General features: G+C 38.9%; 4 protein-coding genes and 2 pseudogenes across 4 annotated transcripts in view; 5 read left to right on the top strand and 1 right to left on the bottom strand.

Annotated features, from left to right (window-relative positions):
* The first annotated feature begins 8,958 nt into the window (after nucleotides 1-8,958).
* Nucleotides 8,959-9,900, top strand: LOC122702356 (annotated as a pseudogene).
* A 5,171-nt stretch (nucleotides 9,901-15,071) lies between these two features.
* On the top strand, nucleotides 15,072-15,651 carry LOC122704576 (annotated as a pseudogene).
* A 14,278-nt stretch (nucleotides 15,652-29,929) lies between these two features.
* Nucleotides 29,930-30,874, top strand: LOC122704520 (olfactory receptor 52B4-like). Its single transcript, XM_043919346.1, has one exon. The coding sequence runs from the start codon at nucleotides 29,930-29,932 to the stop codon at nucleotides 30,872-30,874; it is 945 nt and encodes a 314-aa protein (XP_043775281.1).
* A 17,872-nt stretch (nucleotides 30,875-48,746) lies between these two features.
* LOC122704453 (olfactory receptor 52B4-like) lies at nucleotides 48,747-49,691 on the top strand. The gene has a single exon (XM_043919220.1). It carries the CDS (start codon nucleotides 48,747-48,749, stop codon nucleotides 49,689-49,691), a length of 945 nt encoding a protein of 314 aa, XP_043775155.1.
* Nucleotides 49,692-61,545: 11,854 nt separating this feature from the next.
* Nucleotides 61,546-62,496, top strand: LOC122704409 (olfactory receptor 52B4-like). The gene has a single exon (XM_043919089.1). The coding sequence runs from the start codon at nucleotides 61,546-61,548 to the stop codon at nucleotides 62,494-62,496; it is 951 nt and encodes a 316-aa protein (XP_043775024.1).
* A 3,491-nt stretch (nucleotides 62,497-65,987) lies between these two features.
* The window catches only part of TRIM21 (tripartite motif containing 21), a 13,271-nt gene continuing 7,169 nt past the window's right edge, over nucleotides 65,988-72,089 (bottom strand). Inside the window, exons 5-7 of the mRNA XM_043905806.1 lie at nucleotides 70,271-70,293; nucleotides 68,944-69,044; nucleotides 65,988-68,665 (exon numbers count right to left, since the gene is read on the bottom strand). Coding sequence (XP_043761741.1) covers nucleotides 68,115-68,665; nucleotides 68,944-69,044; nucleotides 70,271-70,293 — 675 coding nt within the window. The 3' untranslated portion in view covers nucleotides 65,988-68,114. The remainder of the gene's footprint in view (nucleotides 68,666-68,943; nucleotides 69,045-70,270; nucleotides 70,294-72,089) is intronic.

Raw genomic sequence — 72,089 nt, 5'->3', positions numbered from 1 at the left:
TAGCATTGTTAATCAGCTATACCTCAACACAAATTAAAAAGTTAAAACAAATATATGGCCTCTAAAGTGTTTCCTCATTAACATATGTCTCAGCCTCACACATTCTGATTAGTTTTCCCCCAATATGAATGACTGGGTGAATATAAAGGAGGCTTAGCACCAATGAACATGATCTGAACCTGGTGTAGCAGCAGTCAGCACCCCAGCATCTCTGAACTAATATTCTAATCAGAAGTGTTTTCTATTGGAAGGTTTTTAGTCAAAAAGGGAAATGGTGGAAACCTCTGCCTTACTGAGGTCTGGGAAAGTCATTCTGGCTTCTGCATAGTTTAACTTAAATTTTGCTGACCAGAGCATCCTGTTTTGTGGCCTTTCAGACATGCACTGTACAGCTGCTATGGTCATTGAGGAAGCGAACGCATTCGAATTTCAAAATGGGGTAGCTGTGGTTCAGAGGTGGCTCTTATAAACATGATTTTGCAAATGTTCCTGTTTCACTGAAAACTTGAATTTTCTGACTATTATTGCAGACCAGGACAAAAAACCATAGGTGGGTGTAGTATTATCTCAGATGTGATTACTGCTTGTATTTTGCTTGTCATGATGTCTCCTGTATCGTGACTGTTAGATGCCTTACATGTCCTCTCCAGTCCGAGTAAATGGAAATTTTTTTGAGGACTGAGCCACAACGCTGGACTCACTGGGAAATGAGTCTAATTTCTGGGTCTCCAGCAAGATGCCATGTCAGCCTCTTCTGTTCTCTGTACATCCCCTGCCTGACCAGTGCCTCTTTACCTACACCCTACTCACATAATTGACCTTCCTACGTACTTTCCTCAGGCCCCAGATAGTTGCTGTTCTTATCAAAGGGACAGTGAGGGGACATACCCCTTTACTGGTTTCCTGGTAACTAATGAGCCCACCTGATGTCAATTCCCCTCTAACTAGTAATCTCCCCTTCTCCAGGGAGCAAAGTTTGCCACCATGTTCTTCCTGCCATCCCCACTTACCGTGTGGTGTCACGCAAGGAACTTACTTCAGACATTGAAATTCCCCATCTATTATACCATTGACGCCTCTGTTGCTGACTCTTAACTCTTTCTTCCATCTTTTTTTTTTTTGTGAAAGTCACTCAGTTGTGTCCGACTCTTTGCGACCCCATGGACTATACAGTCCATGGAATTCTCCAGGCCAGAATACTGGAGTGGGTAGCCTTTCCCTTCTCCAGGGGATCTTTCCAACCCAGGGATCGAACCCAGGTCTCCCACATTGCAGGCAGATTCTTTACCAGCTGAGCCATGAGGGAAGTCCAAGAATACTGGAGTGGGTAGCCTAACCCTTCTCCAGCAGATATTCCCAATTCAGGAATCGAACTGGGTCTCCTGCATTGCAGGTGGAGTCCTTACCAGCTGAGCTATCTGGGAAGCCCTCTTTTCTTCCATCTTAAAGCTGGGCAAGCACAGGTCTCAAAAGCCTGTGGAGTACAGCCCAACAGGAACACCCTGTTGATTGTGTTGATGCTTATAAAAACCTATACATGTGATAAAATTGCCTAGAACCACTCCCTTGAAATAAGTGCATGTAAAATTTTTAACATCTAAATAAAATATGTGGATTTTATTAATGTCATTTTTTTGGTTTAGATATTCTACTATAGTTATGCAAGATGTTACCCTTGGGTAAAACTAGGTGTATTGTATGAGGGGCTACTCTTTACATTGTTTTTTACAACTACCTATAATTCTGTAGTTATTTTAAACACTATTACCAAGCTGTATTGATCAGAACAGTACGGGATTGGCATAAAAACAGACAAATCAATGGAGCAAAAGGGAGCCCCCAAATAAAGTTTTACATAGCTGGTTAACAATGGTCAAGAATGTTTAACAGAGAAAGATAGTCTCTTTAACAAATAGTATTAGGAAAACTGGGTAATCAGGAGAAAAATGAAATTGGACCCATATCATACATCACACACATACACACACACACAAGCCTCTCAAAGTGGATTAAAGACCTAAACTCAGACACCAAGCCATTAAACTCCTAAAGGAAAAAATTTCTTGAGTTTGTCTTGGCAATAATTTTTTCTGTATGACACAAAAATACAGACAACAAAAACAAAAATCAACAAGTGAGACTACATCTAACTCAAATGCTTTGTGCAGCAATGGGAACAATTTATGAAACAAATAAGCAAAGTATGGAATGAGAGAATATATTTGCAGAACATATATCTTGTAAGGATTATTATCCAAAATATATATGTAGGGAACTCATACAACTCCATAGCAAAAATATCCAAACTGCCTGATTTAAAAATGGACAGAGATATAAATCAAGCATACTCAATAAGATAAAATTTTTAAAAAGGGCAGAGAAACTGAATAGATATTTTCCAACAAGACATACAAATAATCAAAAGGAACATGAAAAATTCTCAACATCACAAATCATCAGGGAATGAAAATCAAGACCAAAATTACTAATCATTTCACACTTGTTTTTTCATTTTATAAAAAAGGAAAGAGAGAGCTATTTTATAGAAATAGGCTATTTTATAAAAAAAAGAAGAGAGAGCAAGCTTGCGGAGGATGTGGAAAAAAGGGAAACACTGTGCACTGTTTGTTGGTAGAAATGTAAATTGGTTCAGCTACTGTGAAAAGCAGTACTAAATTTTCTCAAAAAATTAAAAATAGAACCGTTACACGATCCAGCAAACCCACTTCTGGATGTCTATTAAAGATAATTAAAATCAGGATCTTAAAGAGATATCTGCACTGTCATGTTCATTGCAACATTATCTACAATATGGAAACAACATAATTATTCATGTACCAATGAATAGATAAAAAGATGTAGTATCACACACACATCTATCTAGGTGGAATATTTATCCATGAGAAAGAGTAAAATTTTACCATTTGCCGAAACATAAATAGATCTCAAAGACACCATGCCAAGTGGAATAAGCTAGTCATAGGAGGACTAATACTGCAGGATTCCACTTACATGAAGTGTCTAGTCAAACTCATAGAAGCAGAAAGTAGGATGGTGGTTGCTAGGCACTGGGGAGAGAGGGAAATAGGGAATTGCTGTTTAGTGGGCTATAGACTCAGTCATACAAGATGAAAAGGTTCTGAGAGATCTCTTGAACAGCGTTGTGCTTGGAGTTAATGATGCTGTACTGTGTATTTAAAATTCTAAGATGGTAGATTTCATGTCTCGTGTGTGTGTGTTTTGCCACAATAAAGAAAAACTTAACTCTAAGTTGTCTACAAGAAATTTATCTTAACTGTAAAGAATCAAATGGATTAAAAATAATATGATGGAGTAAGACATACCTTGCAAACTCTAAACAAAAGAAAGCTGAAGTAGCGCTATTAACTTGAGATAAAGCATATCTCAGAACAGTGAAAATTTTCAGGGGGAAAGAAATGCATTATGGATAGAATTATTGATTTTCCAAGAAGACACAACAATTGAAGTGTGTATGTGCCTGACAGTAGAGATAAAATTATGTGAGCCAAAACCAAATAAAACTGCATGGAGATAGAGACAAATCCACTATGTAGTTGGAAACTTAATCACCCTTCTTTCAGTATTGATAGATCTGGCAGGCAGAAAATCCATAAAGATATAGTTCATATAACAAAACTATGAACCAACATGTTCTAACAGACATTTTGTAGGGTACTATCTTCAATCACAGCAGAACAAAGATCATTTTCAAGTTCACTTAGAATATTCACCGGACTAGACTTCATTTTAGAAATTGGATTTAGAAGAGGTAGAGGAATCAGAGATCAAATTGCCAACATCCACTAGATCATAGAAAAAGCAAGGAAATTCCCCCCCAAAAAAAACTCTACTTCTGCTTCATTGACTATGCTAAAGCCTTTGTGTGGATCACAATAAACTGTGGAATATTCTTTTTTTGTGTGTGTGTGGAATATTCTCGAGATGAGAATACCATACCACCTTACTTGCCTCCTGAGAAACCAGCTGGACATGGAACAACAGACTGATTCAAAATTGGGAAAAGTATAAGTCAAGGCTGTATATTGTCACCCTGCTTATTTAACGTATATGCAGAGTACATCATACAGAATGCTGGGCTGGATGACTCACAAGCTGAAATCAAGATTGCTGGGAGAAATACCAACAACTTCAGATATTCAGATGATATCACTTTAATGGCAGAAAGTGAACAAGAAAGTTCACCCTCGTCAAGAGGCTTTTCTTCACTTTCTGCCATTAAATGTCAGATTTCATTTTCTTGGGCTTCAAAATCACTGCAGACAGTGACTGCAGCCATGAAATTAAAAGATGCTTGCTCCTTGGAAGAAAAGCTATGGCAACCTAGACAGTGTTTTAAAAAGCAGAGATATCACTTTGCCAATAAAGGTCTGTATAATCAAAGCTATGGCTTTTCCAGTAGTCATGTATGGATGTGAAAGTTGGACTATAAAGAAAGCTGAGCACCGAAGAATTGATGCTTTTGAACTGTGGTGTTGGAGAAGACTCTTGAGAGCCCCTTGGACAGCAAGGAGATCAAACCAGTCTATCCTAAAGGAAATCAACCCTGAATATTCATTGGAAGGACTAATGCTGAAGCTGAAGCTCCAGTACTTTGGCCACCTGATGTGAAGAACTGACTCATTTGGAAAAGACCCTGATGCTGGGAAGGACTAAGGGCAAGAGGAGAAGGGGGTGACAGAGGAGGAGATGGTTGAATGGTATCACTGACTCAATGGACATGAGTTTGAGCAAGCTGAGGGAGATAGAATAGGACAGGGAAGCCTGATATGCTGCAGTTCATGGGGTCACAAAGAGTTGGATGTGACATAGCGACTGAACAACAAACAAGACCTCATTCTGGGTCTTAAAGCACACCTTAACATATTTTAAAAATATCAGTCTTATAAAGTATATTTTCAGACCAGAAATCAATGACAGAAAGCTTGAAAATATTCAAATATTTACAGGTTAAACAACATACTTCTAAAAAACACATGCATTAAAAAAATTTCAAGAGAATATTTTTCATATAGGAGAGATTCTTGAGAATGAAAAGAATTTATACTTAACTTGTTTCTGACCAGGTTGAATAGCTATGAAGTAATAAGAAAATATAACTTATTATTACTAGGATCATTTATGTGTTTTATTACACTGGAAACAATTAAATGAAAATTTGTTAAATCAAGATACCAGTATGATTCAAATTTAACAGAAATGTTTATCTAGCAGAGCTTGCTTTATAAAGTCTATTTCATCAAAAATAATGATTTTTCCCCCCTCCTATGGCTCAAAGTATTGTACAAGACCACAGTGCCCATGGTAATGCTTAGCCATTAAAAACGACTAAACAAGGGTGGAATTCTGACTGGTCTGGGAGTTTGGAGTTTAGTGACTCTGTGCTTGCCTATCAGTGTAAGAGCCTCAGAAATAAATCTGCAGTTCAACAAAGTCAGGTTTCCTTTTTTTACCCATCTCAGTGAGGGACACAGCACACTAGAGGAACAGAGAGAGTGTCTGACCAAACAAATAAAAGTAAAAGGTAGAGTTATAGGACTTAGAAGTGGTTTATGAAAAATTGTGTGTATTTATATCAAAACAAACAGTTTTTTTAAAAAAAGGTGAGATTACTGTCTTTCTATGTCTTGGAAAAAGTAATGTAGGAAAGTGGGGGTGGTGGTTTAGTGGCTAAACTGAGTCTGACTCTTGTGGCCCCATGGACTGTAGCCTGTCAGTCTCTGTCCATGGAATTTCCCAGGCAAAAATACTGGAGTGGGTTGCCATTTCCTCCTTCAGGGGATCTTTCTGACCCAGGATCAAACCCTTGTCTCCTGTTTTGCAGGTGGATTCTTTACTGCTAAGCCACCAGGGAAGCCCATTCACAATAGTACTTACATAATTTGTGGAATATAAAGTTATTTCTAAGTTTAAAAATTTCATGTGTGCATTCAGGATGTGTAAGTTGCTCAGTCGTGTCCAACTCTGTGTGACCCCATGGACAGTAGCCCAACAGGCTCCTCTGTGCTTGGAATTCTCCAGTTTTTAAGACTACTGGAGTGGGTTGCCATTCCCTTCTCCGGGAAATCTTCCTGACCCAGGGATCAAATCTGGATCTCCCGCATTGCAGGCAGATTTTTTTTTACCATTTGAGTCACTGGGAAGCCCACAAGAATTCAGGATGAGTAAATAAAATTACTTTAAAAGAATATACAAAAACATTAGCACCTTTTCTCTGACAACAATAAATGTGTATTTTTGGTGACTAAGCAGTAAATGGAATGATACTCTAGGTCGGTGAATGAAACAAAGTGTGACACAAATATCAAGAATCATAGGTGATCTACCAACTGTACATGGATATTTTTGTACCCTTAGGAAAGAGTGGAAACATTATTGATGACCTGAAAATATGAATGGTACAACTAGTCTAGAGATAAATATAAATCAGCTCATCCTCACAAGAAAAACAAAAATGTATAAATCATGTTTATACATAAATTGTATCCATTGATACAGAAGATTGAACATCACATTAATATTCATTAATTTAACTCAATATTTAATGGCAGTGTAGATATTAAAATAGGACTGTGGAAAAGCTGGTTTTACTGGGAGAGACTTTTGTTGTAAAACATTCTAAAAATGAACACTCAGTGTGAAGTGGAGATTTGAGGACATGGGGAGAGCAGGAGAGGAAACAGAAGGGAAAGGCTGAGGGGAGGCATGGTGCATGGATGAACTTGAGGACTGGGTCTAGGCCATTTGGGAGGAGGCAAGGCTGGTGAAGACAGCTGTCCCTGGGGCTCTGATGTAAGTGCTTCCCTCAAGGGCTCTCCTGTCAGCGAATAAACAGCCAAGTGTCCAGACCCCAACAAACTGACTTTCATCACCAATCATATGTCTGTTCCTGAAGACTCAGGAAAGGCTGATGAGTGAATTAGATGCCCGAGGGTGGGGTGGTTCCAGGACCAAGATAAAGACTGGGCTTGTCTTGTGTCCTAGACAGGCCAGAGGGGACAAGCCTCTTGGAGGCTATTGACATATGTGCAGAATGCCTGGCAAAAATCAGAGACATCACACTAGTTGATTACAGCCATGTGGAGGGTGAGGTTTGGGAAGGGAAGTGGAGAGTCTATAGGCAGCTGAGGTTAATGAAGGTTTATAAAGAATGTAAAGTGATCCAATATATGACAAGGGTCCTAATAATTTGACCAGACATCAGAAAACAGAAGAGATATTGACTTAAGACTAAAGACCTTTCTTCAAATATGTGAAAAGCCCTGACAATGACAGAGGTCTGTCCTAGACTCCTAAAACAGGACACAGGAAGTGGACCAGGAACCTCTCAGGCAGGTGTGACAAGAGAACTACGGGGCAGAAGCCTGCTGGACCTGTGTCAGACCAAGATACTCTAACTTGGTCGGAGGACCAACGTTACAGGGAAATTCACCACTGAGCTTCTTGACATTGCTGTTTGGCCCCAGTTTATAAAATTTTCTTTGCTCCTCGCTTTCCCCAATTACTTGGAGCTTTCATAATCTGCCCTCCAGACCAGTCCTGCCTTCGTTGATCTGTGTCATCCTCGTCCTCTTCCTTTCTGCTATTTTTCTGGTTTCCTTTCCTAATCACCTCTGACTCACACACTTTCCCTCACGTCCCTCTGCTGTCATCCCACCTGTTTTCCTGTGGGAGCTCTGCAGCTCTGGCTGCAGAGAATCTTCTCCAGAGCAGCTGTGTGCCCTTGAGAAGAGAGTGCCCTGACTCAGACAGCTGACTGGATTCCTAGGATTGCTGAATCTGGTGGCAGAACACTGTCTCCCAGCACTTGGAGGATGCAAATCAGAGCAGACTTTCCTCCTCAGGAAGAAACATCAGGAGTAAAGACTTATTTTTGATAAGCATAAGATACAACTTAGCTACGGAGCTAGAAAGTTTAAAATACCCCTTTGTTAGGGGGAATTAATGTTTGTCTCCAATTCTTCAAATGACCTGCTTGTAGATTGGTTTTCTCTCAAACAAAAAGCAAATTTTCTCTCAAACAAAAGGACTCAGGCAAATTACTATTTTTCTATATCTCCGGTTTGTAGTGTGGTACCTGAAAATTTGTTTCTGCTTCCTGACTGACCAGATTAATGAATGAATGAATGAACACTAAGAACAAAATGACAATATTTCCACCTGCTGAAAAAAATCTTCCAGATGTCATGTCCAGCCCCTCCTTACTGCAAATAGTAATAATACCCTATTTTCCAATTTCAGTCACTTCTTAACTTAGTTCCCTAAAGTATGAGCCAGAGGAGTGCCTCACCTCAGACAGACAGGCCCTGTCATGTTACCCCTTAAAATGTCTCTTGAATACACTCACAAGTGTGTATGAGAGATTTCAAATCTCACATTCATCAGTTAGGCCAAATCTCCTTTACTTCCACCTATCCTGCTCTCTTCAGTATCCTCTATGCACAGTTGCCTGGATCTGAACAAGCTGTGTTCATTAATACGCTATACTTCTATCTGAATACCCACTTTTCCTCTATTGATTCCTCTTTTTTTCATTCTTCTCCTTATGATAAACTAACCACCAAGGTGAAGTTCAAGTTCAAATTCAAGAAACCTCTTCTTACAACATTTCCAGATACATATAATGATTTCCACTTATGTTCATAATTCTCTGTTTGTAGGAGAAATATATATAGCAGTATGTTTTATTTGATTATCTGGAAATATGCATATCTTCTAATGAGACTATCATTCATTGAAACAGAGAACATATGTTGTTGACTTTTCATGTTTCTTATTTGCATGTTTACAGAAGATGGAGTGTGTGAGATATGCCAAAGTCTGTGACTTCACAAAGAATATTCCAGGAAAATCTGGATTTTCATCTCTGTCTGCTCTGTCTGTGAGTAGGAGGTGATGTCTCTAAAAGTGGCCCCAGATATGCTTGCCTTAAACCACACTGGTGCCAGTCACACAGTCTTCCGCTTGCTGGGCATCCCTGGCCTTGATGTCCAACACATGTGGATTTCCATCCCCTTCTTCATTTCCTATGTCCTCACTTTGTTGGGGAACAGCCTCTTCATCTTCATCATTGTTACAAAGTGCAGCCTCCATGAACCCATGTACCTTTTCCTCTGCATGCTGGAACAGACCTTGTCCTCTCCATGTGCACTGTCCCTCAGGCCTTGGCCAGCTTCTGGTTCCATGTTGGGGAGATCTCCCTGGATCACTGCATCACTCAGTTCTTCATCGATCCATCACACTTTCATGTTTGAGTCAGGGATTTTGTTGGTGATGGCATTTGGCATACATTGCCATATGCTACCCACTGAGATATACCACTATTCTTACACATACACTGATTGGGAAAATTGGTGTTATCATCTTTCTGAGAAGTTATTGTATGATTTTCCCTATAGTATTTCTTTGGAAAAGATTGACTTTCTGCCAAAATAATGTCATTCCACACACCTATTGTGAACCCATTGGTTTGGCCAAACATGCTTGTAATGACATTCGAGTGAACATCTGGTATGGACTCTCTGTCCTAATGTCAACAGTGGTTTTAGACACCCTGCTAATTTTTGTTTCCTAAATGCTGATTCTCTATGCTGTCTTCCACATGTCCTCCCAGGATGCTTGTCACAAAGCTCTCAACACGTGTGACTCCCATGTCTGCATCATCATTCTCTTTTATGGACCTGCCATCTTCACAACCCTGACTCAGAGGTTTGGTCGTCACATTCCACCTCATTCCACCACATCTTGTTGGCTAATGTCTGCGTTCTGGCTCCACCTATGCTGAATCCCATCATTTATGGGATCAAGACCAAGCAAATCCAACAGCAAGTGGCCCACATATTTTTCCCAAAGCAGAAATAGCTTTGGAGGACAAACAGTTTTCAGTTTTTGTAGTGATCGATGATGTGAGCTATAGAATTGGTGGGTGGAAAACCTATGGTAAACTGGATACTAGAAAATAGCTTAGGGAATTCTATTTCCAGTGGAAGTTCACCAGGAAGTTTTCAGAATTTATATTTTCTGCTGTCAAAGCAACAGAGAATGTGTGTCATGTTTGACTGAGCAAACTTCATCCTATCCAGAACTTGTGAGTTTCCAATCTCATGTATACTTCACATCACTAGATTGATTAGATGATGGATGAGTACTGTGTTCTGGCTTTTAATTTCTTCAACTATTTTTCTTGAGGTTCTCATCCTTTGAGATATCTTGTGTCATCCCTGAACATTCACATACAAGGGGTACAATTTTCCAGTTATGTAGGATGAATAACTTCTAGAGATCTAATAGACATCATTTTAACTATAGTTATTAATATTCTTGGGTTGGACAAGAAGTTCATTTGGAGGTTCCTATATGATACTGGGCTTCCCAGGTGGTACTAATGGTAAAGAACCTTCCTAACAGTGCAGGAGACATAAGAGATGTGGGTTTGATACCTGGGTTGGGAAGATTCCCTCCCTGGAGGAAGATATGGCAACCCACTCCAGCATTCTTGCCTGGAGTATCCCATAGAAAGAGGAGATGGAAGGCTACAGTTCATAGGGTAGCAAACAGTCAGACATCACTAAAGTAACTTAGCATGATCACCCACCTAGAGCCAGATATATTGGGATGCGAAGTCATGTGGGCCTTAGGAAGCATCACTATGAACAAAGCTAGTGGAGGTGATGGAATTCCCGTTGAGCTATTTCAAATCCTAAAAGATGATGCTGTGAAAGTGCTGCACTCAGTTCAGTTCAGTCACTCAGTCATGTCTGACTCTTTGCAATCCCATGAATCGCAGCACTCCAGGCCTCCCTGTTCATCACCAACTCCCGGTGTTTACTCAAACTCATGTCCACCAAATCGGTGATGACATCCAGCCATCTCATCCTCTGTCGTTCCCTTCTCCTCCTGCCCCCAGTCCCTCCCATCATCAGGGTCTTTTCTAATGAGTCAACTTCTCGCATGAGGTGGCCAAAGTACTGGAGTTTCAGCTTCAGCATCCAGTGAACACCCAGGACTGATCTTCTTTAGAATGGATTGGTTGGATCTCCTTGCAGTCCAAGGGACTCTCAAGAGTCTTCTCCAACACCACAGTTCAAAAGCATCAATTCTTCGGCACTCAGCTTTCTTCACAGTCCAACTCTCACATCTATACATGACCACTGGAGAAACCATAGCCTTGACTAGACGGACCTTTGTTGGCAAAGTAATGTCTCTGCTTTTTAATATGCTATCTAGGTTGGTCATCACTTTCCTTCCAAGGAGTAAGCGTCTTTTAATTTCATGGCTGCAATCACCATCTGCAGTGATTTGGAGCCCCCCCAAATAAAGTCTGACACTGTTTCCACTGTTTCCCCATCTATTTCCGGTGAAGTGATGGGATGCTGTGAAAGTGCTGCACTCAATATGCCAGCAAATCTGGAAAACTCAGCAGTGACCACAGGACTGGAAAAGGTCAGTTTTCATTCCAATCCCAAAGAAAGTCAATGCCAAAGAATGTTCAAACTACCTCACAGTTGCACTCATCTCACATGCTAGCAAAGTAATGCTCAAAATTCTCCAAGTCAGGCTTCAACAGTATGTGAACCATGAACTTCCAGATGTTCAAGCTGTATTTAGAAAAGGCAGAGGAGACAGAGATCAAATTGCTGATATTTGTTGGATCATCGATAAAGCAAGAGAGTTCCAGAAAAATATCTATTTCTGCTTTATTGACTATGCCAAAGCCTTTGACTGTGTGGATCACAATAAACTGTGGAAAATTCTTCAAGAGATGGGAATACCAGACCACCTGACCTGTCTCTTGAGAAATCTGTATGCAGGTCAGGAAGCAACAGTTAGTACTGGACATGGAACAACAGACTGGTTCCAAATCCGGAAAGGAGTACGTCAAGGCTGTATATTGTCACCCTGCTTATTTAACTTATATGCAGAGTACATCATGAGAAATGCTGGGCTGGATGAAGCACAAGCTGGAATCAAGATTGCCGGGAGAAATATCAATAACCTCAGATATGCAGATGACATCACCCTTATGGCAGAAAGCAAAGAAGAACTAAAGAGCCTCTTGATGAAAGTGAAAGAGAAGAGTGAAAGAGTTGGCTTAAAGCTCAACATTCAGAAAACCAAGATCATGGCATCCAGTCCCATCACTTCATGGGAAATAGATGGGGAAACAATGGAAACAGTGAGAGACTGTTTTTTTTTGGGCTCCAAACTCACTGCAGATGGTGACTGCAGCCATGAAATTAAAAGACCCTTGCTCCTTGGAAGAAAAGCTATGACCAACCTAGACATCATATTAAAAAGCAGAGACATTACTTTGCTGACAAAAGTCCATCTAGTCAAAGCTATGGTTTTAAGTCAGGAGGAGAAGGGGACGACAGAGGATGAGATGGTTGGATGGCATTGCTGACTCGATGGACAGGAGTTTGAGCAAGGTCCAGGAGTTGGTGATGGACAAGGAAGCCTGGCATGCTGCAATCCATGGGGTTGCAGAAGAGTTGGACACGACTGAGCCTCTGAGCTGAACTGAACTGATACTTCAATAATAAAATGTAAAAGAGAAATTATCAACATTTGTCCCTATCTCCTCAGGAGATATTTTATGGTCTGTACCAATACTTTGGCCACCTCATGCAAAGAGTTGACTCATTGGAAAAGACCCTGATGCTGGGAGGGATTGGGGCAGGAGGAGAAGGGGATGACAGAGGATGAGATGGCTGGATGGCATCACCGACTCGATGGACATGAGTTTGAGTAAACTCCGGGAGTTGGTGATGGACAGGGAGGCCTGGTGTGCTATGATTCATGGGGTCGCAAAGAGTCAGACATGACTGAGCAACTGAACTGACTGACTGACCAACATGTAGATTTGTTGTCACAAGTTCTTTTCAGGGCAAGGGTTCAATGAGTATCTTGAGTATCTGGCAGATGTTCTGCACGAGTCCATCAGATTTAGTCCAGACTGAGACATGGATAAGTCACACTTCCTTAATGATTTCTTGGTTCCATTTGAAGTACTCTTTTACCAATACCAAGAAGATTTTGGTTCTTCTTCCAAATATTAAATGCAGAAAATGCTGTGTTGTTGAAATGCTAGTAAGTGATCAGAAGGGATATAGTCCAGAATGAGATTTTTGATTTGGTGAACAATTTTATGAATTATGGGGCCAAATTTACACAATATTCTTATGATTTACAGTTACATATCTAGACTTCATGACTTTATATTATGTGCAATAATATTGCAATTATAGGTAAAATTGAATTGAATGAAAGTTAAAAATTTTAAAACAGCCTTTTGGGCAAATTATGAACAGTTCACTGTAGGGCTGTTAACATTTTATAGTCGGCCCAGTAAAGCTCATCAGTGAGCTAAGCATAAAATGTTGGCAGTCTCATCCCTCACTGAATGAAATACTGGGCCAAATCTAAGTAAAAACCCCCCTCATTGGGTGGCCACATTGTTGCTGAGGTTTAGTGGTTTAGTTGATCTAATTACATCCACTGTTCTCATGATGAGATACATTCTCAACTACCTTTTGAAGTGCAAGAATTATCTTTCCTTCCTGGTTGGTATCTTTTTCACAATTTTTAAGTCTGAATTATTGGGAACTAAAGAGCCTCTTGATGAGGATGAAAGAGGAGAGTGAAAAAGCTGGCTGAAAACTCAACATTCAAAAAATTAAGATCACAGTATCTGGCCCCATCACTTCATGGCAAATAGAAAGTAAAAAAGTGGAAGCTGGGACAGATGTTATTTTTTGGGCTCCAAAATCACTGCAGATGGTGATCTCAGCCATGAAATTAGAAGACGCTTGTTCCTTGGAAGGAAAGCTATGACAAACCTAGACAGCATATTAAAAAGCAGAGACATTGCTTTGCCAACAAACGTCTGTACAGTCAAAGCTATGGTTTTTCCAGTAGTCATGTGAGGATGCGAGAGTTGGACTATAAAGAAGGCTGAGTGCTGAAGAATTGATGTTTTCAAATTGTGGTGTTGGAGAAGACTCTTGAGAGTCCCTTGGACAGCCAGCAGATCAAACCAGTCAATCCTGAAAGAAATCAGTCTTGAATATTCATTGGAAGGACTGATGCTGAAGCTGAAGTTCCAATACTCTGGCTACCTGATATGAACAGCTGACTCATTGGAAAAGACCCTGATGTTGGGAAAGATTAAGGGCAAGAGGAGAAGGGGGCGACAGAGGATGAAATGTTAGGTAGCATCACAGACTCAATGGACATGAATCTGAGGAGACTCCAGGAGATAGTGAATGACAGGGGAGCCTAGGGTGCTGCAGTCGATGAGGTCCCAAAGAGTTGGACACGACTTTGAGACTGAACAACAGCAAACATTATTTGATTAATCAATTATGCAAATAGATATAAGAAAAGTAATTAAAAGTTTTATATTCTTAGTATGGAGTGCTCAGAGTAGTGCATGAAAGTGGTAAAGGGCACTGAGTCTGACCTACTCTCTCTAGAATCATTATGAATTGAAAAAAAGTCAATGGACAAAATGCAGTGATCTTGTAACTTGTGAAAAATTACAAGACAACTACAGAAGTCTATTTGAGATTACAAAATGCCCTGTGATGGGTGTGGGGATAGGCACACCTTGAGGTAGATGCTGGGTGATTTAATCACTGTTTGTTTTGGTTCTCTCTTCAGCACCCAATATCCAAACCCAATCACTCAAGACTAAAAGGTGGCCTGAGGGGGCCCCTGAGTTTCTGTGGATATGTTCCCTTTGTGAATAGTATTGAGCTTTACACTTAGGATATGTGCACACACATATGCACAATTCAATAAAGTTTATGCTGAGAAAACAAAACAAAAACCCAATCACTCAAGATTTAACCCAATCACCAGTCAAAAATTCTCCACCCAACCTGGGAAGGTGACTCTATATAAGCAAGGTTTGTTCTTTGACACTAACTCTTGTTGGAAAAGCTGGACCCACACCCTCATCTCCCAGGCTTCAGAGTCCCCTCAGACCCTCAAGTCCATCTGTCTGACTGGAGTCCCAAGTGGCCACCATCATGCCCTCCTTCCCACTTAGCATGGCTGTGGTCTGTATGAGCAACATGAACAGGAGCATGGAAGCCCACAACATCCTCAAAAAGAAGGGATTCAATGTCAGGTCTTTTGGAGTGGGATCCTGTGTGACACTTCCAGGACTGGCACCCAGCCTCCCCGTGGTCTATGATTTCTCTGTCACATGTGAGCAGATGTGCAAGGACCTTCTCCTCAAAGACCAGGTACACTATAATAGCAATGGGGTGTTATGGATGTTGGGAAGAAATGAGAGAATCAAACCTCGTCCAGAACGATTTCAAGACTGCAGAGATCCCTTCAATGTCATCTTCACCTCTGCTGAGAGAGTGTATAAAATGGTGGTGAAAGATCTGTGTGACAGAGAACAGAAGACCTGGCAGCCTGTGCATGTGATCAACATGGAAATAGAGGACAGGGGCAGCCAGCCTTGGTGCTTCGATCATCTGTGAGCTCTGCCAGGGTCTCCAGCAGGCTGATGACATGCAAAGCAGTCTGGCCGAGCTGCTCCAGGCAGCAAAGCAGAAAACAGGAAGGAGCTTTCTGCACACAGTCTGCTTCTACTGAAGATCTTGGCTGGTTTCAGCTTCTTTGTTGGTAAGAATTTGTGCCTAGACTTTTGGACTAGTGGGTATTTTCTTTGAGAAGAGCCTTCAAAGTCCTTTTTGCTAAAAACCATCTGTATGATATTTTTCAGGTACACCCCTCCCAGGGAAGGAATTGGAGAAAAAAATCTTTGCATGTAAATGGAACATGGACTACCACTAGACACCAAAACCCTTTCAATTTGAGGGACAATGGTGTGGGTACTTGACTTGGAAGGAAAAATTCAGTGACACACAATTCTTCAAGGAAATTAACTACAAGGACTCCATTTTCCCTATGAACAAACCAAGGGTAATTACGGAGTTCTGGAGGAATAAAGTGTTGGATTTTCCAGTCAGAAAAACAAACAAAAATTATCAAGTCCATCTAGTTTTCTTGAAAACAATTTCCTTTTGCCTTTTTAATGTGCTATATAAGTATGAATTTTTTTTTTAGTGAGCTATATGGGTTTATATTGAATGTTTGAACTTAGAAATATTGTTATTTATAGATTGTATGTTTTTTACTAATGCTAACTCTCATAGAAACTCAGGCTAGATGATGGGCAGCATTTATTACTAAAATCCTGACTTGATCTGTTCAATGAAATAGCTCATTAAATTAAATAAAATGAAATTAAAATCTCTGATTAAAAAAAGTGTCTTATCATTTGTGATAGAAAATGGATCTTACAAAGTGAGCCCTTCAATTTCTTATTGTTCAAGTCACATGAGTTCCATGGAGAAAAGCATTCTTTCCTGAAGAAAATTTTCTTCAAGCTTGAAACACTCATTGCTTTGAGTATTGCTCTTCTTGGAAAAGGGACCCTCACTCTTGGGAAGTAAAACATTTTTGATTCTGATCAGTGACACCAATACCTGTTTGACTTATGGAAGAAAATAAAGGAGAGGTAAGGGCTTCCCTTGTGGCTCAGTTGGTAAAGAAACTGCCTGTGATGCAGGACACCTGGGTTCAATCCCTGGATCGGGAAGATCCCCTGGAGGAGGAATGGAAACCCATTCTGGTATTCTTGCCTGGAAAATCCCATGGACAGAGGAATCTCTTGAGATACAGTCCATGGGTCACAAGAGTTGGACACAACTTAGCAACTAAACCACCACCATGTGGTGGTATGAATGATTTAGATAATTTGATATGTCAGTGTGTAGATGCCAACTTTGTTTACAAACTGGAAGCAGGATGGAGCTAGGGTGGACCTGGAGGGACCAGGTAGTACAGTAATTCCCAAGGAGGAGACTGCACTGGGGAGTAAGGTGGTGGCTCTGAACAGGTGGAGCAGATGTAGGGTCAGAGACAGGTTTGGAGATAAAATATATAACTGCTGAAGAGGAGAGAGGAATTTAGTAGCACTCTGTTTTCTGTCTTTCACCACAGGTGATCATGTGTACATATCTGCACATGGCAGTACTGGTGGTAGGCACATGAGGGTTTCTTTCCTGGTGAATTCATTGGGCTTAATGATTAGTTTTTCTGCTGCTTCTGGGTACTCAGGGTCAGGATTGGTGACTGGATGGGATAATCTGTTGAGGCTATCATTTCATGCGATGGAAACACCAAATTGAAGTAGGTTTTTGGGTAGTGTTAGAAGTTCTTCTGAAGATAGAGATTTTTTTCCAGTCAGTTATTTTTGCCAGAAAATCTCCTTTGAGGAAAAGTTGATGTCTTTCTAATTAAGTTCCTGTCCACTGGGGCAAACCAAGGCAAATATGACAGAGGATTAAAATGTTGCAGGTGCTGAAATGGAGTAATTATAGTGATGAATTACAAAATATAAAGTGTATATAAAATAGATAATGAATAAGGACCCACTCTAGCATTCTATTCAATTCTGTAATGAACTATATGGGAAAAAAATCTAGAAAATACTGAATGCTCCAGTGGCTCAGTGGTAGAGAATCTGCCTGCAACACAAGAGCCCCAGGAGACATGGATTCAATCCCTGAGTTGGGAAAATCCCCTGGAGGAGGGTATGGCAACCCACTCCATTATTCTTGCCTGGAGAATCCCATGGAAAGAGGATTCTGGTGGGCTACAGTCCATAGGGTCACAAAGAGTTGGACAGGACTAAGCATGAGCATGAGCATAAGTGATTTAGTTTGTTTTACAGTAGAATCTAACACAACATTGTAAATCAGCTCTATATAGTCCTATAGAAATTAAAAATATAATACATTTCCTGAAAAAACAAAATATAAGGTGTACGTGAATAAATTATAAGGAATGGGACTAGATTAAATAGATTGTGGAACATTGTTTTTCTAAGGGTCTTTATAGGTCAGAAAAATATAAAAAAGATTGGAAAGTTAGAACTTTAATTCTGGCAGAATTCAGCAGTGAAACCATCTGGCCCTGATCTTTTGTTTGCTGGAAGATTTCTGATTACAGTTTCGATTTCCATTTCTTCCAAGTTGTCCATTTTATTGGCATAGAGCTGCTGGTAGTAGTCTCTTATGATCCTTTGTATTTCAGTGTTGTCTGTTGTGATCTCTCCATTTTCATTTCTAATTTTGTTGTGACATCCCTGGACAGTAACCCTTTGTTTCTTGATGAGTCTGGCTAATGGTTTGTCAATTTTGTTTATTTTTTCAAAAAACCAGCTTTTAGCTTTGTTGATTTTTGCTATGGTTTCTTTTGTTTCTTTTGCATTTATTTCTGCCCTAAGTTTTAAGATTTCTTTCCTTCTACTAACCCTGGGGTTTTTCATTTCTTCCTTCTCTAGTTGCTTTAGGTGTAGAGTTAGGTTATTTATTTGAATTTTTTTCTTGTTTCTTGAGGTAAGCCTGTAATGCTATGAGCCTTCCCCTTAGCACTGCTTTTACAGTGTACCATAGGTTTTGGGTTGTTTTGTTTTCATTTTCATTCACTTCTATGCATATTTTGATTTCTCCTATGATTTGTTGGTTATTCATAAGCATGTTATTTAGCCTCCATATGTTTGAATTTTTAGGCTGAATTCTACCAAAAATTTAGAGAAGAGCTAACACCTATCTTACTCAAACTCTTCCAGAAAATTGCAGAAGAAGATAAACTTCCAAACTCATTTTATGAGGCCACCATCACCCTAATACCAAAACCAGACAAAGATGCCACAAAAAAAGAAAACTACAGACCAATATCATTGATGAACATAGATGCAAAAATCCTTAACAAAATTCTAGCAAACAGAATCCAGCAACATATTAAAAAGATCATACATCAAGACCAAGTGGGCTTTATCCCAGGAATGCAAGGATTCTTTAATATCCGCAAATCAATCAATGTAATACACCACATTAACAAATTGAAAGATAAAAACCATATGATTATCTCAATAGATGCAAAAAAAGCCTTTGACAAGACTCAATATCCATTTATGATAAAAACTCTCCAGAAAGCAGGAATAGAAGGGCCATACCTCAACATAATAAAAGCTATATATGACAAACCCACAGCAAACATTATCCTCAATGGTGAAAAATTGAAAGCATTTCCCCTAAAGTCAGGAACAAGACAAGGGTGCCCACTCTCACCACTACTATTCAACATAGTTTTGAAAGTGTTGGCTACAGCAATCGGAGCAGAAAAAGAAATAAAAGGAATCCAGATAGGAAAAGAAGAAGTGAAACTCTCACTGTTTGCAGATGACATGATCCTCTACATAGAAAACCCTAAAGACTCCACCAGAAAAATACTAGAGCTAATCAATGAACATAGTAAAGTTGCAGGATATAAAATCAACACACAGAAATCCCTTGCATTCCTATACACTAACAATGAGAAAACAGAAAGAGAAATTAAGGAAACAATTCTATTCACCATTGTAACGAAAAGAATAAAATACTTAGGAATATATCTACCTAAGGAAACAAAAGACCTATATATAGAAAACTATAAAACACTGGTGAAAGAGATAAAGAGGACACAAATAGATGGAGAAATATACCGTGTTCATGGATCAGAAGAATCAATACAGTGAAAATGAGTATAATAATCAAAGCAATCTATAGATTCAATGCAATCCCTATGAACCTACCAACGGTATTTTTCACAGAACTAGAACAAATAGTTACACAGTTTTTATGGAAATAAAAAAAACCTCAAATAGCCAAAGCAATCTTGAGAAAGAAGAATGGAACTGGAGGAATCAACCTGCCTGACTTCAGTCTCTACTACAAAGCCACAGTCATTAAGACAGTATGCTACTAGCACAAAGACAGAAATGTAGATCAATGGAACAAAATAGAAAGCCCAGAGATAAACCTATGCACCTATGGACACCTTATCTTCGACAAAGGAGGCAAAAATATACAATGAAGAAAAGACAATCTCTTTAACAAGTGGTGCTGGGAAAACTGGTCAACCACTTGTGAAAAAATGAAACTAGAACACTTTCTAAAACCATACACAAAAATAAACTCAAAATGGATTAAAGATCTAAATGTAAGACCAGAAACTATAAAACTCCTAGAGGAAAACATAGGCAAAACACTCTCTGCCATAAACCACAGCAGAATCCTCTATGACCCACCTCCCAGAATATTGGAAATAAAAGCAAAAATAAACAAATGGGACCTAATTAAAATTAAAAGCTTCTGCACAACAAAGGAAACTATAAGCATGGTGAAAAGACAGCCTTCAGAATGGGAGAAAATAATAGCAAATGAAGAAACAGGCAAAGGATTAATCTAAAAAATATACAAGCAACTCCTGCAGCTCAATTCCAGAAAAATAAATGACCCAATCAAAAAATGGACCAAAGAAATAAACAGACATTTCTCCAAAGAAGACATACAGATGGCTAACAAACACATGAAGAGATGCTCAACATCACTCATTATCAGAGAAATGCAAATCAAAGCCATAGTGAGGTACCATTAAGCGCCAGTCAGAATGGCTGCTATCCAAAAGTCTATAAGCAATAAATGCTGGAAAGGGTGTGGAGAAAAGGGAACCCTCTTACACTGTTGGTGGGAATGCAAACTAGTACAGCCGCTATGGAGAACAGTGTGGAGATTCCTTAAAAAACTGGAAATAGAACTGCCATATGACCCAGCAATCCCACTTCTGGGCATACACATCGAGGAAACCAGATCTGAAAGAGACACATGCACCCCAATGTTCATCGCAGCACTGTTTATAATAACCAGGACATGGAAGCAACCTAAATGTCCATCAGCAGACGAATGGATAAGAAAGCTGTGTACATATACACCATGGAATATTACTCAGCCATTAAAAAGAATACATTTGAATCAGTTCTAATGAGGTGGATGAAACTGGAGCCTATTATACACAGTGAAGTAAGCCAGAAAGAAAAACACCAATACAGTATACTAACGCATATATATGGAATTTAGAAAGATGGTAACAATAACCCTGTATGTGAGACAGCAAAAGAGACACAGATGCATAGAACAGTCTTTTGGACTCTGCAGAAGAGGGCGAGGGTGGGATGATTTGGGAGAATGGCATTGAAACATGTATATTATCATATGTGAAACGAATCACCAGTCCAGGTTTGATGCATGATACAGGGTGCTCTGGGCTGGTGTACTGGGATGACCCAAAGGGATGGGATGGGGAGGTAGGTGGGAGGGGGGTTCAGGATGGGGAACACATGTACACCTGTGGTAGAGTCATGTCAATGTATGGTAAAACCAATACAATATTGTAAAGTAATTAGTCTCCAATTAAAATAAATAAATTTATTAAAAAATAAAGTATCTGGTCTTACATTTAGGTTTTTAATCCATTTTGAGTTCATTTTTATGTGTGGCATTAGAGAATATTCTACTTTTATCCTTTTCCATGTAGCTGTCCAGTTTTCCCAGCAGCACTTACTGAAGAGATGGTCTCTTCTCTATTGTATATTCTTGCCTCCTTTGTCACAGATTAATTGACCAAGGTGCATGGGTTAATTTCTGGGCCTTCTATTCTATTCCATTGATCTACATTTCTGTTTTTGTGCCAGTACCATACTGCTTTGATTAACATAGGTTTGTAGTATAGTCTGAAGTCAGGGGGCCTGATTCCTTTAGCTCTTTTTTCTTTTTCACAATTGCTTTGGCTATTTTGGAATCTTTTGTGCTTCCAAACAAATTTTAATTTTCTTTTGTTCTAGCTCTGTGAAAAAATATCATTGGTAATCTGATAGAAATTGCATTAATCTGTAGACTGCCTTGGGTAATATCATCATTTTGACAATATTGACTCTTCCAAGCCAAGAACACATTATTCTTCTGTTTCCATCTGTTTTATCATGCTTGATTTCTTTCATGAATGCTTTATAGTTTTTGGAATATAGATCTTTTGCCTCCTTAGGTAGATTTATTTCCAGGTATTTTATTCTTGTTTGACACAACAGTAAACGGGATTGTTTCAAGCTAACATATGATCCTGCAATCCCACTCCTGGGCATATATCCAGAGAAAATCATAATTCAAATAGATACATGCAGACCAGTGTTCCTTGCAGCACTATTTATGATAGCCAAGACATGGAAGCAACCTAATGTCCACCAAAAGATGAATGCATAAAGAAGATGTGGTATACTTATACAATAGACCATTACTTGGTCATAAAAAATAATGAAATAATGCCATTAGTAGCAACACGGGTGTACCTACAGATTATCATACTAAGTGAAGTAAGTCATTTGAAAAGACCCTGATGTTGGAAAAAATTGAAGGCAGGAGGAGAAGGGGATGACAGAGGATGAGATGGTTAGATGGCATCACCAACTCAATGGACATGAGTTTGGGTAAACTCCATGAGTTGGTGATGGACAGGGAGGCCTGACGTGCTGTGGTTCATGGGGTCACAAAGAGTCAGGCACGACTGAATGACTGACCTGAACTGAACTGAAGTAAGTCATACAGAAAAAGACAAATATATGATATCACTTTATGTGGAATCTTAAAAACAGATACAAATGAACTTATATACAAAACAGAAATAGATTCATAGACATATAAAACAAGCTTATTGTTAACAAAGGAGAAAGGGTGGCTGCTGCTGCTGCTGCTGCTCCTAAGTTGCTTCAGTCGTGTCCGGCTCTGTGGGACCCCATCACCCATCCCTGGGATTCTCAAGGCAAGAACATTGGAGTGGGTTGCCATTTCATTCTCTAATGCATGAAAGTGAAAAGTGAAAGTGAAGTAGCTCAGTCATATCTGACTCTTAGCAACCCCAAGGACTGCAGCCCACCAGGCTCCTCTGTCCATGGGATTTTCCAGGCAAGAGTACTGGAGTGGGTTGCCATTTCCTTCTCTAAGAAAGGGTGGGGGGAGGCATAAATTAGGAGTTTGGGATTAACATATACACAGTGGTAGATACAAAAAAGATAACCAGCAGGAACCTATTATACAGCACAGGAAACTATACTCAATAGTTTGTAATAACCTATAAGGGAAAAGAATCTGAAAAAAATATATGTGTAACTGAATCACTTTGCTGTACATCTGAAACTAAACACTGTAAATCAACTACACTTCAATTAAAAAAAGGAATGACCATAGGTCTAAACATGAAGTTTAAACTATAAAACTTTTAGAAGGAAATAAGTAGAATGTTTATGTGACATGAGTGTAGAGAAAGGTTTCTTACCAGGTCACAAAAGGAATAAACAAAACACATTTGTAAGTTATATTTCATTAAAATGAAAGCTTCTATCATCAAAACACATACCAAAAATAGTTTTTCAGCTCAGTTCAGTTCAATTCAGTCACTCAGTCATATCTGACTCTTTGCAACCCCATGGACCACAGCACACCAGGCCTCCCTGTCCTTCACCAACTCCCAGAGTTTACTCAAACTCATCTTCATTGAGTCGGTGGTGCCATCCAATCGTCTCATCCTCTGTCATCCCCTTCTCTTCCTGCCTTCAATCTTTCCCTGCATCAGGGTCTTTAAAAAAATAAGTTTTTAAAAATTAAAAAAAAGTTAAAGTGAAAAAGGCAAGTTATAGGTCAAGAGAATGTATTCATGGAACATGTATTTGACAAAAGACTGGTATCCAGGATACATGAAACCTCCAACAATGAATTATAAAAAGAAAAAATGTGTTGAAAATGAGCAAATCATTAGAAAAAGCATATCACTAAAAAAGACCCTGATCCTGGGAAAGATTGAAGGCAGGAGGAGAAGGGGATGACAGAAGATGAGATGGTTGGATAGCATCACCAACTCAATGGATATGAGTTTGAGCAAATTCTGGGAGATGGTGAATGACAGGGAAGCCTGTCATGCTGCAGTCCAGGTGGTCACAAAGAGTTGGACATGATTTAGTGACTGAACAACAACAAACAAGACTGGCAAATGGGCAATAAATACATTAAAATGTATTCAATATTTATTGGCTATTAAAAATTAAAATTAAAGCATCAGTGAGATACCATTAGCCTTCTAACACAATTGCTAAAACTATAAACACAAATAACAGATATTGGTAGGATGTGGAGCAAATAGAATTTTCATAGCAGGTTGGTGAGAGCATATTGGTTTGAAAGAAGTTTTGGCATTTTTTTATGAAGTTAGATATATACTTTCTATATGACCACACAATTCCAATCCCAGGTATTTGCCTAAAAGAAATGAAATCATATGTCCACCAAAAGTACTCTTAGCCTCTGTATTAGGGTTCTCCAGGGAATGCAAAACCAATAAGGGGTGTGTGTGTGTGTGTGTGTGTGTGTGTGTGTGTGTGTATTTATTAGCTTAAAGAACTGGCTCACACATTTGGGGAGATTGGCAAGTCCAAAATCTGCAGGGTAGACTGCAGGCTGGCAACCAGGGAGAGCTGATATTGCAACTCCAGTCCAAAGACAGCCTGGAAGAAAACATTCCTTTTCTTTGGGGGACCTCAGTTTGCTTTCTCCTAAGGTCTTCAACTGACTGGATGAGGCACACCCATATTATGGAGAGTAATTTGCTTTGCTCAAAAGTCTGATTTAAAGGTTAATCTCATCTAAAAAAATAACATCATGGCAAAACACAGAACACTGATTGACCAAATATCTAGAACCTGGGGCCTAGGCAAGTTGACCTGTAGCTAGAACTGTCACAGTTTCCATCAATGAGAATGGATATTTTTGCACAATGAAAGTACAACTCATCAGAACAACAACAAAGAACCACAAAGTAAGAACTTCTGCTGAGCTCCTCTCTAAGTGGGAAAAGAGTTCTTCTGAATCACTTCTTACATCATTTTGACTAGAATTCTGTGGTTTTATTATCATACACACAGACACATAAGTGATTCTAAGGCATAAAGCTGTTTCTCCTTTGCCAATATGTATATACTATTTACTTAGATTAAATAAAAACACAAATATATGAACACAATATAAAAAGGAGACAATTTTATCAAGAGGAGCTTTGCTGCATAAAATAACTGAAAATTAAATGCATTATTTGGTAGCCAAAGGAGAAAAGGGTAGAGAATATTTTTTATAGTTCACCTTGATTCACATAGGTAGTGTAAATAAACTTAAAAAATACACTAAAGTATTCCTATGTATTTTTAGGAATACATAGAATTTAGAATATTTAGAATATTATTTAATTATTTATTTAGAATATTATTTAGAATACTTAAAACATTATTATTTCTAGTTGGAATTTTGGAATATTATTTATTCTATTTAGAATAATATTTTTATTTAGAACAATTAAAATTTAGACTATTATTTGCAATATTATTATTTAGAATATTTAGAATATTATTTATTTTTATTTTTATTTTTTTTCCATTTATTTTTATTAGTTGGAGGCTAATTACTTTACAATATTGTAGTGGTTTTTGCCATACACTGACATGAATCAGCCATGGAGTTACATGTATTCCCCATCCTGATCCCCCCTCCCACCTCCCTCTCCACCCGATTCCTCTGGGTCTTCCCAGTGCACCAGGCCTGAGCACTTGTCTCATGCATCCAGCCTGGGCTGGTGATCTGTTTCACCCTAGATAATATACACGGTTCGATGCTGTTCTCTCGAAACATCCCACCCTTGCCTTCTCCCATAGAGTCCCAAAGTCTGCTCTGTACACCTGTGTCTCTTCTTCTGTTTTGCATATAGGGTTATCACTACCATCTTTTTAAATTCCATATATATGCATTCGTATACTGTATTGGTCTTTATCTTTCTGGCTTACTTCACTCTGTATAATGGGCTCCAGTTTCATCCATCTCATTAGAACTGATTCAAATGAATTCTTTTTAATGGCTGAGTAATATTCCATGGTGTATATGTACCACAGCTTCCTTATCCATTCATCTGCTGATGGGCATCTAGGTTACTTCCATGTCCTGGCTATTATAAACAGTGCTGCGATGAACATTGGGGTGCACGTGTCTCTTTCAGATCTGGTTTCCTTGGTGTGTATGCCCAGGAGTGGGATTGCTGGGTCATATGGCAGTTCTATTTCCAGTTTTTTAAGGAATCTCCACACTGTTCTCCATAGCGGCTGTACTAGTTTGCATTCCCACCAACAGTGTAAGAGGGTTCCCTTTTCTCCACACCCTTTCCAGCATTTATTGCTTGTAGACTTTTGGATAACAGCCATCCTGACTGGCGTGTAATGGTACCTCATTGTGGTTTTGATTTGCATTTCTCTGATAATGAGTGATATTGAGCATCTTTTCATGTGTTTGTTAGCCATCTGTATGTCTTCTTTGGAGAAATGTCTGTTTATTTCTTTGGTCCATTTTTTGATTGGGTCATTTATTTTTCTGGAATTGAGCTGCAGGAGTTGCTTGTATATTTTTGAGATTAATCCTTTGTCTGTTGCTTCATTTGCTATTATTTTCTCCCAATCTGAGGGCTGTCTTTTCACCTTGCTTATAGTTTCCTTTGTTGTGCAAAAGCTTTTAAGTTTAATTAGGTCCCATTTGTTTATTTTTACTTTTATTTCCAATAATAGAATATTATTTGTTTTTAGAATTTAGAGTATTATTTTAGAATAGTATTTAGAACAGTATTTAGAATATTTAGAAAATTTTATTCTAGATTATTTTATTATTATTTTTTTTTTATTTTTTTTTCCAGTGGGTTTTGTCATACATTGATATGAATCAGCCATGGATTTACATGTATTCCCAATCCCGATCCCCCCTCCCACCTCCCTCTCCACCTGATTCCTCTGGGTCTTCCCAGTGCACCAGGCCGGAGCACTTGTCTCATGCATCCCACCTGGGCTGGTGATCTGTTTCACCATAGATAGTATACATGCTGTTCTTTTGAAATATCCCACCCTCACATTCTCCCACAAAGTTCAAAAGTCTGTTCTGTATTTCTGTGTCTCTTTTTCTGTTTTGCATATAGGGTTATCGTTATCACCTTTCTAAATTCCATATATATGTGTTAGTATGCTGTAATGTTCTTTATCTTTCTGGCTTACTTCACTCTGTATAATGGGCTCCAGCTTCATCCATCTCATTAGGACTGGTTCAAATGAATTCTTTTTAATGGCTGAGTAATATTCCATGGTGTATATGTACCACAGCTTCCTTATCCATTCATCTGCTGATGGGCATCTAGGTTGCTTCCATGTCCTGGCTATTATAAACAGTGCTGCGATGAACATTGGGGTGCACGTGTCTCTTTCAGATCTGGTTTCCTCAGTGTGTATGCCCAGAAGTGGGATTGCTGGGTCATATGGCAGTTCTATTTCCAGTTTTTTAAGAAATCTCCACACTGTTTTCCATAGCGGCTGTACTAGTTTGCATTCCCACCAACAGTGTAAGAGGGTTCCCTTTTCTCCACACCCTTTCCAGCATTTATTGCTTATAGACTTTTGGATAGCAGCCATCCTGACTGGCGTGTAATGGTACCTCATTGTGGTTTTGATTTGCATTTCTCTAATAATGAGTGATGTTGAGCATCTTTTCATGTGTTTGTTAGCCATCTGTATGTCTTCTTTGGAGAAATGTCTGTTTATTTCTTTGGCCCATTTTTTGATTGGGTCATTTATTTTTCTGGAATTGAGCTGCAGGAGTTGCTTGTATATTTTTGAGATTAATCCTTTGTCTGTTGCTTCATTTGCTATTATTTTCTCCCAATCTGAGGGCTGTCTTTTCACCTTGCTTATAGTTTCCTTTGTTGTGCAAAAGCTTTTAAGTTTAATTAGGTCCCATTTGTTTATTTTTACTTTTATTTCCAATAATAGAATATTATTTGTTTTTAGAATTTAGAGTATTATTATTTTAGAATAGTATTTAGAACAGTATTTAGAATATTTAGAAATTTTTATTCTAGATTATTATTTAGAATATTATTATTATAATTTTCAAAGTTTAAATGACTTTAAAAATATAGCATATTTTGAATTTCAAGTATGTCTCAACTTTGAAGAAATATTTTATTCAGCTTAAAAATAATTTATATGTTAATTTTAAATTCTTGTGCTGATTAAAAATAGAATTTATGTTTTCTAATTCCCATTAAAATGGAAACAGGAAGACTTGTGAAGTAATACTAACAGTTTATTAATGGAAAAAAGCACATGGGCCCACCTATGCAGGAAGGATATTGTGGAGAACAGGGTGGTGTGGACAGGGTTGGACAGCTGTCATGAAGTGACCCAACTCTATAGGTCAGAGCGGGTATTGCTAGAAGGGCAGCTCTATGTCTACATTCCCTGGGGTAATAGTTGTCCCTGAGGGCTTCAGGCAAATGATAAAACCTCAGATCACTGTTCTCCATCACTCTGAAAGTCCTATTGTGATGGATTCATTTTAGCTCATGAGAACTCCACTTGAAGCAAGTGAGTGAAATTGTATTGCTGTGGGGTGAAATTGCAGGGGGTGGGAAGACTTGCTAGGTTTTATATCATAATTAGCTGTTATGAGGCCTATCAGAGGTTGAAAATATTGAGACCTTTGTTTAGTATGAAATAGACACAGCGGGAGAGAATAGAGCAGCTGTGTGCCTAAAGCACTGATACAGATTCATGAAAAATGAAATTGTGCAATTGTACATATTTCATTCAGACAGCATATCAGTGACATCATATTAGTAGTTTGCAACAAACTGTGGTGGGAATACTACAAAACAGCTTTATTTTATTTATATGTATATATGTAATATGTATGCATATATATTTATTTATTTTGATAAGCCATTTACCAGTACACTACTGGATCAGTGTTACATTCATGGAATGTTCTAGTAGAATGGAAAGTTCTGTAAAGGAGGGGGGAGTGAGGCAACACCGAACTTGAGGGAATCTTTAGCTCTTATTGTTCCAAAGAACCCTGAGTAACTAACAGAAAAAGTTCTACATTGGCCCACAGATCCTGACCACTGTAAACATCCAAAGTATTCAATTAATGGCTTATTCATGATTTTATTGCCATGATCTACCATTTCACCCATGCAATATCTGTTATGGGATATTTTGTTAGGCATTTTGAGGACTATGCTGTGTTTCAGAGTGCTAGGTTTTGGAAATGAGCAATGGAAGTCACGCAAGCCTCAGTAAGTTCACAATCAATTGGGGAGATCATCAAGAGCTAATCAGATGTACTCCTCTCCATGAGATAGACACTCTAATATAAGGCTCCCTGTGAAATCAGGGAAAAGAGTAAATGAAGGAGAGATGTATTACACACATGGTGAGAAGTCCCCTGAATTGAGATGACCTCTCAGGATGCTGAAGACATTTAGATCACAACCATGAAAACCTTCATGAAGCCTCTGAGAAGGCTTTTAGAATGATGTTGGATTAGACAACCAATCACTCTAGTACATGCAAGTTTATGTACGAACTAGACCTTATTTCAAGTTCCTTAGTTCTATTCTGTGCCTCTCATAAGAAAAACCTTTTGCCACTCCTTCCCCTATTGGTATATTACATTCTCTTCAGGAGCTATTTCAGATATATACTTATTCTTTCAGACTGGTTGGATAGAACTTCACAAATACAGAAAGCATTACTTCTCTTGTGTCACTGTATTAATTTTTTGTACAGCTAACATATTAACTTCATAATTGCATTTTCTTTAGTTATAAAAGTGTCTATATTGTTTTTGTGAATAAGATCTCATTTAGAGAACAAGCATCTTCATCTCTCTATATAACATCCATATAGCATACCTTCTTCATCTTTATATATAACATAGCTCATGGCATCTTCTGAACAGAATGGGATCAGGAAGGTGCCAAGGTGCTGGTGATATTAAAGAAATCTTTAATTATAATCTTCATTTTTTTTTTTCTGTCTCTGCACATAGATGGTGGAGTCCTAGTGGTCTCATCAAATATGGCTGCCTTAAACTACACTGGTGTCAGTCACACAGTCTTCCACTTGCTGGGCATCCCTGGCCTAGAGGACCAGCACGTGTGGATCTCCATCCCCTTCTTTGTTTCCTATGTCACTGCCCTGCTTGGGAACAGCCTGCTCATCTTCATTATTGTCACAAAGCGCAGCCTTCATGAACCCATGTACCTCTTCCTCTGCATTCTGGCTGGAGCAGACATTGTCCTCTCCACGTGCATAGTCCCTCAGGCCTTGGCTATCGTCTGGTTCCATGCTGGGGAAATCTCTCTTGATCGTTGCATTACTCAGGTATTCTTCCTCTCTTCCACTTTCATCTATGAGTCAGGGATCTTGTTGGTGATGGCATTTGACCGCTATATTGCCATTTGCTGTCCCCTGAGGTACACCACTGTTCTTACACGTACACTGATTGGGAAAATTGGTGTCACCTTAATTCTCAGAAGCTGTTGTACAATTTTCCCCGTGATATTTCTCCTGAAAAGACTGACTTTCTGCAAAAGTAACATCCTCCCAAACACTGCTTGTAAGCACATTGTCTTGGCCCGTCTTTCCTGTGATGACATACGAGTAAACATCTGGTATGGGTTTTTGGTGTTGATGTCAACTTTGGTCATAGATGTTGTGTTAGTTTTTATTTCTTATGTGCTGATTCTCCATGCTATCTTCTACATCCCTTCCCAAGATGCTCATCACAAAGCTCTCAACACATGTGGCTCCCATGTCTGTGTCATCATCCTCTTCTATGTACCTGGCATCTTCTCAGTCCTTGCTCAGCGATTTGGACATCACATCTCACCCCATATCCATGTCCTGCTGGCGAATGTCTATATTCTGGCTCCACCTATGCTGAACCCCATCGTTTATGGGATCAAGACCAAACAAATCAGGGACCAGGTGATTCATGTGTTCTTTACAAAGCAGAAATGAACATGTTGATGGAAACTAACCTTGTGCTGTTCTTAACAATTCTCTCTGTGCATGAGGTGAGTTTTAGTATCAACCTGCTTTTCTTTTCAGTTTTTTTCATGATTGACATTCACAAAGATTTTCTTGTTTTTTTGCCTAGTTCTTTAAAACTTTATACTTATTACGCTCATAAAGGAGATGGTTGGATAGCATCATCAACTCAATCGACATGGACTTGTGCCAACTCCAGGAGATAGTGAGGGACAGGGAGGCCTGGTGTGCTGCAGTCCCTGGGGTCACAAAGAGTTGGACATGACTTAGTGACTGAAAAACAGTTGCTCATAAAAATCTATAAAGGCTACAGATAGTGTTATCTTTTAACAGAAGTCTTTTTTCTATCTTCTTTTATAGATATAAGGTAAAAGCTGATCACTTCACTCCCATGTTAGGGTTGGTTTTCAGTTTTAATCACACTTAGCTTGTCTTCTATGCTCTCATTTCTAGGACAGAACTATTCAGAAATTTAAACTAAGAAACTGGAGGACACTTTCTCCTCATCTTAAAAGTGGAAGATTCAGTTCTTCCTTTCAGAGATCTTTTAACTTAGCTTTCTAGACTCCAGTCTTTGCAGCTTCAAATCTTGGAAAATGACAGAATTGAGAGGTCAGAATACGGAAACCCCTCATACTGGCAAGTTTTTCTATCTTAAGAATCACAAGAATGCAAGAGATTTCATACTGCCTTTTATATATTGTCTGGGTTTAGATCCCCAGCACCTAGTGCAGCCATAGTACTCAGCAAGTGTCTCATAGGAAAACCTAGGTATGCATTTGAGGCCTTGGAGGTTTGAAATTTTTACTGCAATTTTGTATGGATGCTGAAACTCTGCTGGCTTCCCTGTCCCCCAGGCGAAGCCCTTCTCCTGGGTCAGGATTGATCCTCAGCCCATGTCCAGACAGCAAATAGTTCGCTGGAGGGAAAAGTGGTTAGCAACTGTCAACTTGCTTTTGAATGGTTATCCTGTCTCTTAAAGTTTTGTTCATTTGGTCTGTGTTACTTTCTTAGCTATCTGATGGTTTAATATATCATTCTTGAAATTTGTCTTTTTCTTGTTGCCACAATGGAAACATTATCATGACATGTCCTACTGTGTCATATCCAAAACAAAGATTTCAGACTGATTGATGTTTACCCTGACAACACAAAAATAACAAACCAATAACATTTAGACTGAAGAGAATAAATATATATGCTTTTGCATGACTAAGATGTATTACTTCTACCATTTTCATCTGAATGCAAAAAAGGTCATAGTTCTTTTAATCATAATTTGAGATTCATTTAATTTTGGATTTTAAGTATTCCTCAACTTGTAGTAGAATATATGTATATACATAAAATGCAAAACGAAGTAATTTTTGAGTCTTAACCTGCATCAAGAATATACACAAAATAAAGGGACCAACTTACCTTAGTATTTTTAAAGATTACAATCATGAACCTAATAAAATTTGACTCAGCATTCTATTTTACTCTCGTGGTACATTATTTCCATCATACCAAGAAGACAGAAGTATTACTTATTGTCTTAATTATCTTACATAGTGTACTTCTCATAGCCACACATTTTCCCCCCAAAATGAGCATTTTTAAGAATATCATGAATTTCTAGACTTTTTTTCATCCACCAATCCTGTCAGGCGAATCCAGTAATTTCTGAGAAATTTGTTCAGTTCAGTTCAGTTCAGTCACTCAGTCATGTCCAACTCTTTGCAACTCCATGACCTGAGGCATGCCAGGCCTCCCTGTCCATCACCAACTCCCAGAGTTTACTCAAACTCCTGTCCATTGAGTCAGTGATGCCATCCAACCATCTCATCCTCTGTCATCCCCTTCTCCTCCTGCCTTCAATCTTTCCCAATGTCAGAGTCTTTTCAAATGAGTCAGTTCTTCGCATCAGGTGGCCAAAGTATTGGAGTTTCAGCTTCAACATCAGTCCTTCCAGTGAACACTCAGGGCTGATCTCCTTTAGGATGGACTGGTTGGATCTCCTTGAAGTCCAAGGGACTCTCAAGAGTCTTCTCCAACACCACAAAAGTTTCAGTGCTTCAGTGCTCAGCTTTCTTTATGGTCCAACTCTCACATTCATACATGACTATTGGAAAAACCATAGCCTTGTTTAGACAGAACTTTGTTGTCAACGTAATGTCTCTGCTTTTAAATACATTGTCTAGGTTGGTCATAACTTTTCTTCCAAGGAATAAGCAACCTTTAATTTCATGGCTGCAGTCACCATCTGCAGTGATTTTGGAGCCCGCCAAAAATAAAGTCTGCCACTGTTTCCACTGTTTCCCCATCTATCTGCCATGAAGTATGGTATCAGATGCCATGATCTTAGTTTTCTGAATGTTGAGCTTTAAGTCAAATTTTTCACTCTCCTGTTTCAGTTTCATCAAAGGCTCTTTAGCTCTTCACTTCTACCATAAGGTGGTGTCATCTGCATATCTGAGGTTATTGATATTTCTCCCAGCATCTTGATTCCAGCTTGTGCTTCATCCTGCCCACATTTCTGATGATGTACTCTGCATATAAGTTAAACAAGCAGGGTGACCATATACAGCCTTGAATTACTCCTTTTCCTTTTTGGAACCAATCTGTTGTTCCATGTCCAGTTCTAAGTGTTGCTTCTTGACCTGTGTACAGATTTCTCAAGAGGCAGGTCAGGTAGTCTGGTATTCCCATTTCTTTCAGAATTTTCCACAGGTTATTGTGATCCACACTTTCAAAGTCTTTGACATAGTCAATAAAGCAGAAATAGATGTTTTTCTGGAACTCTCTTGGTTTTTTGATGATCCAAAGGATGTTGGCAATTTGATCTCTGGTTCCTCTGACTTTTGTAAATCCAGCTTCAGCATCTGGAACTTCACAGTTCACTTATTGATGAAGCCTGGCTTGCAGAATTTTGAGCATTACTTTACTAGCATGTGAGATGAGTGCAATTGTGTGGTAGTTTGAGCATTCTTTGTCATTGTCTTTCTTTGGGATTGGAGTGAAAACGGACCTTTTCCAGTCCTGTGGCCACTGCTGAGTTTTCCAAATTTGCTGACATATTGAGTGCAGCACTTTCACAGCATCACCGTATGACACGTGAAATAGCTCACCTGAAATTCCATCACTTCCACTAGCTTTGTTAGTAGTGAAGCTTCCTAAGCCCCACTTGACTTCATATTCCAGGATGTTTGGCTCTAGGTGAGTGATCACACCATCGTGATTATCTGCGCCGTGAACATCTTTTTTGTACAGTTCTTTCGTGTATTCTTTCCCCCTCTTCTTAACTACCTACAATCTCAATCAACAATTTTATTCTTCTTCTGAAGAGAATGTAGTGGCAAATCACCCTATAGTTTTGTAGTACCTTTATTACATGGGCCACAATGGTGCAATTTGTGTTTAAATCAAGGTAATTTTTATACTTTAAATAGCTTTTGAAAATGGTTCACTGTTCTGTCTTCTCTCTATTTTGCTTCCATGACATCAATTTCCTCCTATAACTTCCCAGTGATTTTCCAGGAATCAACCAGGAAAAAGAAATCTACAAATCACATCTTCATTTTAAACTTCTTTTCCCATATAGACCTTTGCAGAGTATTGTGTAGCGTTCCCTGTGCTATACAGTAGGTCCTTATTAGCTATGTACTTCTTATATGTGTGCATATGTATGACTTTCTTTTCTTTTAACTCTTCAATGTCATTTTAGGTTCCAGTTCAGTTCAGTCACTCAGTCGTGTCCGACTCTTTGGGACACCATGATTCACAGCACGCTAGGCCTCCCTGTCCATCACCAACTACCGGAGTCTACACAAACCCATGCCCATCGAGTTGGTGATGCCATCCAGCCATCTCATCTTCCGTCGTCCCCTTCTCCTCCTGCCCCCAATCCCTCCCAGCATCACGGTCTTTTGCAATGAGTCAACTTCTCACATGAGGTGGCCAAAGTACTGGAGTTTCAGCTTCAGCATCAGTCCTTCCAATGCACACCCAGGATTGAATTCCTTTAGGATGAACTGGTTGGATCTCCTTGCAGTCCCAGGGACTCTCAAGGGTCTTCTCCAACACCATAGCTCAAAAGCATCAATTTTTTGACACTCAGCTTTCTTCACAGTCCAAATCTCACATCCATACATGACCACTGGAAAAACCATAGCCTTGACCAGATGGACCTTTGTTGGCAAAGTAATGTTCTGCTTTTTAATATGCTATCTAGGTTGGTCATCACTTTCCTTCCAAGGAGTAAGCGTCTTTTAATTTCATGGCTGCAGTCACCATCTGCAGTGATTTTGGAGCTCCAAAAAATCAAGTCTGACACTGTTTCCACTGTCTCCCCATCTATTTCCCATGAAGTGATGGGACCAGATGCCATGATCTTAGTTTTCTGAATGTTAAGCTTTAAGCCAACTTTTTCACTCTCAATTTTCACTTTCATCAAGAGGCTTTTTAGTTCCTCTTCACTTTCTGCCATAAGGGTGGTGTCATCAGCATATCTGAGGTTATTGATATTTCTCCCGGTAATCTTGATTCCAGCTTGTATTTCATCCAGCTCAGCGTTTCTCATGATGTACTCTGCATATAAGTTAAATAAGCAGGGTGATAACATACAGCCTTGATATTCTCCTTTTCCTGTTTGGAACCATTCTGTTGTTCCATGTCCAGTTCTAACTGTTGCTTCCTGACCTGCATACAGGTTTCTCAAGAGGCAGGTCAGGTGGTCTGGTATTCCCATCTCTTTCAGGATTTTCCACAGTTTGTTGTGATCCACACAGTCGAAGGCTTTGGCATAGTCAATAAAGCAGAAATAGATGTTTTTCTGGAACTCTCTTGCTTTTTCGATGATCCAGTGGATATTGGCAATGATCCCTGGTTCCTCTGCCTTTTCTAAAACCAGCTTGAACACCTGGAAGTTCACAGTTCATGTATTGCTGAAGCCTGGCTTGGAGAATTTTGAGCATTACCTTACTAGAGTTTGAAATGAGTGCAATTGTGCAGTAGTTTGAGCATTTTTTGGCTTTGCCTTTCTTAGGGATTGGAATGAAAACTGACCTTTTCCAGTCCTGTGGCCACTGCTGAGTTTTCCAAATTTGCTGGCATATTGAATGCAGCACTTTCATAGCATCATCTTTTAGGATTTGAAATAGCTCAACTGGAATTCCATCCCCTCCACTAGCTTTGTTCATAGTGATGCTTTCTAAGGCCCACTTGACTTCACATTCCAGGATGTCTGTCTCTAGGTGAGTGAGCACACCATTGTGATTATCTGGGTCATGAAGACCTTTTTTGTACAGTTCTTCTGTGTATTCTTGTCACCTTTTCATCTTCCACTTCTGTTAGGTCCATACCATTTCTGTCCTTTATCGAACCCATCTTTGTGTTTAATGTTCCCTTGGTATCTCTAATTTTCTTGAAGAGATCTCTAGTATTTCCCATTCTGTTGCTTTCCTCTATTTCTTTGAATTGATCACTGAGGAAGGCTTTCTTATCTCTCCTGGCTATTCTTTGGAACTCTGCATTCAAATGGGAATATCTTTCCTTTTCTCCTTTGCTTTTTGCTTCTCTTCTTTTCACAGCTATTTTTTAGGCCTCCTCAGACTTCCATTTTGCCTTTTTGCTTTTCTTTTCCATAGGGATGGTCTTGATCCCTGTCTTGATCCTTGTACAGGTCCTTGATCCTGTACAATGTCACGAACCTCCGTCCATAGTTCATCAGACTCTCTGTCTATGAGATCTAGTCCCTTAAATCTACTTCTCACTTCCACTGTATAGTCATAAGGGATTTGATTTTGGTCATATCTGAATTGTCTAGTGGTCTTCCCTACTTTCTTCAATTGAAGTCTGAATTTGGCAATAAGGTGTTCATGATCTGAGCCACAGTCAGATCCCGGTCTTGTTTTTGCTGACTGTATAGAGCTTCTCCATCTTTGGCTGCAAAGAATATAATTAATCTGATTTTGGTGTTGACCATCTGGTGATGTCCATGTGTAGAGTTTTCTCTTGTTTTTAGGTTTAGACCCTTTGAAATTTTTTTCCCCTCAGAGTGCCAAAATGCTCTATTTTTCTATGACTTGCTACTTATCAGATAAGCCTCAGCCAGTTAATCTCTTCCCAGTGAACACTTCCTCTGGCCATATATTTTAATTACATATGCCTAAAGTAGGGAATTACATGGTTTCAAGTCAGAATTCATAAAGTAAAGTCATCAGATGCCAACCAGAACAGCTTAGCTACCCGTTCTCAGTTCAGGCAGTAGGGTCCTAACAAGACTCAATAACTTACGTTAATCCCTATATAGATCCTTTGCTTTACCTGAAGCTCACCAAAGCACTGATATATTTATAAATTGCATAAAATCAATCTGTACTCTAAATCTTGTAATGACTATATTTTCATTTGTTTGTTGTGATATAGTACTGCTCTACTGTTTTCCCTCCTTGCAATGGGTTTTAAAAAATCTCTGAATTTATTCTACCACAAGCTTGTTCTTGAGGGCCATAGACTGACTGTGCTAAGATGGTGTCACTAACCTCACTGAGAAGTCTACTCTTGTTGAATTTTTTTGACATTGCTAAGTGCACTTTGTGTATTCTCAGCTATTGGTAGAAGGTCATTATTTTTGCAGAAACAAAAACTTGTATAGAAATATCTGCTAGCTAAAAATCTGTTAAACTATAATTTATACTGATGTCTTAATTTAAAAAAATACTTTATTTAATTATTTTCAGTATACTTGAAAAACATAGATGACCTGATTATTTGTAACATGTATTTTCTTAGCACTTTGTACATATTCAAACTGACCTTAGGCATATCAAATGTAAACAAAAATTTTCAAGAATCTATTCCATGTTAAAATCCATGGAGCATAGACAAAAGCTTATGCATAATAACATTTACAACAACTTTATTGATACTGGCAATCATTTGAAAATAAATGTTCAACAAGAATCTACAGGTTAACTAAAATATAGGTTTCATATATTGTTTATATGAAAATATTAGGCAGTAATAAATAAGTTTAATATACATATTAAGTATATTTGTATGAAAGAAAATGCTTGTTTTGTAACATTAAATAAAAATATGACATACAAATCACTATACAATATACTAATATATAAAATATGATTAAATGAAAGAATATTTTCTAAGAGTTAGCAATTATGTTTTGTGAATATAATTATATATATTGTGTCTCATTTTCTAAAACAGATATTATTAAAATAGTAAATGTAAAAAATTAAAATCTAAAATATATTGAATAAAAAAAGTAACAGAATTATCTTAGAACAACTTCTTGAAGTTAAAAACAAAGAGGAAATATCTGAAGGAAAAGCCTGGGGACTTTACTACATAACATTTAGGTCCTCCAGTGTTATTAAGGGCTTCCCAGGTGGTGCTATGGTAAAGAATCTGCCTGCTAATGCAGGAGACATAAGAGATGTGGGTTCAATCCCTGGGTCAGGAAGATCCCCTGGGGGAGGGCATGGCAACCCACTCCGGTATTCTTGCCTGGAGACTCCCAAGGACAGAGGAGTCCTTAGGTTTGCAAAGAGTCAGACATGACTGAAGTGACTTAGCACCCAAGCACGCATGTAATTAAAATTGAAGACAGATAAAATGAGGAAATATTTGCAAAGAATGTTACTTTGAAATACTGCATATATGTTAGATACGAATGATTAGTCACTTTATGATAATTCTTAAGTTGTTACAATTTGTAGTTAGTACAAATTAATTAAAATATGTTTCAAACATAAAACGCTTTTAAAAAATCTCTGTGAAAACAATAGGATGTAAGATTTTACACAAGATTAGGTCACAAAGCTTTAAAACTTTGAAATGATAAGATGGAATTATATCATAAATATAAGTCATACAAAATTTTGTTTATGCATTTAAATAATTTCCAAATAGTTTACAATGAGAATTTCATACACCTGCTCTTTAAAATAAACAATTATTTTCCTAATTTAGTATTTGCTATGTTAGTAATGTTAGTAGATCTAATACGTACTAGGGAAACAACACACACACACAGATACACATAGAATGTTGATCTTTGTTCACACACATACACACAAACACACAAATGCTCATACATGAAAAATATGTGACAATGTACATTAAGAAGTTTTGACAATGATTATCTCAGAACACCGAAAGATTGGTGACTTTTGGAATCATTTTATTTCCATTAGTCTGTATTGACTGTTTCTTAAAAGAGTGGCCATGATTTAGTCAAACGATAAATGCACTTTTTATAGCATTTTATTACAAATATTTTCAAGCATAGAGAATATCTGAAAGACTTTTACAATTGTCAACTATATGTCAACCATCTAGTTTCTTCTGTTAAATTTTGCTTCTGTCTGCTTTATCATATTCCTATCAATCCCTATATTCATATATCAATCCATGCTGCACATGGGAAGAGCACATGCTGCACATGACCAAAGAGGGGTGAAAAATGAATAAATAATGTGCTGTTTTTGAGGAACAGGTTTTATGAATGGTGAAAAAGAATATGTTGCTGAAATGTAGCTTCTCGCTAGATGCCTAGTAGTCTTATTTGCCCTGTGAAAATGGGAATCCTTGAGAGTATCAGCAAATAGTACGGACAGCAAGTAGTATGAGACTCTCAGTTCCCTTCCCGCAGCACTATTCCCAACACCTGTACTCTATCCTCTGAGACATGTCTCTATCAAGAGGATGAAAAGGCAAGCCAAAGCCTGGGCAAGTCTGCACACCACACATATGACAAAGCACTTGTGCTTAGAGTTATAAAGAATAGGCAAAATATTTGAACTGACACTTCACTGAAGAGGAATATTCAGATGCCAAACAAGTACATGAAAAATGTATAACATCATTAGCATCCAGAGATAATGTAAATTAAGACCAGAATCAGACTAGCTGCAATAAATAGTGATGATGCCAAATGTTGGTGAGGATTCAGAGAAACTGGATCACTTTGGCACTGCTAGTGGGAATGTAAAGTGGTCAAGCTACTCAGGAAAACATTTTGGTGGTTTCTTACAAAGTTAAATATCAGCTCATGTTTATAAACTTATAATCTATGGGCTTCCCTGGTAAAGAATGGTAAACCAGGCTCAGACAGTAAAGAATCTGCCTGCAATTCAGGAGACCTGGGTTTGATCCCTGGGTCAGGAAGATCCCCGGGAGAAGGAAATGGCAACCCACTTTAGTATTCTCACTCCAAGAAGTCTATGGACAGAGGAACCTGGTGGGCTACAGTCCATGGGGTTGTAAAGGTCAGACATGACTGAGCAGCTAACACTTTCACTATGATATAACCCAGAATTGCATGTTTGAGCATTATCCCAGAGAAATGAAAATTTATATTTACATGAGAACCTTTGCGTGAATGTTCATAGCAGCTTTCTTTATCCGTAATAGCTAAAGCTGGAAACAACCCAAGTGTTATTTACTGTGAATGTTTAAAAACACAACGTACATTCTCACCATGACATTTGACACAACAATAAAAAGAAATACACTACTAATATATGTAACATTTTGAATGAATCCTAAGGGAATTATACTGAGTGAAATAAACCTAGTCTCTAGAGGTTATATATATCACAAAATAACAAAATTTTAGAGAAGAAGGTTGTCAAGGACCAGCCATGGAAACAGGGATGTGGGTGAGGCTCCAAAGGATATCATAAATGGTGACAGAACAAGTTTGTATTTTAATTGTGGTGATGGTTTCGTCAGTCTTTAATGTTATATAATTATAAAATGACACACACAGACAGAAGCATACATACAAGTAGAGAATATAAAACTAGTGAAATCTAGTGAGCTCTGCGGTTTGTACCCATGTCAACTTTATGTTTTGCTTTTATGTACTTTTATGTAACTTTTATGTACTTAGTCATGCAAGATGCCACTGCTGGGGAAATCTGGATGAAGGATAAATAGTATCTTCGATCTATAGTTTGTTTTGCAACTTTCTGTGAATCTATAATTATTTAAATATAAAACTCAAAAAAACTGTTGAGTGTGAAATAAAGATATCTCAAGACAAATGAAGATCATCTTTAATAATAATAATAATAGCAAACATACATAACACTATGTTTTAATAGTGTTAAACGCATAATAGCAAACGCATATATGCCTAATGCCATTCTAAGCACTTTACATATATTAAGCCATTTAATCCCCATAAGAACTCTGTAATGTTAATGAAATAATCCTAATTTAGAGATCAGAAAATGAAAATAGAGAAATGGATGTTAATAATATTCAAATCCTGGCTTAAGGAGAATTTCCTATGATTAACCAATGAAAGAAACATTAAAGAAAAGACACAAATATAGCTATTAATATTTAAATCAGTTTATAAAAATATTAAGAAGGGCAGACATACTAGATAAATACTTAAATATGGGAATGTTAACACATTATTATCAATAAATTAAAAAATAATGATAAAAGATAAGGATAACATTAGAGTTTTCAAGAGTTAAATAACCTGAAAAAAAAAAGGTAATTAGGCATAAGTGGGAGCAGCCAGAATCATCTAGGAGATAAACAGCACAAACTTAAATAGAAAAAATGAATTAGCGCCTGTCTCTGCCATTTCCCTGGTAGATTTCCATATCCTCATCTTTAGCATTTATTATGGAGCCAAAGTGAAGATTATGTGAGGTAGTGTACATAAAAAGCTTAGTGTGGGAGCTGTAACATAAGTACTCAACAAATGGTAGTTATCATTATGTCATAGGATAAAATATGAGTATCTGATAAATGTTTAGTCTCAGTAGCAATACAAATGCAATTAAAATTGAAATACAATATCATTTTGTCCTTTAGAATGAAAGAAGTTTTTAAAAATGAAAATACTCAACCGTATTGTTAGTGCAAAGAGATATATATACTATGCAGCCTTTCTAAGTGCAATTTCATAGGACTCATTAAAAATATCTATAATGTGTGAAACATAGGATTGATTCTAGGACTATTCTTAAAATAAAAATTGAACAATTAGAATAAGGTTTATATACAAGATATTCAGAGGAACATTGTTTATATAGCTAAAAATAGAAAGCTCTAAATGCCCATTATTGAAAATATATAAAGATATATATGGAGCGAGAAAGGAATGTAAAGCAGTAAACCAAAATGCTAACAGTGGTTTTCTTCTGACTAGTGATTTTCTTCATATTTTTATTGTTTCCCAACTATTATGTTGAGCTTTTGCATCTTATATTTAAAGATAATACTTAAAAATAAATTTACTTAGAGCATATCTATGCTGGTACTTAAACAACAAGTAAAACTGAGTATTAAATTTGCAAATATATAATCATAATACCATGCAGAAAGGAATTAAAAGAAAAATGCTTGGTTAAATAAATTATAGTAAACTCTGTAGTGAAATACGATATAGACACAGTAATTTTATTACTTATAATAATTTTATATTGTTTATGTGTACTCATATATATTAGAAATGATCAATGTCAACATTGTACTGATAGAAAAGTAGCTTACAGGTCATATATATAATATGGTATGTACTATGATCAAAACTATATATATGTATCATATTATGTTTTCCAGATAGATATAGGAATAGATAAATCTTTAGGTACAGATGGAGATAAAATACAGACACAGATTCAGATACAGATTCAGGTTAGTTGTAGACATAACATATAAATATATATGCATATGTACAACCATAGAAAACAACATTTTACAATAAAGTTGCTTGAGGGCTATAAATTTATGGGTTTATGAGTTCCATTTCACATTTATCCTTATTCATAATTTCTAATGCTATCTACAAGGAACATAGATTTTTAGTCAAAAGTTATTAAATAATTACCGACAACATGCTATTTTTATCAGAGAGGAATTACCATCTAAACAACACATTGAGAGGGAGCTGTGGTTAGAGAAAGTGTCACAGGGGAGACAAGATGAGAACTGGGTATGAAAAGGGGAATAAGTATTTTCAATAAATCAGTGGAGATTATCCCAAGACAGAGCAGAAATACCTGGAGGATATGACATGACCTGGGAAAGTTGAGGAGTTAATGACCTGGAGGATATGACATGACCTGGGAAAGTTGAGGAGTTAATGACCTGGTGTGTCTGAACCTCAGTTTCCTTTGAAGGTGATGTGGGAAGTCTTGCTATAAAGCAGGTCACGAATCAGATCATTAAAGGTTTCGAATGCACCCTTGAGAGATTACCGAAGAACATGGCCTGACAGTGAGATTGGAGGTTTCTCCCAGCAATCATCACTCCCTCAGAAGCCACATTAATGTTCCCATGACAGGAGTTATTAGTCTCAGTCTCCTCAGTCTCCTCAAGGGTTGTTCTGTAAAACATGAAACACACAATTCATTTACATTCTCTTATTACAGACATGCATGTTGATAGGATGTAAATTATGATATAATAGGAATACTAAAATCCAGGAATTACAGATTCTAAGAATGTCACATAGCTAGAATAAGAGACATTAAAGAATAGAGGTTTGTATGTAATTGTCTAAGGACATCACTAGCTGTCTCAGAGCTTGAGAAACTCAGTGAGGCATAGCTGAGCAAATCCTAGGCCAGAGCACCATTCTCACTTTGTCTATTCCTGAAGATCATGCTACGGTGCCATTAAGGATAGATGACTTCTGAAAATCATTCCATCCTGTTTCAAGGTCTTTGCAGGAGGTGGCTGTTTGCTCAGTCAAACAAGCTACTTCTTTCTCAGGCTGTTTTGATGATGGAAGACTAAAGCCCTATACCCTCTCTGATGAACTTGGAAACAAGATTATTTGGTGCAGTAATGCTAACAATCCATTCATTAAAAATAACACATGCACACATGTGTTGTGGAGGAGGGGATGCACAGGCTTCAGTTCAGTTCAGTTTAGTTGCTCAGTCGTGTCTGACTCTTTGAAACCCCATGGACTGCAGCTCGCCAGGCCCCCCTGTCCATCACCAACTCCCGGAGTTTACTCAAACTCATGTCCATTGAGTCAGTGATGCCATCCAACCATCTCATCCTCTGTCATCCCCTTCTCCTCCTGCCTTCAATCTTTCCCAGCATCAGGGTCCTTTCCAATGAGTCAGTTCTTTGCATCAGGTGGTGAAAGCATTGGAGTTTCAGCTTCAGCATCAGTCCTTCCAATGAAAATTTAGGACTTATTTCCTTTAGGAAATCCAGGGCTCCTTTAGGATGGTTTGATCTCCCTGCAGTCCAAGGGACTCTCAAGAGTCTTATCCAAGACTTCAGTTCAAAAGAATCAATTCTTCAGTGCTCAGCTTTCTTTATAGTCCAATTCTCACATCCATACATGACTACTGGAAAAACCATAGCCTTGACTGGATGGACCTTTATTGGCAAAGTAATGTCTCTGCTTTTTAATACACTCTCTCGGTTGGTCACAACTTTTCTTCCAAGGAGTAAGCATTTTTTAATTTCATGGCTGCAGTCACCATCTGCAGTGACTTTGGAGCCCCCCAAAATATAGTCTGCCACTGTTTCCCCATCTATTTGCCATCATGGGATCAGATGCCATGATCTTAGTTTCCTGAATGTTGAGCTTTAAGCCAACATTTTCACTCTCCTCTTTCACTTTTATCAAGAGGCTCTTTAGTTCTTTGCTTTGTGTCATAAAGGTACTGTCATCTGCATATCTGAAGTTATTAATATTTCTCCCAGCACTCTTGATTCCAATTTGTGCTTCACCCGGCCCAGCGTTTCTCATGATGTACTCTGCATATAAGTGAAATAAGCAGGGTGAGAATATACAGCCTTGACGTACTCCTTTCCCGATTTGGAACCAGTCTTCTGTTCTATGTCCACTTCTAACTGCTGCTTCCTGACCTGCATACAGATTTCTCAAGAGGCATGTCAGGTGATCTGGTATTCCCATCACTTTCAGAAATTTCCAATATTTGTTGTGATCCACACAGTCAAAGGCTTTGACATAGTCGTCAAAGCAGAAATAGATATTTTTCTGGAACTGTTGCTTTTTCGATAATCCAGCTGATGCTGGCAATTTGATCTCTGGTTCCTCTGCCTTTTCTAAAACCAGCTTGAACATCTGGAAGTTCATGGTTCACGTATTGTTGAAGCCGGACTTGGAGAATTTTGAGCATTACTTTACTAGCATATGAGATGAGTGCAGTTGTGCAGTGTTTGAGCATTCTTTGGCATTGCCTTCCTTTGGGATTGAAATGAAAACTGACCTTTTCCAGTCCTGTGGCAACTGCTGAGTTTTCCAAATTTGCTGGTATACTGAGTGCAGCACTTTCACAGCATGATCTTTTAGGATTTGAAATAGCTTAACTGGAATTCCATCACCTCCACTATCTTTGTTTGTAGCGATGCTTCCTAAGGCACACTTGACTTCATATTCCAGGATGTCTGGCTCTAGGTGAGTGATCACACCATCATGATTATCTTGGTCATGAAGATCTTTTTTGTATAGTTCTGTGTATTCTTCCCACCTCTTCTTAATATCTTCTGCTTCTGTTAGGTCCATACCATTTCTTCCCTTTTTTGAGCTCATCTTTGCATGTAATGTTCCTTTGGTATCTCTAATTTTCTTGAAGAGATCTCTAGTCTTTCCCATTCTATTGTTTTCCTCTATTTCTTTGCACTGATCACTGAGGAAGGCTTTCTTATCTCTCCTTGCTATTCTTTGGAACTATGCATTCAAATGAATATATCTTTTTTTTTTTCTCCTTTGCTTTTAGGTTCTCTTCTTTTCACAGCTATTTGGTTTTTTTTTTTCCATTTATTTTTATTAGTTGGAGGCTAATTACTTCACAACATTGCAGTGGCTTTTGTCATACATTGACATGAATCAGCCATGGAGTTACATGTATTCCCCATCCCCATCCCCCTCCCACCTCCCTCTCCACCCGATTCCTCTGGGTCTTCCCAGTGCACCAGGCCCGAGCACTTGTCTCATGCATCCCACCTGGGCTGGTGATCTGTTTCACTATAGATAATATACATGCTGTTCTCTCGAAACATCCCACCCTCGCCTTCTCCCACAGAGTCCAAAAGTCTGTTATGTACATCTGTGTCTCTTTTTCTGTTTTGCATATAGGGTTATCATTACCATCTTTCTAAATTCCATATATATGTGTTAGTATGCTTCACAGCTATTTGTAATGCCTCCTCAGACAGCCATTTTGCTATTTTGCATTTCTTTTCCATGGGTATGGTCTTAATCCCTGTCTTCTGTACAATGTCACGAACCTCTGCCCATAGTTCATCAGGCACTCTGGCTATCATATCTAGTCCCTTAAAACTATTTCTCACTTTCACTGTATAATTATAAGGGATTTGATTTAGGTCATACCTGAATGGTCTAGTAGTTTTCCCTACTTTCTTCAGTTTAAGTCTGAATTTGGCAATGAGTTCATGATCTGAGCCACAGTTAGCTCCCGGTCTTGTTTTTGCTGACTGTATAGAGCTTCTCCACCTTTGGCTGCTTGGAGAGCCATAAATATGTTACCTGTGTGTATGGATCAGAGGAGCAGATGTTAAAAAGACAATTCTAATTATGGACTCCCTGGGGGTAATAGGTACCCCTGAGATCTTCTAGCAAATATATAAAATCTCAGCTTTTGGTCTCATCACTCTGAGATTCCTATTGTGACTAATTCTCTTCTAGCCCATAAACACTTCGTTTGAAGCAGGTGAGTCATATTTTATTGCTGTGGGGTATAATTTCAGCTAGGTGTACTGAATCTTAGGTGGTTAAAAATATTAGGACCATTGTCTAGAGTGAAGCAGAGAGACAAGAGCAGTTGTCTGTTGGAGCCACATTCACTGGCTAGCAAAATCAATTGTGTGCATTTCTTTCAAAGTCAAACTCGAGTGACTTTTTATTGGTAAATGAAATTGACCATGGTAGATGAATATACACCATGGAAATTGGCAAATACATTAAATCAGGGTTTAATTTTACTATATATATATATAGATACTTTTATATACATGCTATACATATATGCATATTTCATATATGCATACTATATATGTACTATTTATACATAGTATATATGTATATACTTATATATACATTTTATATATATGTAAGTGTGTATATATATATATACACACACACACATGTAGTGAGCTGGTTTACCAGCACACCACTGTTCCAGACTCAGAAATAAGGGCTGTCCAAGTAGAGTGGGAAGTGTTGCCTGTAGTGAAGATGTGCTGGGCACTGGGACTCTGTTTAGCTCTCAGGGTGCCAAAAATCCTTGAGTCCCTCCAGATAAGGCTCTGTATTTGCACTGGTCTGTACTGCTGTAAATATCTAAAGCATTTAAAGGATCTTATTCACAATTTCCTTGCCCTAATCCTCATTGCACCTATCCAATGTTTGCATTTTGTTGCTTCATGAAACATTTTGAGAATTTATATTGTACCTCAGTATGCTTGTTTCTGGAGATGCACAAAGAAAAGAAGTAATACTCAGGTCTCAGAAAGCTCCCAATTAATTGGTGGTACATTGACAGGTAATCAGATATGCTTCTATCTGAGAGAGGTCTTCTGATGATTAGACTCCTGGTGAAAATGTAGTGAAAGGAGTGGTTTATAGAGAGATGTATCAATAAGCATATTCCAATATATTAGGCAGATGATAAGTAATCTGAATAAAGTTAGTTCTCTCTGCAGCATGAGACAGGGAGGTGGAGGTGAATTGTCCAGAGAGAGGAAGGCAACTGAAGTCTTCATGAGGCATTTGAGAGATAATCATCGAATGATCCCAGCTAGACAATCAACAACTCTATCATACAACTTCACTTATAGACTCAATTCTTGTGCCCCTTAGCCTCTATTTTATGCTTCCCAGTAAAGAAAGCCTCTTTGCCCCTCTGAAAGTACCCAATGAGCATAACCATCTAAAATCTGGTCCTCTTCTGGCTCTTATTTTGCTTCATCTCTTTTTCCCGCTAGGTTTTCATCAGCATTGTATGAACAGCTGGCCACCAAACCTCAGTGCACCATCATATCTATTTTTACTTCTTCCATCTCCTTCAGGAGGATGGATGCCTTTCCTCAGGAGAGAATGGGTACTCAAAGTGCTTGTGTGGCCACAGACTGACCTGCTGGCAGTCACTGTCAGCAGGCACAACCTCACGAGCCTCTCCCGGCAATTTTTTCTCATGATTTATTTTCTATACAGTGCTTTACTTTTTTTAGTGCCTCATTCTTAAATTCAAGTGGGATTGTAAGATCTGTAATATAGGGTTATGGAATCCCTGCTTTTTAGCATAGCATTCTTGCGCAAGTTATGCCTATCATCTCCAGGCTTAACTTCACATGGGAAAAAACTTCCAGTATTCTGCTGGATAAGGAAAGTGGGACCTGGGTGAACAGGTTGAGAAAGAGGATCTAGGACTCTAACTGCTCTTAAAACAGATTTTCAACCAATAATGTTTTAAAACCTATTTTTATCCTTATTTAGAGAAGTATCTGATATCTCTAATTCTGGAAACTATCTGCATTCTTCAGTGAAAATTGCCTAGATTCTTGTTTTCATCCAGAAGTTATTCGTTTTTTCCCATTTGTTTGGTCAATAGTTGTCCACCTGCTTTCAAAACATTACCACTCCTTCTCTGCTATTGTGTTCTCTTCTGCTTTTTTGGTTTATGATATTTTTGTTATTTTACTGATATTTTGGCAGGATATTAGGAGGAAATAGAGGTAAATGCAGACATTTAATTTGATACAGTTAAGCAGAAAACCTAGGAAAACATATATAACTTGTATTTCTCTTTGTCTCTATTAGGAGAAATTCAGGATAAGTCCACATTAGCCTGTCTTAGGAATGGATGGCTTCAACGACAGTGGTGTTAACCATATAGTCTTCTATCTGCTGGGCATTCCAGGCCAAGAAGACCTACACCTGTGGATTTCCATCCCCTTCTTCATCTCCTATGTCGTTGCCCTCTTTGGAAATGGTCTGCTCATCTTCATCATCCTCATCAAGAGCAGCCTTCATGAACCTATGTATCTTTTCCTCTGTATGCTGGCTGCAGTTGACATTGTTTTTGCCTCAACCACAGAACCCAAGACATTGGCCATTTTCTGGTGTAACAGGAGGGAAATATCTCTTAATGGCTGCATTGCCCAACTCTACTTCCAGCATTCCTCCTTCATTTCTGAGTCAGGCATCTTGCTAATTATGGCATTTGACCGCTACATTGCAGTATGTTACCCACTGAGATACACCACAATACTCACCCACTCTCTGATAGGGAAAATTGGTGTGGCTGTTTTCTTGAGAGCACATTGTACCATTTTCCCCATAGTATTTCTTCTGAAGAGGCTGCACTTTTGCAGAAATAACATCCTCCCACATACATTCTGTGAACACATTGGCTTGGCCAAGTATGCCTGTGATGACATCCAAGTAAACATCTGGTATGGATTTTTTGTCTTGATGTCAACAGTGATCCTAGATATTGCCCTCATTTTTGTTTCCTATGTTCTGATTCTCCATGCTGTCTTCCACATTCCTTCCCAAGAGGCTCGTCACAAAGCTCTCAACACATGTGGCTCCCACGTCTGTGTCATCATCCTTTTTTATGGGCCTGGGATCTTCTCAGTCCTCACTCAGTGCTTTGGACGTGACATCCCACTACACATCCACATCCTACTGGCCAATGTCAGCATGCTTGCTCCACCTATGCTTAATCCCATCATTTATGGAGTCAAGACGAAACAGATACGACACCAAGTCGTTTACGTGTTGTTTAATAAGCAGAAATGACTTTGGGGATGACAGAGACTGGTTTCTCAGAAATTGTGGTCCTCCATGAAATGTACTTTGGCAGCAGTGAACAAGAGAACTAGTACTAAGTCAGCAGGAAAAATGACTCATGGAGTTACAGGCTCTGGAGTAACTTACTTGAGCCTGTGAGCCTTGCCTCTCAAATCAGTCTGAAAGCCGTGCCTGTGGGTTGACTGAGATACTTACAACTTATTATTTGGGAGTGGACAGGTTGTTCTCTGGCAGTCATGTCTAACTCAGTAATATTCAGTTCAACTTTGGGAATAGTCAAATGTAATATTAAGTCCCAATTAGATTAAAAAAAAAAGTAGGCTTTCTGTCTTGAGCTATGTTAAGTCCCAAGACATCTCACACATCTCTGGACACTCATGTAAAACCTTCATTGCTTCATATCCCTACTCAAAGTGTGATGGTAGTGAAGAGGTGCTATACTTCTAACTTTTGACTTTTGGGGATTGTTTCTCAAAGATCATTCCCTTCAAAATGGTACAGATAAATGCAGGCTTCCTTATCAGCAACCATTTCCACATCACTTTCATACAGCCTATTATTCAGTCTTAAGGAACTGCATATTTTTAACGTCTCCATGTTCAGTCATGTTTTCAGGTGTCTTGGTACATTTTCCCTAAATAATCCATTTGACTGGAATGTCCTCTACTTTTCACATTTTAATGAATTCTCACCATTTATCTTTCAAGGCTCAGCTTGGTGTCACCTATCCAATGAGGTAATTACAACCACTTCATCTCAAGGTGAAGTACTACTTTCTCTACAACATGAGATCATATTGTTTATACTTCTTTTGAAAACATTTTCATTTTATGTAAATATTCTATAGAAAATTAGTAAGATGAAGATTAAACTTGTACATGATTTTACTACCCAGAGAAATTTGCTGTTCATTTTGGTGTATAATCATCCAGGTTTTATGTATATACATATATATATATATATATACACATACTTGTAACAAATATAACTACATACATATTCATATCTTAGTTGTGACATGTGGCATCTAGTTCCCTGACCAGAGAGCGAACTCAGGCCCCCTGCATTAGGGGTGTGGAGTCTTAGCCACAGGACCACCAGGGAAGTTCCAAGCTTTACAATGATTTTAGCCTTAAGGAGGGATATCAAGATTTTAGACTCACCTGGAACATTGGAAAATTGCTTCAGAGAAGTTACTATTGATTTTCATTCTTGTGAAATACATGCCAAAATTTATTGCACCCTTCACTGCAGATGGTGATTGCAGCCATGAAATTAAAAGACACTTACTCCTTGGAAGGAAAGTTATGACCAACCTAGACAGCATATTAAAAAGCAGAGACATTACTTTGTCAAGAAAGGCCTGTCTAGTCAAGGCTATGGTTTTTCCAGTAGTCATGTATGAATGTGAGAGTTGGACTATAAAGAAAGCTGAGCGCCGAAGAATTGATGTTTTTGAACTGTGGTGTTGGAGAAGACTCTTCAGACTCCCTTGGACTGCAAGGAGATCCAGCCAGTCCATCCTAAAGGAAATCAGTCCTGGGTGTTCACTGGAAGGACTGATGTCAAAGCTGAAACTCCAATATTTTGGCCACCTGATACGAAGAGCTGACTCATTTGAAAAGACCCTGATACTGGAAAAGATTGAAGGCAGGAGGAGAAGGGGATGGCAGAGGATGAGATGGTTGGATGGCATCACTGACTCAATGGACACGAGTTTGGGTAAACTCCAGGAGTTGGTGATGGACAGGGAGGCCTGGTGTGCTGCAGTTCATGGGGTGGCAAAGAGTCCGACACGACTGAGCAACTGAACTGAATTGAGCTACTAGCTTCCCTAGTTGCTCAGATGTTAAAGAATCTGCTTGCAATGCAGGAGACCTGGGTATGATTCCTGGGTTGGGAAGATCTGCTGGAGAAGGGAATGGAAACTCACTCCAGTATTCTAGTCTGAAAAACTCCATGGACAGAGGAACCTGGTGGGCTACAGTCCACAGGCCTGCAGAGTCGGTCATGGCTGAGCAACAAACACAATACTAGCATTTAGTAAATAGTTCTATTTCTAGAAATTTGCTGCGTGATATGGTAAAATCATTTTTTCATTTTCTTTTACTCTGAATTTATTAATAGACACATTGAAGAATTTATATTGTGATTATTGCATATTGTATTTCTTTGTGGATTAATAGTAACAACTATTTATTGAATTTGCGCAAAACTTATTTTACACCTTATTTAATCGTCACGTCAGTTCAGAGTTGTTATTGTTTCTAGTCTTTCCATTTTACAGACTTGTAGTTTGAAGCTCAGAGAGGATATATAACTTCCCCAGGGTATTAATATTTATTGAAAGTATTTTCTCAGGTCGTTTAAATTTTAATTTCTTTAATTTTCGTTCTTTGGTTATTTTTGTTTTACTTAAAGAAATAAAATATTTTCAAATCCATCATTTTCTTTTATGGGTTTCATTGTTTTAATCTTGGACTATTTTCTTCAATCTAAGATTTGACTATTATTCTTAGATTTGTCTTCTATTTTTTATGGTATACACTTTTATATTTAATTTACAAGAATCTATGTAAATAAACAAAACTAAACAAAATAAAGAAAACAAAATTCAATGACCAATAAACAGAAAACTGAGGCATAATTACTAAATTTTAGTATGTTTTTCAGTTTTTATATGATTATATCTTTCTGTACAGGTATAGCTAAATTTTTTTCTGTAACATTATATGTTTGTTATGCAATAAAACTGTTGGAAACTTTCTAACATGTCATATGAGTTAAGGAATGAACAATATGGTTGACAAGTATTGTTCAAACCTTCTATATATATACCAATTTAAAATATTCAACAATTATTGGGAAAAGTTATTTTTCTCATAGTAATTATTACTTGCCAGTTTCTTGTAATTCTTGTAAGTTTTGCTCTGGAACAACTGGTCTTCTAAGCAGTTTTGAAATTGTAAGTATACTATTTAGTTGAATATGAATATAACTGAGTAAGTTCTCTATTGGTTTTCTTAGTAAACAATTTTATATCCTTTCTCCCAAGCATTGTGTTCCTATAAGGTTTTAAAGCTGATGACTTTTAAACCACATAAAATTTTATTTTTTCCATTATATCTGATAAGTTTTGAATTTTAATAGATGACTGTAGTCCAGTTACATTTCTTATGAAATAAGATATTTTAAAAAAAGCTCCATATCCTATTTCTTTTCTACAAGAAATTTAACCCTTCATTATTATTTTGTAACTCTGTTTCTTTGTGTCACATTTATCCTTTTTTTTTTTCTTTATTTTATTTTTTGGAAGATAATTGTTTTACAGAGTTGTGGTGGTCTCTGCCATACATAACATACAGTCTTATTTATATATATATTCCCCCTCCCTCTTGGGCCTCTCCTCCCCCTCATTTAACCCCTCTAGATCGTTACAGAGCACCAAGCTAAACTTCATGTGTTATGTAGCAGCTTCCTGCTGGTTATCTATTTTACACATGATAGTGTTTTTCTGTTAATGCTACTTGCACAATTTCTCCTAGCCTTTCCTTCCCCACTGTGCAGGACGCCTTTTTCTAATCTATCTTTAAATTTCTGATAATCCCTTCATTGTTGTTCTGTTGTTGTTCAGTCACTAAGTCATGTCCTACTTTTTGTGACCCCATGGACTGCAGCACACCAGGCTTCCCTGTCCTACACTGTCTCCCAGCGTTTGCTCAGATTCATATCCATTGAGCCAGCGATGCTATCTAACCATCTCACCCTCTGCTGTCTTCTTCTTTTCCTGCCTTCAATCTTTCCCAGCATCAGGGTCTTTTCCAATGAGTCGGCTCTTTGCATCAGGTGGTCAAAGTATTGGAGCTTCAGCTTCAGCATCAGTCCTTCCAATGAATATTCAGGATTGATTTCCTTTAGGATTGACTGGCTTGATTTCCTTGCAGTCCAAGGGACTCTCAAGAGTTTTCTCCAACACCACAGTTCAAAAGCATCAATTCTTGGCACTCAGCCTTCTTCCCAGTCCCACTCTCACATCCATACATAACTACTGGGAAAACTATTGCTTTGACTGTGTGGACCTTGGTCATCAAAGTAATGTCTCTGCTCTTCAATACACTGTCTAGCTTTGTCAGATCTCTTTAGATCTATCTAATAAATTGTTTAAACAATACACTATTTCAATTTCAAAGATTACTAAAAATTAATAGATTTTTTAACAGTAAGTTTAGGTTTACAGAAAAATTGAGTGGCAAGAACTGTGAGTTCCTATATACCTCCTACCCCTTTCCTCCTCCCTTGATAAGAGAGTTTTCCTGGTACATTTGTTACACTTAATGAACCAATGTGTTTTAGTCAGACATAAGTCATGTCTGACTCATGACCCTTTGGGCTGTAGCTTGCCAGGCTCCTCTGTTCATGGGATTTCCCAGGCAAGAATACTGCAGTGGGTTGCCATTCTCTTCTCCAGGGGATCTTCCTGACCCAGGGATTGAGTCCAGGTCGCATACATTGAAGGCAGATTCTTTACTATCTGAGCCAGCAGTGAAGACCCAATGATATTCAGCATCTTGTAATAACTTATAATGGAAAATAATCTGAAAATCCTAATGAAGTGTAAATCACTTTGATGTACACCTGGAACTAACACAATGTACTTCAATAAGAAAATATTCTTTGATGAGTATAGTTATATATAAACTTCTATATGTGTTCTGGATTATTTTATTTAAATATACAATGTTCAAAAGAAAGAAGTTGTTATAGCTATGTTTCTATTTCCATGTAGTTTTTGTTGATGCAAAACTTCCATACTTTAATAATTATTTGCTGTTCTATTTTTTTTACGAAGTTAAATTTTTTCATTGGTAACATGCTCTGTGCCAGGCAGTATGCAATACAAGAGTGAACAAGACACTGCCTTTGTAGAATTTATTATACAGAGACCAAAAACAAAATCCTCCAGTTAAGTGCTTTTTTTCATTAATACTTTGGTGCCATATATTTGGAACTTGTAGAAGTTCTTCATATTTTAAAGTTATAAGCCCATTTGGGGGCCATTTTTATTTCCAAATATTTCCCAGGTTTTTTTTTTTTCAAAATAATGCTCATTCATGTTCTTAAAGACTAGTGCTGCTTTGAGACTCATGCTATCTCCATTCTACTCTTCAGTGCTGTCTTAAGTTCCTCTCAATTCTCCCCAGAATGCATGCAAGTCATTATACTAGTACCATAGGGACTTTGGTGTCCACGTGGAAAACTTAATTCTTCATCCTGTGCTCTTGATTCTATTTCCTCCTAAACTCAGTTGCCTTTCCCTTAACTCCACTGTAGTTATGCACTCATAACCATTTCCTTGATACAAGAACCTACGTATTTACCTTTGACAGAAAATCTTGCCTGCTAAATCAGAACTAATCAGTAAGAAACTCACAGAAATTCAAGATACTAAAATTTAAAACACATCTATATCCAGCACATACATGCACATATCTGTTCCCACCATCCTTTTCTTCCATCTTGCTGGAGGAACTGTCTCTCCTACCAAGAAATAATTCCTCTGTTTATTTTCTGGACACCAATAAGAAATGTTAGGTTGAGCATTCAGAGCCATGAACATGCAAAGCATTATTTGTGCAAAAAATTGCAGTAATTGTATTGTCTGGGGGGAAAAAAAAACACTGAGAAATTAACCAGTAGCTGTCCTGGTGAGGAGAATCCATTGAGATGTCACATGAATATATGAAAAACACCCAATATCAGCATATTTCATTAAGGAAATGCAAATTAAAACAACAATGAAATACCACTACATACCTACTAGAATGGTTAAAACCTAATACACTGACAATAGTAAATGCTGTTTAGAGTATGGATCAATAGGACTTTTACTCATTGCTGGCAGAAATGAAAATGGTAAAGCCACTTTGGAAATGGCTTCTACAGTTCTTCAATTTCTTATAAAGCTAAACATACTCTTACCACATGATCCAGCAAGCACACTTCTTAGTATTTAACCAACGAGTTGACAACTTATGTATACAGAAAAGCCTACACACAGATATTTACAGAAACTTTATGCATAATTGCCAAATTTTGGAAGCAACCAAAATATCTTTGAACAGGTGAATAGATAAACAAACTCTGGTACATCCAAACAATGGAATATTATTCAACAATAGAAAGAAGTGAGATATGAAGCCACAGAAAGATGTGGGGGAAATTTAAAAGCACTATGCTAAGCAAAATAAGGTGATCTGTAAAGGTACCTACTGTATGATATAAATCTTATGAAATTCTGGAAAAAGGGAAAACTACAGAGACAGTAAAAAAAAAAATCTGTGGGTTTCAGGGATTCTGAGGGAACAGAAGAGGGATAAATAGGAGGCTTGCAAGTATTTTTAAGTTTTTGAAAATATTCTGAAAGGCACTATAATGGTGTACACATGTCACTATACATTTTTTTAAAACCCCTAAATTATACAACACAAAGAGTGTACCCTGATATAAGCTACAGACTTTCATCAATAATAATGTATCAGTATTGGTTCATTAGGGCTTCCCAGGTGACTCAGTGGTAAAGAATCCGCCTGCCAAGCAGGAGACACAGAAGACTCAATCCCTGGGTCGGGATTGGAGAAGGAAATGGCAACCCACTCCAGTATTCTTGCTTGGGAAATCTCATGGAAAGAGGAGCCTGGCGGGCTGCAGTCTATGAGGTTGCAAAGAGTCAGACTCCAAATCTTCTCTCGCAACTCCTTTCTCTCCTAAGTTCATATAACCTATCAGGCACACTTTCCACAGGAGGCTTCCAGCACTCAGACAAGAAGGGTTAAGGACTTTCTGGTTATGTCACTGAGGAGACCAGCAATAGAGGAGATCCTGGGGGAAAGAAAGACAACATGAGTAAGACCATGGTCCCCAAAGATGCTCAGAGAACAAATAACTTGCCCTGCAGTTTCTCCTCCACCTTGATCTCCTGGCCACTGAACAGTCTGCTGGCCATGGGAACACCAATCTAGGCAGGGGCATGACTCCAGTCTGTGGTTCCAAATGGCTATGATGACAGTTTGGGGTGAGGAGAGATGTAGGTTGGTACTGACCAGGGTAGCCTGGTGCCTCTTTGGGTCCTTCTGCCTATGGGCAGGAATGGTGGGGATAAAGGAGGTGGGAAATGCTGAGTTTATTAATGAGAGACATGGGAAACAATAATGGATTGCCTTCACCATTTGGTCACCCAGTAGAGGCTCTGTTTGGAATTCTCCGTCCCTTGAGAGCAGAGTCAGAGGGCAGACCAAAATGTGTCTGCAGAAGCTTTGTGGTATGGTGGAAATAGTGGAATGAGAAGCAAGAAATCTTAGCTCAGTTCCTCTGTGACCTTGGGAAAATTGCCTTTCCTTCATAAATAATAAATCATACAAGATTATTTTAAAACAGGGATCACCAAAAAGTTTTTATAGAGTAACAGCAAATATTTTAAGTTTTGAACATGGTCTCTGTTGCAACTACTCAATCTGTCCCATGAAAGCTGTCATAGACAATATGTAAATAACTGGGCATGGCTGTGTTTCAATAACATTTTATTTATAAAAGAAGGTGGTGGGCAGGATTTGGCCCACCGGCTGCAGTTTAATGATTGCTGATATAAATTGCCAACCAGTGTTGATATTTTACATCTCTGATTCATGTTTGGGCAATTCCAGAGGGAACTGGTGAAGCAGGAGGTTATCTTGTGAATCGCATTCCCAGAGACAATTCTTCCTTCTAGCATAGATTAGAGAACTGTCAGGCTGGAAGCAGGGGCAAGAGCTGAATAAACTTTGGAATATCCACCTCCTTGAGGAAACTGATTTAATGAGAGGAGAGCCAGTATACTGAATGGAGATTGGCAAAGTTATGACTTAGATAAGTGAGAGTGAGTTTGAAGGGGTAATGACTATGAGTTTGGGTGGGTATATATACGAAGGAAAATTTAAAACTCTGTGTGTGTGTGTGTGTGTGTGTGTGTGTACTTATGGTGAAGGGGTGTTTTGTGTGAACAGGGAAAATGTGTGTTAGTATGTAAATCATCAAAATTTGTATGAGTAAATAGTGTGTGTTGTGACTGTATAAATGAATGTGTCTGATGATACGGTAATACGAATGGAAGATTGTGTGTAAGTGGATCTGTAGCAAGCAGAGCTGGAATTGAACTCAGGTAGGTCTAAAGTCCATATAATTTTTCCTATATTATATTGTTTATATGTCTTAGACATTCTGGTGAAATAAGAGAATGAGAAGGGAGTGGAGAGGACACCAAAGAAAAGTGGTTAGGTAATCAACAAAAAAAATGTCTGTTTCTAAAACTAATGGAAGGTTTGACTCAATAATCTGGGACTCAAATATCAGCTTAGCCTCTAACAGGTTGTTTGACTTTGGGCTGTTGCTTATCTGAGATTAGCTTCTTCTTGCATGAACTAGTGATACTTTCAATTCCATAGGTTTTGTACAATAATTAGAAATAATAAATACATCTAACAGTAGTAATGGTTGCTATCATCAAAGAAGTATTAATGACAGAAATTGGATATTACTAGCAATAAGAAATGAAAAGTAATATTAGATTTGGCAACCATGATATGACAGATTATTTTAGAAAAGGAAGATTTATACATAGTAGTGTATATATGTCAATCCCAATCTCCCAATTTATCCCACCCATCTTTTCCTCATATGTTTGTTCTCTACATCTGTGTCTCTATTTCTGATTTGCAGATAGGTTAATCTGTACCATTTTTCTAGATTCCACATATATGCATTAACATACAATATTGTTTTTCTCTTTCTGACTTACTTCATTCTGTACTAGATTGGAATTAACATATACACACCACTATGCACAAAACAGACAATTAATGAGACCCTATTGTATAGCAGAGGGGGGGAAAAAAGAAGATGCAATCTGTTTTTAGGACATATATTAAAGTGCAAATTGCTCGGTCGTGTTTGACTCTTTGCAACCCCATGGACTATATAGTCCATGGAATTCTCCAGGACAGAATACTGGAGTGGGTAGCCTTTCCCTTCTCCAGGGGATCTTCCCAACCCAGGGATTGAACCCAGGTCTCCTGCATTGCAGGCGGATTCTTTGCCAGCTGAGTCACAAAGGAAGCCTAAGAATACTGGAGTGGGTAGACTATCACTTCTCCAGGGGATCTTTCTGACCCAGGAATTGAACTGGGGTCTCCTGTATTGCAGGTGGATTCTTTACCAACTGAGCTAACAGGGAATATTAAGTTAACCTTAAAAATGCATTCCAATATACATTCAGTTCAGTTCAGTCACTCAGTCGTGTCCGACTCTCTGCGACCCCACGAATCGCAGCACGCCAGGCCTCTCTGTCCATCACTAACTCCCGGAGTTTACTCAAACTCATGTCCTTCGAGTAGGTGATGCCATCCAGCCATCTCATCCTCTGTCGTCTCCTTCTCCTCCTGACCCAAATCCTTCCAAGAATCAGGGTCTTTTCCAGTGAGTCAACTCTTCGCATGAGGTGGCCAAAGTGTTGGAGTTTCAGCTTCAGCATCAGTCCTTCCAATGAACACCCAGGACTGATCTCCTTTAGGATGGACTAGCTGGATCTCCTTGCAGTCCAAGGGACTCTCAAGAGTCTTCTCCAACACCACAGTTCAAAAGCATCAATTCTTTGGTGCTCAGCTTTCTTCACAGTCCAACTCTCACATTCATACATGACTACTGGAAAAACCATAGCCTTGACTAGATGGACCTTTGTTGGCAAAGTAATGTCTCTGCTTTTTAATACGTTGTCTAGGTTGGTCATAACTTTCCTTCCAAGGAGTAAGCGTCTTCTAATTTCATGGCTGCAATCACCATCTGCAGTGATTTTGGAGCCCCCAAAAATAAAGTCAGCCACTGTTTCTACTGTTTCCCCATCTATTTCGCATGAAGTGATAGGTGCAGACAAATACTGTTTGATTCTACTTATACAAGGTACCTACATAATCAAATTCTTAGAGTCAGAAAGTACATTGGCAGATGCCAGGGGCTGGGGGTAAGAGTGGTGGGGGAGGAAATGGGGAGTTAGCGTTTAATAGGGACAGAGTTTCAGTTTAGAAAGATAAAATATTTGGAGGATGGATTATGATGAGAGTCGAACAACAATGTGAATGCACTTAGTCCCACTGAAACGTGCAGCCAGATATGGCTAAAGTAGTATGCTTTATAATATGTGACCTACCACAATGAGAAGCACTGAAAAAGGAAAAGGAAGTTTTAGGTGTTGTAAGTAAAATGGCATGGGGTAAAGATTGGGAGGGTGGTAAGGGGATAAATGAAGAGAGAGTGCAGCCAGCCCTGCTTTTCTGAAACCGAGGTGAATGGGGGAAGAGACACAGTAAGGAGAAGGAGTCAGCAGAGAGGGAGAGTTTGAAATGACCAGAGTGACAGATTAATGGAGAGACGCTTCGGGTCCAGTGCACAGATGGAGAGCTGAGCCTTGAGTGGGAGAAATAGGAAGACAATTCAAATATAAATTTGTAGCTGGCAGAGTGAGGGCGGTTAAGGGAATTAACAGATATTTTTTTCCTTGAACCAGGAACCAGGAAATCGCAATCACCTGATGAAGGGGACCCAGGTGGAGTGAGGTGGACATGGTGTGATTTTCAAAGCATCTCGTGGGTAGCCAAATCCTAGCTTCACCTTTACTAGCCAGGTGACCTTGCGTACGGGGGATGAAAAACTCTAAGCTCTGTTTGCTCTCCATCAGTAAAATGGGAAAATGACTATAGTCATTTCCTGCTATGTTGATTGAGAAAATGCACGTGTAGCCCTTAGAATAGAGATACTCTCAATTGATCTCGTCCCTGGTCCCTGTTCTCCAACCTGCCTCCTCCCTTCTACATCCTTCCTACACAGCAGGGCCAGAGAGAGAGTGACCTCAAATACAAACTTCACCATGCCCCCCTCTCACGGCAAACCCTTCAGTGGCTCTTCCTGCTTCAACATAAACCCCAAACTCCTTACATCAGTACCCAGAACCCTCAGTGAGTTGACCCCTACTTCACTGCCTCACATTATTTCCTATCATTTCGTGCCATGTCCTCCAGGCTATAGTAACCCTGAATCATTATAATTTCCCTACAAACTCCTTGTCCTTTCAGATCTTTGTGACTTTGTTCATGTTCTTCTTCCTCACATGACTTTACCTGGCAAACTCTTTATTTAATTTTTTAAGGTTCAACTCAGAGTGGCAACTTTAGAAATCCTTTTCTGAACTTCTAGGAAGCTTTCCATGTTTCCACAGCTCCTCCTTTTCCTCTAACCTATCTGTATTGTATAGATATTTTGTTTAATTGTCTGACTCTTCTCAGGGAGGTCCTCCAGGAGCCATGGTATGTGTTCAGTAAGGTTTGTTAAATTGATAATGAACTCAGTTACCATTTTCCTTTTGAGATGTAGATCACATTCTGATAAGGTGGAAAATGCAGGGTTATTCACAGCTCTCAACTGTTTATAAATGCTAAGGTCTATGGCATTCTAGAGCTGGGAGAACTCACTTAGAAATATCTAATCCAGAGTCTCCCTGACTTTAGTTTTAAAGTGACAAATAAAAGAGAGACCCAGAGCAGGGAACTAATGTTACCAAGATAACATAGCTGTTGAATAGAATGGCAAGGACTTTTAACCCATGTTTCCTTGTTTCTAATCAGGACCATTTCCACTTCTTATCCAGAGAAAAGTGATCTGTTTCCATTGCCCCCACTCCAGCTCCAGTCACCTGTTTGGAAAGAGAAAAGAGATGACTGCCAAATCCCATACACCAACATCCAGATGACTCATCCTGGCCATGGCAACCCCCAACCACACTAGTCCCAGCCATTCACTCTTCATTCTGCTGGGGATCCCTGGCCTGGAAGACCAGCACACATGGATCTCCCTCCCATTTTTTCTTTCCTACCTTGTTGCTGTCCTAGGGAATAGCCTCCTTGTCTTCATCATCATGACTGAACGCAGCCTCCATGAGCCCATGTACTTCTTCCTCTGCATGCTGGGTGTGGCGGACCTCATCCTGTCCAATACCACCGTGCCCAAAGCCCTGGCTATATTCTGGTTCCATGCTGGAGAGATTTCCCTTGATGGTTGTGTCACCCAAATCTTCTTCATCCATGCCACCTTCATTGCTGAATCAGGAATTCTGTTGGCCATGGCATTTGACCGCTATGTAGCCATCTGTGACCCATTGCGCTATACCACAGTGCTCAGTCAGGCAGTAATCATAAGGGTTGGTCTGGCTGTGGTCCTGAGGAGTTTCTCTGTGATCCTTCCAGATGTGTTCCTGGTGAAAAGACTGCCTTTCTGCCATAGCAACATGCTACCACATACCTACTGTGAGCACATGGCTGTTGCCAAATTTGCTTGTGCTGATATTCGTGTCAATGTCTGGTATGGCTTGTCTGTCCTTCTCTCTACTGTAGTGGTAGATGCCTTGCTCATCTTAGTTTCCTACATCTTCATCCTCAATGCAGTCTTCCGCCTTCCCTCCCAAGGAGCTCGGCAAAAGGCCCTAGGCACATGTGGCTCCCACCTTGGTGTCATTTCCATGTTCTACTTGCCTGGTATTTTTACCATAATCGCCCAGCGATTTGGGCATCAGGTTCCTCCTTATATCCACATTCTGCTGGCAAATGTCTGCATGTTAGCTCCTCCTATGCTAAACCCCATCATTTATGGTGTTAAGACCAGGCAGATTCGAGAATGTGTGGTTAGTACTTTGTCTTCACCGTGGAAACTCTACTGAGTTTGTATGACAGGTGATATGATTACCAACATAGGATCTTGCAATTCCTTTGCTTACTTTGTAGAGATTTATCAAGTTATGGTTGTGTTGACTGTGAACAAAACGATTTGTTGTGATTTTGAAAGACTGAATGCAATGTTATCTTGAGAAGGGTAGTATTTAGGAAAGAGCATGAACCGTTGGATCAAAATTACATTTGAGTACTGGATTTTCCAAAAGTGATGCATTTGACCTTGGGGAAGTCAGCTTATTTTCTTAAAGACTTCTCAGTGTATGCATAGGGCCCCAGAAAAACAGAAATATCAAAACCAAACTAAGTCATATTAAACAATGAGAATTATTTCCTATAATAAACTTATCTACTAAAACATCTAGACAGAATACATATTCATTTAATAATATATACATTTGAGGTATAACAAACTTTTATTCTGAATTAGAAATGGGACCAGTGGAACAGAAAAAAGAGCTCAGAAATAAACCCTTGCATATTGGTCAGTGAAACTTTAACAAGGATGTCAAGAATTCTCAAAAAGGACAACCTTTTAATAAATGGTATTAGGAAAATTGGATATTCCTATACAAAAGATTGAAATTATGTCCTTACCTTACACCATAAACAAAAGTTAACCTGAAGTGAGTTAAAGACTTAACTCTAAGTCCCCAAACTGTAAAAATCTTAGAAGAAAATATGGAGAAAAACTTCTTGGCATCAGTCTTGGCAATGATTTTCTTGATATCACACAAAAGCAAAATAAGAAGTGGGACTACACCAAACTGAAAAGCTCCTGCGTGCGTGCTCAGTCGTGTCTGACTCTTTGTGACCCCATGGACTGTAGTCCACCGGGTTCCTCTGTCAACAGGATTTTTCAGGCAAAAATACTGGAATGGGTTGCCATTTCCTCCTCCAGGGGACAGTCCCGACCCAGGGATCAAACCCATGTCTCCTGTGTCTCCTGCATTGACAGGCAAATTCTTTACTACTGAGTCACCTGGGAAGACCCCATAAGCTCCTGCACAGCAAAGTGAATAATCAGTAAAGTGAAAAGGTAATTATGGAATAGGGGAAAATATTTGCAAACCATATATCTGCTAAGGGGTTGATATCCAAATATATAAGGAACCAATGAAACTCAGTTAGCAAAACTCAATAGTAAAATAACACACACACACACACAAAATCAAAAAGAAATAACCTGACTAAAAAATAGGCAAAGACCTGATGAGACATTTTTTGAAGAAGACATACAGTCAATAGGAACATGTAGAGATTCTCAACATCACCAGGGAAATGTGAGTTAAAACCACAATGAGGTATCAACTCAAACCTGTTAGAATGGATATTATCAAAACTATAAGAGATGACAAATGCTGGCAAGGATATGGAGAAAGGGGAACCATTGTGTGGTGTTGATGGGAATGTAAATTTGTGGAGCCAATATGGAAACAGTATGGATGTTTTTAAAAAATTAAAAGTAGAACTATCATATGATTCAGAAATTGTACTTCTGTGTATTTGAAAATAAAATTGGTATCTCAAAGAGATATATACATCCCCATGTTCACTGAGGCATTATTTACAATAGCCAAGGCATAGAAACAACCTAAATGTGCATTGAAAAATTAATTGATAGATAAAATATCACACACACACACATACACACACATTTATGTTATCCAGCCATAAAAAGAAGGAAACCTTGCCATCTGTTACAACATGAATGAACCTTGAGAATATTGAAGTAAATGAAATAAGCTAAAGATAAATACTGTATGATCTCATTTATAAGTGGAATTAAAAAGAAACTCATAGAAACAGGGAAAAGATTGGTAGTTGCCTGAGGTGAGGGTCTGGGGGTAGGGTAAATGGGTAAAAGTGGTCAAAGGTACAAACTTTCAGTATTTAAGATGAGTATTTTATGAGGATGTAACATATAGCATGATGACTATAGTTAATAATACTTCTTTGTATATTTGAAAGTTGCTAAGAGACTAGATCTTAAAAATTCTCACCACAAACATGTATTAATACAAATACAACTATGTGAGGTGATAGATGTGTTAACAAAGTTTATTGTAAAAGTTTTGCCATATGTATGTGTATTAAATCATTACATTGTGCACCTTAAATTTAAAAAATGTTATATCTCAATAAAGCTGGGAGAAAAAAGAGAAAAATGTGGTACATACACACAATGGAATATTATTCAATCATAAAAATAAGGAAATCTTGCTACTTTTGATAACATGAATAAACCTGGAGTACCTTATACTAGGGCTTCCCTTGCAGCTCGGATGGTAAAGGATCTGCATGCAATGCTAAATGAAATAAGCCAGAAACAGAAAGACAAAAACAGTATGATTTCTCTTACATGGAGAATCCAAAAAAAACTGAACTCACAGAAGTAGAGAGTAGAAAGGTGGTTTCAAGAGGCACAGGGGTAGGGGAAATGGAGATATAGCTTGAAGGGTACAAACTCAGTTTGGGGATCTAATGTACAGTATGGTGACTATAGTTTAAAACATGGTATTATATACTTGAAATTTGCTGATTTGATCTTAAGAAATGTTTTAATTAAAATATTTTCATAAGTAAGTGAGGGGCACCATAATCTTTAAATTTCTTGATCATGCTTTTATCATATGGCTGTGATAGAACTGAAAATTTAAAGTATAAATAGGATCTTGAATATTGACAAAGAGTAAGCACTGGATAGATTTTTAACGTCTTCCTGTCTTAGCTTGTTTATCTTTAAAACTTTGCTATGATAATTTCTGCTTCTTCTATCAATACTTCAAAAGGAAGTTGTGGTAACAAAGGAGATCAAAAAGTCAAGAGATCTTATTTGAATTTTAAAGGATAATATTAATCAAAATTAGAATTGGTGCTGGTAAATCTCTCATCTCTCAAGAGAACTAAAAAAAATTTTTTTGAAGCACAGTTGATTTACAGTGCTGTGTTATTTTCAGGTGAATGGCAAAGTAATTCAGTTATACATGTACATGTATCTATTCTTTTTCAAATTCTTTTCCCTATTAAGTTAATACAAAATATTGAGTATAGTTTTCTGTGCTATACAGTAGGTTCTCAGTTATATATTTTATATAAAGTAGTGTATATATGTTAATCCCAAACTCCCAATTTATCTCTTCCAACCCCCTTTTCCCCTTTAATAACCATGTTTGTTTTCTATATCTGTGGGTCTATTTCTGTTTCATATATGAGGTCATTTATATCATTTTTTTAAGATTTCACATATAATTGATACTTGTCTTTTTCTGGCTTACTTCACTTAGTATGATAATCTTATGTGTAACATGCTGGAGTGTACCTGGATCACTTGTTAGTAATTATCGGTGGGGATAAAAGTTGAGATACTATGAAACCTCTACTATTTAATTCTTTTTGGTGGAGATGCAGGGGATGGCAGTATGTCATCTGTGTAATATATCTGCAAACATCAGGGTAACCCAATATGCCAAGGTATTCAGATTTTGAGAAATAAAAATTTATTTAAGTTTATATCATTATGGCAGTGTCCTCACATCAGCATATCAACTGAAGGGGGAAAAAACCCACCATCAATTACATTGGTCATGCCCAGAGCAGAGAGGTAGAAAAGCTGATTTCATAATCTACCCTTCTAATAAAAAATATTTCTCTTTGACCCATATTGGATATACAGAATCCAACCCTCCCCCAGCACATCCCATTCATGATGAACTAAATTCTCCATATTCTCTCTAGTGTTATCAACCAAAGCACTGGTCACCTTCGACAACTTACATTGAGTTAGCTCTATGATGTCTCTTGCCTGAGGACTCCATTGTTGCTATCTTTCCATCAAAGTACCTTCTTTCTGTCCAGGGTTAAGACCTAAAAACAACAGCTTTTTTCAAGGTCACTGACATCTTTGTGTAGTATCTAAGTTTTTCATGAAATATTTAGCATATGTGCTAAGGGCAATCTGAGATTCTATTTTAGATAAGGAATCATATTTCCTGGAAGGACAGTGGCTCTCAGGGAGCCTACTGATGTTCACATGTAGAGCTTCATTGTGCCAACTTAAAAAGTTTAAATTCAAGAAAAGTGTCTGCTGAAATCAGGTGATGCTGTTACCTCCTTCCTGGCCTTCACACCAGTCAGGGTTCAACCAGAGGAGAACAGGAAATAAATATTATGAGATTTGCTTATGCTAAGAAATTCGCTTATACATCTGGGAGGGCTGGCCAGACAAGTCATAAAATCCACAGGGCAGATTATCCAGGAAGGTGAAGTTCAGACTCTTGGGCATGAGTTGGAGCTGCTATTCACAAGTGGACTATCTTCTTCACAGGAGCCTCAGCTCCGCCTCTAGACTTCCACCTGATTGAACATTAGGCCCACCCAGCTTATCTAGGACAACCTCTCTTATTTAAAGTCAAATCTTTATGGACTTGGCTCAGATGGTAAAGCATCTGCCTGCAATGCCGGAGACCCGGCTTTGATCCCTGGGTCAGGAAGATCCTCTGGAGAAGGAAATGGAAACCCACTCCAGTACTCTTGCCTGGAAAATTCCACGGATGGAAGAGCCTGGTAGGCTACAGTCCATGGGGTCACAAAGAGTCGGACACGACTGAGCGACTTCACTTTTCACTTTCATTATGGACTTTGATGACATCTACAAAAATACCTTTATAGCAACAATCTGGATTAGTGTTTGATTGAAAATCTGGGGGCTTATAGCCTAGGCAAGTTGGTCTATCAAAAAACTATCACACTGGCCATTTATGTTGATATGTTCTTTAACCAACTCCACTGTCAACAAGATGTGGTGGGGAGATAACAGTGGAAATGAGGGATCACAGCTGGTTAGATATTTAACATGGCAACCTAAGGCATGCATAATTCAGCCTTTATTTTAAAAGTTAATGCCTGTTTTCCTATAGGCACTGTGAAGCCACTCTTGATCAGATGTCTGTTGGGAAGATAATCCTCGAGGTGTACAAGGTAGGAATGATAGGATAGATTGAGACCAATTTATTTAGGAAGTCCTTTGCAAGATACATGGGACTTCCCTGGTGGCTGAGATGGTAAAGCGTCTGCCTACAACACGGGAGACCAAGGTTCGATCCCTGGATTGGGAAGATCCCCTGGAGAAGCAAATGGCAACTCGCTCCAGTACTCTTGCCTGGAAAATCCCATGGACAGAGGAGCCTGGTAGGCTACAGTCCATGGGGTTGCAAAGAGTTGGACATGACTGAGTGACTTCACTTTCACTTTGCAAGATATATAGTAGAGATTGGACCAAAAGCCTAGAGATGGAGAGGAAAAAGCAAAACTTGAGTCACATGAAGGTAGAAACATGCTTTAGTTGATCCAGATGAGTTTGGGGGCCAAATGCAAGTAGTTTCTTTCATGGAGGGAATCATAAAGCAACATAGGACAGGAATACTGGTGCTGTAGGTCATTTGACATAGACCGCGGGTGACCTTTGTGCCAGTTTGCCTGCGGCATCCTGACACATATGCAGAGACAAAGGTGGTTTGGAGTTCATGGGCACATGAGACAGGGTCACTGGCTAAGAAGTGGAACCAACAGAGGGGTTGCTTGTGTCCAGACAGAATCATCTGGATCCCTACCAGCCTGTCTTAAGTGGACAGAGGATCAGAGGGGCTGAGTTTGTTCCTCTATCATTGAAACCAGGATTGAAGAAGGGCCGCAGAGGTCCAGCAAAGGCACATTCGGAGAAGGTGTAGATGAGGGAGCCGTGGTCAGTGATGTTGTAGAAAGAGACAGTGTTGGCCTCATAATCTAGGAAGATCCCAACTCGGCTTGGAGGCACCTGAAGGTGGAGGGGAGTCTGGGGGCAGGTGCCAGCCTCATATTTCTGTTTGTTCCACAGCCAGATAATCCAGAAGCCATTGTCGGAGTTGAGCGAAAACTGCCCCTTCCTCCGCACATTGTCTCTACAAACCCCCAGGTCCCAGGCTTCCTTTCCCGTCACATCTACCTCCCAGTAAACTTTCCCGGAGTTAAAGCGCTGGGCACCCAGTACCATGGGGTAAGCATCAAATCTCTCCTCATTTTCAGGCACGTCCTGCCGGGTGTTTGTAAGCCTCACTTGTCTCCGATTCTCCGAAAGGATGAGCCATGGATTGGCTGTCTGTGGATCCAGGGTGATGTGTACTGCAGAGAGAGGGTCACAGTCAGGCTGGGAGGGTGTGCAGAGTCAGAACCCTGTGCCGGTGGTGGGGGGATGAGGATGAAGGGGTGACCCTGAGCCTCACTGTGTGAGGAGAAGATCCCTAGCCAACTCCTTTGAGGGAACCACCTTCTCGATTTCTGCACCTGCCCCACCTACTCTAACCTGCCATCTTTTTCCAACCCAGGGATGCACTGGGCACCCTCCTTATCCCCTTCACTCCCTTGGCAAGCCAGTCCCACACCCCTGGTGCTGGCCTTACCTCCACACGTCCTCAGCATCTTCTTAATCCCGGGCACATAGAATACATTCCTCAGGTCTGTGGAGGTGACATCCAGCTCCTTCAGGTTCCAGGATTCACTCCTGTGGGAAAAAGGGTTAGAGAACCTGTCTCCAACTCCTACCTCATCCTGCCCAAATCCGATGGCTATACCACCCTTGTGGATGACTGATAATTTAATTCAATGCAAATTTGCAAACTGCTCTTGTGTTAGGGGGGTTTCCCAGGTGATGCAGTGGTAAAGAATCCACCTCCCAATGCAGGAGACATGGGTTCAATCCCTTGGGTCAGAAAGATCCCCGGGAGAAGGAAATGGCAGCCCATTTCAGTATTCTTGTGTGGGAAATCCTATGGGCAGAGGAGCCTGGGGCTACAGTCCATGGGGTTGCAAAGAGTTAGACACAGTGAAGTGAAAGCTGCCCAGTCATGTCCAACTCTTTGTGACCCCATGGACTGTAGCCTGCCAGGCTCCTCTGTCCTTGAAATTCTCCAGGCAAGATTACTGGAGTGGGTAGCTGTTCTCTTCTCCAGGGGATCTTCCCTGGAGATCGAACCCAGGTCTCCCACATTGCAGACGGATTCTTTACCATCTGAGCCACCAGGGAAGCCTGGACACAACTCAGCAACTAAACAACAACAACCACAACAATCTGTGTTAGGATCCCTGTGGACGGAGGGCAAAAGTAGGTAGGATTTTGTTTTAGTCTAAGCCTTGATGGCTACATGAGCGTCTGTATCATCTGGCCAGCCTGTATGTCTCTCTGGGTCATTACACAAGTACCTTCTGTTTCACTTCATAACTCAAGGTGTCTGATACAGGCTGAATCACCTCCATGAGGAACCTCAAGGAGTCTCGCCCATGCTGTGGGTCTTACCCATGGCTCTTTTGGAGAGGTTTGAAACCGGTTAGATACTTTTTAAAAGAGTCCCAGCAGGCTGTAAACTCAACTTCCCTGTCTGTTATAAGTTCACTTTGTGAAGATATGACATGCCAGTTACTTTGGGCACCTCACCAACTGTGTGTGTTCAGTTGCTCAGTCATGTCCAAGTCTTTGTGACCCCAGGGACTGTAGCCCATCAGCCTCCTCTGTCCATGGGACTCTCCAGGCAAGAATACTGGAGTGGGTTGACATTCACCAACTGAGCTGTCCATTAATTAGCCTTCTGAGACCAGGACATATTTTAAGGAGGACTGGGTCTTTGAGAATAGGAAGGAGGATGGGGATGACTTCAATGCATGTTTTCTAACTAAAACTCTTTTTTAAGGTATATACTGCCCCCTCCTCTAATGAAGAAAACCTTTCCTTACCTTTCCAGGACACTTTTCACCTCCTGAGGAGATAAGAAACAGACAGTAAGTTCTGGAGTCCTTAGTTTACAACTGAGACTTCAGTTGTGTGGGTAAAGCGATATCACTCTGAGATCTACAGAACACTGCTCTGCCCCAAGCTTCTGGACCAAGGCCTGAAAAATGCCTCTGACCACCTTGAAATGGATGAGGAAGCAGAAACCCAGCATGGGTGTGACCTGTAATCAGGGGAAGGAAGCTGCTGCTGCTAAGTCGCTTCAGTTGTGTCCGACTCTGTGTGACCCCATAGACAGCAGCCCACCAAGTTCCGCTGTCCCTGGGATTCCCCAGGCAAGAACACTGGAGTGGGTTGCCATTTCCTTTTCCAAAACATGAAAGTGAAAAGTGAAAGTGAAGTCGCTGAGTCATGTCCATCCCTTAGTGACCCCATGGACTGCAGCCTACCAGGCTCCTCCGTCCATGGGATTTCCCAGGCAAGGCAAGAGTACTGGAGTGGGGTGCCATTGCCTTCTCCTAGAGGGGAAGGAAAAGTAGCTTACAAAATCTGATTCAGAAAACAAATTAAAAAGATCAGATTCTTGGTGGGGGAGAAGAAAGGCACAAATAGCTCTGCCTGGCTGAGGCCCAGACCCAGTCACAGAGAGAATGGCCGAGTCAGGACACATGAATGCACAGAAACTGCTCTCATCAGTAGACTTGCAGTGCTGGGGAGGAAGGGCTTAAAGCGCTGTCCTATGCTATGGTTAATGTCCCTGTCATGTATGTGAAACCAAAGCATCTGAGAATGTTCTGTGGCAGGGACTAGGGTCCTTACCCAGGAATTGGCAGGCTCCTAGGCCCTGTCAAAAAGTGCCTCAGAGAGCTCCACTCAGAGAAGGGCAGATGATTTAGATCATGGGAAGAAGAGAGCTGCCAAGTCAAATCAATCTTATTGGCTTTTATGCACAAACAAATTTTCCCATGACTGTATCTGACCAAGAGACAATGAAGAGGTATGGGGAAAAGAGGAACCACAGAATGTTACAGCAGAGGGACTTTTGAGACCATGTAGTCCAAAGTTTCTCAAAGTGAGGCAAGCTCATCATTGCTGGGTGTGAGATGATTTTTAAGTAGAACACACATCAGTGAATTTATTAAAAAAAAAACACAAAAACTATTTTAAAAATAAATTCATTGATGTGTTTTCTACTTAATACTTCTTACTCAGGTGATAATACCTCTTATTCAGGTCAACTGGGTTAAGTTTCTTAGCTTCAGTCTATCACTAAATCTTTTCACTTCTTTGTACCTTAAGTTCTCTAATCTATGAACTAGGGGTAATAATAATAGCATCCACCTCATTTCATTGTCATGAGGGACTGAATGCCTGACAATTTTATGTGCTATTTAAGAATTTTCAGTTATTCATGGTATTATGAAATAAATTAGAATTGTGCTGCTGAAGAAGACTCTTCAGAGTCCCTTGGACTGCAAGGAGATCAAATCTGTCACTCTGAAAGGAAATCAATCTTGAATATTCATTGGAAGGACTGATGCTGAAGCTCCAATACTTTGGCGACTCATTGGAAAAGACCCCAATGCTGGGAAAGATTGAGGGCAAAAGGAGAAGAGGGATGCAGAGGATGAGATGGTTAGATAGTATTGCTGACTCAATGGATATGAATTTGAGCAAACTTTGGGAAGCCTGGTGTGCTGCAGTCCATGGAGTCGCTAAGAGTCAGACACAACTTAGTGACTGAACAACAAAAAACAAAAATTAGGAAAAGTAGCAGTAACAACACATGGCTACTATGGCTTAGAACAGATTTTTTTTGTGGTA

Source organism: Cervus elaphus, chromosome 1 (genome assembly GCF_910594005.1).
Source record: "Cervus elaphus chromosome 1, mCerEla1.1, whole genome shotgun sequence".
Taxonomy (NCBI): domain Eukaryota; kingdom Metazoa; phylum Chordata; class Mammalia; order Artiodactyla; family Cervidae; genus Cervus; species Cervus elaphus.
This window is presented reverse-complemented; position numbering and strand designations above follow the sequence as displayed.

Bases quoted from the DNA above. Each gene is read 5' to 3' on its own strand.
- LOC122704520 (XM_043919346.1), top strand. From the start codon at position 29,930: ATGGCTGCCTTAAACTACACTGGTGTCAGTCACACAGTCTTCCACTTG.
- LOC122704453 (XM_043919220.1), top strand. From the start codon at position 48,747: ATGGATGGCTTCAACGACAGTGGTGTTAACCATATAGTCTTCTATCTG.
- LOC122704409 (XM_043919089.1), top strand. From the start codon at position 61,546: ATGGCAACCCCCAACCACACTAGTCCCAGCCATTCACTCTTCATTCTG.